This window comes from Sinohyriopsis cumingii, chromosome 19 (genome assembly GCF_028554795.1).
Source record: "Sinohyriopsis cumingii isolate HCF-2022 chromosome 19, ASM2855479v2, whole genome shotgun sequence".
Taxonomy (NCBI): domain Eukaryota; kingdom Metazoa; phylum Mollusca; class Bivalvia; order Unionida; family Unionidae; genus Sinohyriopsis; species Sinohyriopsis cumingii.
In genome coordinates, this window is record NC_142979.1 from 61,825,171 (window position 1) to 61,897,259 (window position 72,089).

The window sequence follows — 72,089 nt, forward strand, 5'->3', positions numbered from 1 at the left end:
CAAAAAATCTTCCTTATACCCATAAAATAACAGACAAAATTTTGTACAGAGAAGTGATAGACTTCATTTATAATGCTATATAAAATAGAAGATAACAGCTTTGGATTACTGAATTATATGCTCTGGAAAGCCTATAAGCGGCTAGCAAAACCTCCATCAGAAAAACAAACTAACTTTGAGAAACTAACCCCCGGAAAAGCCACTTATAATGAGCTTGCTATAAGGACACGACATACCCCTCACCCCCACCCCCAACCAACAGACACAGACCCGACTTCGGCATTTGAAACAAATGTAGCCGAAATAGACTCGTTAAATATAGGACTCACGGTACTAATTATACGGAAGAACTGTGAAGCAGTCTAGAAATGGGTGAAGAAATAATAGAGTATTTACAGGTTTGGTGGCCCATAATTGGTTAATAATGAAAATTAAAATTTTAGGAAAAATATCTTTTGAGAGCTTATCCTATATGTAATGTAAAAAAAATATTGACAAATTTCTACTGATGCAACTTTAGCATTTTTACAGGCTTGACTCAGGAGTACTCAATACTGAAAGTAGCACCTGATTCATTTGGTGCAGAATCAATAACACGTGTTTCATGCACATGTATGTAAACAAATTGCCGCGGGTCATATGGTGTTCTCCACACATAAGCTTGCACCAAGGTTAGATGTGCACGAAAAATTATAGGTGTCATTATCAGCACCCATAAATTTTAAGTTATTGAATTTTGAATATGATAGTGTTTTCCATATGTTTACCATTGGAGTGGAATTAGTACCGTGAGTCCTAAACCAGACTATTAAAAATTAATTCAGACAGATTTACCGTTCCTCTAAAACAAAGTGCGGGAGAAACTGGACCGAAATCCCGCCAGCTGATGACAGATAGAAGACAGCAGGCGGTGATTAAATTACCAAACAAGACCGAAAAGCGTGCCCACATAAACCTGCAACGTAATGAGAAACGGTTAAAACAGAAGGGACTAACATAAGGACACATACGAGTGATTCATATTAAATACCACAGGGGAGAATTAGCAGTAAATGAGCAGGAAATAGAGCCAAAAAAATACAAAATAATTATTAAACACAGGGCAAAACAAGAGCTAATGAAACTTAGCCAAATTTTTTTCCTTATCATGCCTACAAAGAAACAAACCAAAAAATCATATTGTCTCCGAAAAGCCATCTTAGGTGACTAGTATAATTACACCTCAGACTCTTTTGATCTGCATATTTTCCATCACGTCCGCGTGACGGAAAAATTTCAATCCCATCCCAGGGCAAAAGCAACCGAAGCTTGCTATCTAAATATAACCCACATGAGTTGATGTAATTAATAACAATGTCATCGTGGCCACTTTGTCTCATATATAACTACATACCGAACAAAATGTTTGAAAAATGGAAAATCAGGAGCAGGACTCCCCGAAAGTGAGAGTCTTGCAACTGTAATACAATAGAAGAAAATAATGGTAAAATATAGAAATAAAGAAATAAACAATTTGTGACATAATAGTAAACGGAAGCAGGACTCTACAGTGAACAAGCCACTCAGAAGTGGCACGCCAATGAGATTTAATGAAAGAATTCTGCAACCATCCAGTTGAGAACTAATGACAATAAATAAACAAAAATGACATCTCTTCCCCTAGACGATCTCAATATGGACATGACGACAGACTGATGACAATATCCACTTTAACAAACATTTTTTTCCATCACGTCCGCCTGATGGAAAATTTCAATCCCTTTTCGGGGAGAAAGCAATGAAAGTTTTGATCTATTCTAGAACACACATATGACGATTTATTAACGTTGATGTATTACCCTAAGGGTATCACTTACAAATCGGTGATGCTGTTTTATTTTATTTTTAAAATTTTTATAGAATCCATCGCCTTTCGTTGTTATTTTCATACATCATTAGCTAAATTTTGGGTTTATTCAATCATGATCTGTGCTTCTTCTTCGCCATAAACACTCCAAGAAGTCAACTGTCTATTGTTCACGTAGTAGTCTTTCAAAATGTATGACTAAGCCCCCACCCCCACCCCCATTTTCAATACATTTGGAAAGGAGTGTGGTGTTTCAAATGCACTAAGAGTCGCGAAACATGATTTCTAATAAAATTATATTCGATCTCCCAGAGGAAAACTAAAAGGAAAAAAAAAAAAAAAAACACAACAGTAATATGTTAATGCAAACTAGATTAAATGGAGGAAAAAGAAGACCTCATACATACAGAATTTGGATGAATAATGCCTATGTACGTATGGCCGGTAACATGATACATACAAAAAGTTGCGGACAACAAATTGTTGGTTTAGTGCGTATGCTACGTTAGGTCATTAAACATGGTAATTACTATTGATCAAATACGATGAAGATTTAATCTCCTTAGCTGATAGATCTAGCTGAGATGAAGCATTGAAAACTCGTGCAGTACAAGGCAGATTTTAAAATAAAATACACAGACATTCATTAATGTGGATAGTCAATTTATCTTGATTGGAAAACATAGTTCTTGTTTATATTAAATGAGAAGAAACACTAACCTTAGCTGTTAAATGTCGTCTGCAAAAATCTCAGCCGAATTCTGTAAATACGCCTGTCGATTGTAAGTTTGCCTAACAGCGCCCCCCGTGTTTGTTTGGATTTACGCTAGCTGATTTACACTTTGATCAGACGTTTACATTCCATTCATTTCATTTAATACCACATCATTTGGAATATGAGCTGATCATTCCATTCTGTTCTTCAGACCATTTCAACTAATGCCAGATCATTTGGAATCTGAATACATCATTTCATTTATTGGGTTAAATCATTTAATTCTAGACTACATAATTTCATTTAATACTGCGTCATTTGGAAGCAGATTTCATCAATCCGTTTTGTTCTTTAAATCATTTAATTTAATACCACATCATTTGGAATCTGAATTCATCATTTCATTTGTTGAGTTAAATCATTTCATTTCATACTTAGTAATTTCATTTAATAATATGTCATTTGGAAGCAGATTTCATCAATCCGTTTTGTTCTTTAAATCATTTTTTTTAAATACCAGATCATTTGGAATTTAAATTCATGATTTCATTTGTTGAGTTAAATCATTTCATTTTAGACTACATCATTTTATTTAATAGCACGTCATTTGGAAGCATATATCATCATTCCGTTTTGTTCTTTAAATCATTTTATTTAATGCCAGATCATTTCATTTAACGCCACATCATTTGAAATCTGAATTCATTATTTCATTTTTGGGGTTCAGTCATTTCATTTCATGCTACATCATTTCATATCACACAACATGATTTGGAATCTGAATTCATCATTCCGTTTGATGGGTTAAATCATTTCATTTCACTCTACATCATTTCATTTAATACCACGTCATTTGAAATCTAAATGCATCATTCGGTTTTGTTCGTTAAATCATTTCATGTGACACCACATCACTTGGACTCTGGGTTGCTCATTTCATTTGCTAGGTTAAATCATTAGATTACATACTAGATCATTTGATTAATGTAATTTTGGCGGCGACGGCTGCCCATAGGGACTCGTTAAATCTAGACTCCACCTGGATTCCATATATCCGATAGTCTTTGCCATTTAGTACAGACCGTTATATTTCAGCCAGTTAAAAATATTTGGAGAATAAAGAGATTGTACCTTTAAGTCACTAGCCGTTATACACTGGTGTAGTCAACAAGAGTTTGGTATACTTCTGTGGTATGAGTTAGCAAGGATTGAAAATAAGTAAGTATTATTATCCATCAACACAAATTATCGTACTGGTGCTAAATGTAGAACGAAAGAAAAACCCATATCATACTATAAATAGATCAAAGCTTTTGATTGACGTTTCAACAGCTAAATTCCGTCCTTTTCATATATTTCATGCATATTAACTAATACATTTTTTTTTTACATGTTATTACTTTCCATCGTCTTTTGGTACGTTTGTAAATTACTAATCTTATAAATTATCGAGTGACGTTGAAGTGGACTATTCCATTGTAATTATCTACAGGGTGAATCACCTTGACTTTCGAAGAAATGTCCACCTCAGTATATGGAAAAATGCGCAAACATTGTTCGTTTTTTTCTTTTACATCTATGAAACTAGCTAATGATTAAGAATTAAGAGATTATATTAGCATAATTGCTACCTTTGCCTCATAAAAAAGTTTTATTAAGAAAAAAGCCCGGATGTGAAAACTCCTATTACCTGTTACTAGAACAGGAACATTTCCTGTGTTGTCATATCTAACAGGTAAACGCCATTTTGAAAGAGCAAAATTTGGAATTTCCGTCAACAAAAAGGTATATTTTTATTAGTGTTTTACATGATTAACTTAAATCTGCATATAAAAAATACAGTGTTCGTAGTCATGGTGATAATAACGTACTTTAAATTCAGTTAATCAGCCCATTATACAACGTGACAGTTTACCTGTGATTGAAACTATGATGGAAGGGAATTACGCCATAATTAAATGCATGTATTTATTTTCTATTAGTATATGCTGAACATTTTTTTCTGCATTTTTTTTCTCCATTTTCTGTGTTTGCAGAATGTACGTTCAAGACCACAGGTGCTCGACGCGAGTTTGATGTTGAAAAAAATAGCAATAAACGGAAGGAAAAATAATCATACAGAGTGACAAAATTACCTCAGTTAAACCTCCATGACCCGTTCAGACATAGCACCCTGTCTGTCTTACTCGGTGATCACGCTGTCTTCGCCATTGTCGCAAATTGCTATTTTTTCTCTTATTGGCGACAAAATATACCATCGGGCGGTTTTTTGGGCGAGAACATTTTTGGCTATTAAAAATTCTATATACAGTCATGGGCTTAGATAGTCCTACAAGTAAGACTTCGACGCTGCTATTTATGTTTTGGGCGTTTGGGTCTTACTGCATAACTAAAAGCGCTGTGTAGCATGTTTTGATGATGTTAGTCATCATAACGAAAGTAAAAGTTTCAGGAATATCTCACAACTGGCAACTAATGACGATGCTTTTCTACAAAGTAAAGTCATAATGTTTTAGTCAGATTTTTCTTACTCTCACATCTTTTCTCAGACAAATTCAAATTCTCACAAAGTAATGGACCCATTTTCAAGTGTCGTTGGCCTACATTTCAGTTGGCTGGAAAGCGATCAAAGACAGGAATGCCGAAATAGGGTTAAGTTGAAATATTATTCTTTAACAAAACAAATAAAAATATATTATGCCAATTGGAACTGTAAGCAACCTTTCGCTTCATTCAAGAAACATATTCCCCATATGAACCTACATCAACATACTTGGGCATACCTTAACTACCATCGCATTTCAGGAAATTCAAATGTTTGTCAATGGAACATGAAAATGCATCCATTTGCTAGTGTCAGTATTTGATTCCACCAGGATAAAAATAGCACAGTAAGTATATTAATTACATATCAATTTATGGAAGAGTGTCGGTATGGACTGCCAAGTGTGTGAGATATTCCTAAAACTTTGACTACTCGTTCCGATGTCGCTGACATCAGAACATGCTATACAAGGCCGTTATTTGGGTAGTAAGACATAAATAATATGTGATTCATCTTATATTGTAAATCTAGGGTTTGGAGTGGAGAAATTCAAAGGCACCATGACAGGAAGCCGCAAACTTCAATATAAAATGCACTGGAATCTATTGTTACATAAACAAATCCTTTGTTCATATTGACAAACAAAGCTAATAGTGCATTGTTGTATCATAATTTGCTTAGTCTGATTCTGGCCTTAGTACTGTATGCTGTAATATAACCAAGATAGTCATGCTACCTGACTAGTTACAATCGACCACCTTTGAAGGCAGAAATGGGAATGAATGCAATTGACCAGACAACTGCAATATTTTCTTTTTTTAATGTGCCAGCAAAAATAGTTTTCCTGAAACTTCCAATAAAACTGTTAACCTTTGAAGCACTAATCATTCTGTATATATACTAAGCAAATGAAAAAGATTTCTGTCTCTGTGTTCTACAATTATTTTGACATTGCCGCAGCAATAACAAACGGGCATTTCTTGGGTGCTTCAAAGAGGGCCTTTAGCTGTGCCTTCAATAACAAATGCACCTTCAACAAAGCAAGCTGACGACCTTTGATCAAAGGATGTCAGCAACAAACTTAAATAAAAGCATTGTTCATTTTTCATATTTATTGGAACATATTTTTGTGCCATGAAAGTTTCCTTTTTGCATTAAAAAAGTTAATGCTTTCGATCATTACTAATGGCGGCATAAAATACAAATTAAGTTTCCAGTATTTTGAAACAATAGATACTGGGACATCTCACAAAATGTTTGTTAAACTTTTTAATTGTTCACATGTTTTCATTTCCATACGTATAACCTCATCACCTTGGTAGCCTTGGCATGTTAGTAGTTGTCTCTGGCTGACCAAAATCTAGGCCAATACAGCCACATGCTACTAGGATAATGAATAGCAGAGTGAATTGTTTCGTGAAACGTGTTTGTTGGCAATGGGGTATAGATCAAACAAGGTCTACCATATATACATGTTAGATGTGTTTTCTAACAGGATTTGACTCGTACATGTATTTTCTAACATATAATCTAATACTTGAATTCATGGGTTTTTCACATACATGTACATTATTTATTACAATATGGAGTGTACTACACAGATGTAAGTTGACAATATGTAAGTGTATTCCAGACTAGTTGTCTTCATTTAAGCAAAATTCCCATTTTTTTACTTCTTCTCTGTGTGTGTAAATCCTAGTCATGAACAACAGGTCACCTCTTAAAAATTTCACTTGTATGTGAAATTTCAATATATTTTCAGCCCCTTCCCCCATACTTATCTAAACATCTGCTTATATTGACAATGTTACCTTGGTCCCAAGGATGTAGAGATAAACAGATATTACTGTGCTTAGCTGAGATCGTGGGTACCTCTCCTACTAACTTATTTTACAGTGAAAATATTATGATGGAAGTTTATCTTAGAGCAGCCAGATGTAGATATATAAATGCAGTAATAATAAAAATACCTCCAGCATGCACAATCAGCTATTATTATTTTTGCATCCGTTGATAAGAGCAAAATTATTAAAAAATTTGGGCTATTTTTGTACTGCCATTTTGTTACATCATCATCACTTTTCTTGAACCAGTCATGTGTAATTTTAGCAAAGCTAAGAGCAAAAAATATATCAAGATGAACTTATTAAACTTAATAACATAATCAAAGGCCAGAAAAATGTGCCTTTAAAATTTTGCAAACTGTAGGACTTGGAAATATTGGTGATGCATATAACACGTCGTGTCCACAAACTGTGTACTATTTGTCATGTTTACCCCGACCCAGAGTAGCCCAGTTTGAAACATGTATAATGAAGGCAATTCTGGCGGGTCATTGTTTGATGTCGAACATTGCTGAAGGCTAGCACTAATCCGTTATGTAAGATTGTTGTGGCTAGAATCGACGGACCGGACATTGGAGTTGCGAAGTCACAGACAGCCAATTATCACCTAGGTGTCGAAATGTTTCCAAGATCAAAAGAAATTGCCTGAAGAAGTGAGAGTGTCCTAACTTCTTTCCCCTGAAAACAGACAGACAGGTTGAACTGGCTGCTAAGACGATTGGACAGGGGCACAGCGCCACCCAATCAGAATCGAGATGGGGGGGGAGACCTTGATTTGGGTAGAATGATATCCCTGCGTTTTCCGGCAAAAGTTAGTTCGCTGAGAGAAATTACCCAGAGAAGAGGTTAGCGTAACTCCGAATAGCCATTCGTTATTGGCGGGAAAATCTTAGAGCGGGAAGGTCTAAGTACAGAAAGCTTCAAAAGGTCAGTAGATATTTGTTCGGTCTTTGTGGAATGCGACTGCATTTTAATTGTAGGTCGTATGTATCCTTTATTAGTACTAGAATTGTAGTACGGAGAATTACTTTGTTTTGTTAATATGTTTGCATATTTTGAAGGAATGAGTTGTTTGTTTTGTTAATATGTTTGCATATTTTGAAGAAATGAGTTGATATTTGTAAAGAATTATATAGCTTGCCAGCCGTCGTAAGAGTTAATATTGTAATTTACTATGTGGGTATTTTATAGTAGACTAACACATATGTTCATATGATTATAGATTTTGCCATTGTTGAATATTTGTAATGTACAGACATGCGTCTGATTTTGTCAGATTGTAGTACGATGAGATTAAATATATATGTGTATATACTGACGTGACGCAATGTATTGATGTCTGTATAACAATTCGCTGATACTGTGTTATTACGACATTGTTTACCCAGCAAGAAGTGTGTGGGAATTTCGATGTGTATGCATGCGTGGCCGAAACAGTGACAGCTATCTGATGGTTAATTGTCGATATAGTGTGAGGTGAGGTTCGATTAAACATTTGTTAACGCCTTGTGGTTTTTCACAGGAAGCTTTGAGGGACAGACCAGTTAAAGTTTGGTCCCGTTGTCTCGGATAGAGAGACGGAGGAAAGGAAGGAAGGAGAAGAGGTGAAGTTGAAGTCTGGGAGCGGAATTGGAGGAGATAATAGAGAGGAAAAGGAGAAGTTGAAGTCTGGGAGCGAAGCTGGAGGAGATAGTAGAGAGGAAACAGAGACAAAGAAGGAGTTAGAGGAACGGAAAGAAGGAAGAATCAGCGGGAAGAAATAGATGAGTAGATGCAAGGACAGGGGGAAAATCGAACTCACACTGTAAATCACGGGATGAATTAGGCTGTCACTTGGTCGAGGGAAAGACGAGTGATTGGAAGTTATCGTTTTTTTTAAATTATCACATTTATTAAATTGTTATTGATTGAATTTCATCTTCGTGTTCTCTATAATTTAACCGTCGGCGTTGCTGAGCTGTAAATCTACATCATCACTAATTTAACTTTCTAACCTAACGAGCCAGGGTGGAACTTTCAATTTAATTTAATTAAATTATATTGGGAGAACCCCACCCCAATACGACAGAACGCCACACTATTTATTGTCCTTTATAATTCCAACAAAGACACCATGAGGAAAATAATAGCCCACAGATAATAAAACTTGCTAAAATCTTTTTATTACCTAAATGAAGCCCATAATAAAGGTTTATATTTTGAAACTAAGAGTCATAATTTCAACGTTCTCATTTTCATTTCCACAACGTTATATGTGGAATCCATCAGTTCACATGAGGACCTTTTATTGTGGTGCTCAAATAGTTCTCTAAGTATCTTTTTTGGAACACAGGAAACAACCTTACATCATTAAAACGTGCAGATATTGCCATTTGACTACAAGCACTTACACATTGTTCTTGTCCACGAGTTCCAATGGCTATATATGGTACCAGATGTGAGTTACAATCAGAGGAGTGTCAATTTTGCAGAATTTTTGTCTGAATCAAAGGTAACACAGTTAAATTACACCATTGGTTGTAGTAATTTTAATGTTAGAATTAGTGTTTTTGAAGAAATGTTCTTTCACTGTAGATTTATGTAGGCTTGGTTGAATCTGTAAAAATGGCAGATACTTGGCCTCAGCATTTCTTGACCAACATACCATATTACTGTTTTTGCATTATAAGAGCCGCATTTTAACTTAGCATTTAGTAATGCATAGGTGCCAAGTGTCTTGTTTTTCCTGTATTTCTCCCATATTTTTGACCTGAATGCAGGTAAACATTTTCTTGTTAAAAATCCATTACTTTATAAAACAATTAAACATTTCCTTGCAATTTTCTGTTTAGAATGGGCACTCAGTTCCATTCACCACATGTATATAGGAATAAAGTTCTAAAATATGATTGGTTCATTCGAAATCAAGGCTACCATGCCTTTCAGTTTGGATTGTGCAAACGGTTGCCGCTATCACTGTTTCTCATTTTCATAATATTCAACTTTAAATGATGCCAGAAAGGAAAGCATAAGATTCAGAATTTTCTCCAGGAAAGAAAAGAAAAGAGAACTGGAAGTACAATTATGCTGTCATGTTTAGATTTGTGAAACCACGTGATAAAGGAGAAAACTTCACATTTTGCAAATTGTGTAATGTGATTTCACTACTGGGCATGGAGGTGACCATGACATAAAACAGCATGAAAAAGCTAATAAACATCAGCTTGCTGCTTCATCAACAACTCAGCCTGAACATGCACTGTATGTAAATACCAGAGAGAACTTTGGTGTAATTCAATCGAAGTTCAGTTTACTAAATTTCTTTTTGAAATGAACCTAATCCTGTTTCAGTTACTAGTGATGCTGGCAATTTATTTCGCACTTGTTTTCCAGACAGTAAAATCGCAAAGGATTAATCATGTGCTAGAACGTAAACAGTTCAGTAAGAAAGTCACACAGAATTCAGATCATCAGTGAAAGATGGTACATTGGAATCGATAATGATTTCTAAAAAAAAGCCAAGGTGTGGAAAAGGCTCCTATAAACATCCCGTGTCTGATTGTGTGTTGCACTCTTGTAATTTTACACCATTCAATATGCTATTCTTGTGTTTTCTGCAATATTATGACATCAGTAAAATGGAACAAAATATGATCTCATTTGAAACAATTATGCTTGCATGTTGCTTCATTGAACAGAATTCTAAAAGAGTGAACAAGCTGTACTGTCATGAGTTACAGGTCGTAAGTTCTAATGATTAATGTTTAAGAAATTAGTTGCGTTCTAAAGAATAGCCCCAAAATAATCACTTTTATCTTTTTCTGTTCTGATTTTAAGATATTGTTAGAATAATAAGATTTTCTATTTTTCCAGTTACCAGATTATGTTTATACAGGGTTTTCAATAATGTGTACACTTGGGTTTTGACATGTGGAATTTAAATATGACTCGTATTTGAAATGCGGAAATTCTGATGTGCATTTTTTTGACACGTTGATTTGGGCTGGAAAATCAGTTTTAATTATACTTGGTTCATCTCCGGCCTAGTTCCTTACTAAGAATGCACTCCATAACAAATTTACTGTAGGAGGCACTGATTGACATCTGCTTGTCAACAGTTTATACTTTGATGGCCAATAATATCGTACCAATGGAAGATATATATAAGAACTGGGCAGAGCAAACACTTCACTGATATCACGCTGCAGTGCAACTGAATTAAGTTGGATTGTTTTCATCTTACTTTTGAAGTTTATGGTAGAGGAAGAGGAAACAACTATGAAATGAATGTACTGTCTTTGGATCAGATATCAGTATTAGTATGTTTGGACATCAAATTATAATGAACTGATTAGAACTGGAGCATATGGCAGCTAACGAAGCTGGTTGTCAAGACAAATGGACTAACTTGAATTGTTTACTTGGCAGTTAATTTGCTTCATTTGGTGCAATGTTTAAAAATTCCTAATCATTTATGACTTCGCTGGATTCATATCTGATAAAATATCAGCATTTGTTTGACTGCTCTTTAAATTATAATCAGTTAGACAAAATGGGATTATATGGCTTCTTGCAAAGCCAGTTTTCAGCATGGGATTGTGTTTTGTTGGTGAATAATTTGCTTCAATCAACAAAACATTTGAAAGCGATTTAGTTAATGGATCATTTAGAAAAATTTGAACGACATAACACAAAGTTAATACAGCTGAACTTTAAAATCACAATGACGGAAAGAAGTATATTTTCTTTGTCTCAGTCTTGGAAATGACCTGCTGGTGATGAATTTTCTGACCCTCGGACTCCAAAGAAAGAAAAAGATAGTCTCAGCTCTGAGATGAAGGAGCAGGAGAGTTAATCTCTGAAATGTTGGAAAATTAAGGACATTCCTGGCTGTACATATTCCGAGGTTTCCTAAGAAACCTTGGACAAATGTTCCTAGGAAAAACCTTGGAGTATTGGTTGCTGATTTTCCGAGGTAATTGTCCAAGGACAAATTTTTTTTAAACCATTGTCGAAGGTTTTTATTGTCATTTACAAATGCTTTTGAAGAAAAGAAATAAATTGGAGAAGAAGCTATTGAAGTTCAGCGATACCTCCTCCACAGATAAACTTGCCATGTATTTGCAGTTGTCAAACTATTTATGTCCAAAGGAAGTATAGAGGGAAGAGTTCGTCTTACGGTGTAAGAATTTAGGTGTATAAATTAAAATCTTTAAGTTTATCAACTACAAGTACACTAACACAAGCTTGTGTTTTTTACCTGATAATTTACCACTCACAATTTAGCTACAATTTAACTATTGACATACATTTTTAGTTGATTACTGAAAGGATAGATGTGGCTTTACAAAGCTTAAATGAGGATTATAAATGTTACCTTTTTACTTGGAAAATGTATTTTACAGTACCATGTTTGTTTACATTTCATGAATACTTGAATTGTATATGAACTAATTGCAAATAAAAAAAAGATTTAAACCATTTTAAACTCAAAGTGAAAACATTGTTCAAATTTATGTCATCAATAACTTTGGAGGTCATTTTTCATGTTATTTAAGCATCAAAAGCCAACTTTCTTTGTAAAGTTTAATATTTTTCAAATCCCCAAATGGAGTATGTGTTTCAGAGATGGAATCAGTGTTGTACAAGAAGAGTACAACCCCTTTTTGTTGTCAGAAAACAGAATCAAGTGTTTGGTGTATTCTTCCCAAATCACTTTGAAAGGGATTAAACTTCCATGTAACAGTGGTATTATCAGCTGTCATATTAAAAATGATAATTAAAAATAGTGCCATGCCAATCATCCATGCAATTTTGTCAGACTCAGTTGTATATTTATAATTATTATTCTAATTATAATTATTCTAATTCTAATTATAATTATTTATAATTATTATTCTCGTAACTAACGTGACACATAAACAGTGCCATACAATATTTCAGAAAACATTTTTACACTAATAACGTAATAGTTTATTATCCTTCTAAACTGGTACTTTAAGTTATTATTCATGTAACTAATACACAAACACAAATTTTAAGAAAGATGTCATGTGACCCTTTAAGCACTGATGACTTTACTTTAGAATCAGTTGTTGGAAAATATGTTTACACTTGTCCTGTGTGGTTACAGGGCATTAGAATTGGGACCACTGTGTTACACTAAGATGATTGCATGAAGTCATTAAAAGTGTATGAATGCTAAGAATTTTTCTAACTGGGGGATTCTGGCATGTATATAGGTTTTGGTTCTTTATCTCATATTTTTAACTCCATGTAGATAAGATGTGAAACCAAAATCTGTGATCCTGTTTGGCACCATGATGCCTGAACTGAGATGGCACACTGTAAAACCCATATCAATCAATCAACATTAATTAAGTCAATTTTTTAATTAAAATTCTAGACTTGTTAGTTGTTTTGGTAATGAAAAACGTCGTTCATTTTAAAAGAAAACTGTAAAAATACGTTCTGAATAAATATAGAGAAATCTCTTAAGTGCACAGTTAAAACAGACAAAGTCCATTTCCTAGCTAAAAAATTTCTAAGTCTACATTTCCGAGCCATGTCCAAGCTAAAAATGACTAAGTTCTTATTTCCGAGGTTTTTCCAAGCTAAAAATGAGTTCTCATGTCCAAGACTTTGTCCAAGGTATTTTCTAGGTTCTTTTTAATGTATGAGATAATGCCCGAGGTTTGCTTATAAAACCTTGGACAAAATATCAGCATTGTCCAAGGTTTCCCAGGTTTTCCCAAGAAAACCATGGAAAAACCTCAGACATCCAAGGTTTTAGGTCAAAATTCCAATTATAACCTCAAAAAATGTACAGCTGTTAAATGGAAAAGTGAACTGCCAATTCTGTGATGTACATCCTTGATATTTGAACAATATATAACCTTCATAGTTGTATGGGTATATTTTTTGCATATGAAATGATTTGAACACTTGATAGTAGAATATGTTGAGAAGTTGAAAATATAATAAAGTATAAAATTATCCCTGTCTGTCTTGTATACAGAATATATACACATTTAACACATAGTTAGAAAGAGAAACACTTTCACAAAAATAAGATTGATGTTCCTTGCAAAATACTGTACAAGTATTTTTCATTATTCAGCACAAGACAAGAAATCTTAAACATCATTTGTTTCCACCACTAACAAGGAATCACAGCTTTGGGCTCATGACTGTCCAAAAGACTTGAATCTCAAGATTTCAGTATTTACTATGGAAATTTTCATTTAGACTGTTGAGATTTTGGGATGACGAGTCAGCTGACTCAGTCTTCAGTTTGGAATTCTATGGAGACCTTGTAATATAGTGAAACTTATGTAACCTGTCTTTCCCTGCAGACAGTCAGCTATTTTGGTCCCAAGCTCCTCTGTAACCTGGCTTCCTCTTCAGACTGGTCACATTGGTTCTGCTCTACATTTTTGCACTTTGCATAGGGTTTGATTTTCACAAGGAAAGATTTTCTGAGGTTTTCCAGAGTGGTTATCATGATAATTCAAAAGAAAGACCTTGTATATCTTAAGCATTGTTAAAAGAACTTTTAATTCCAGTTATATTGGTGTATGAATGATGGGTGTAATTGGTTTATAGAGTATACAGCTTGGCCTTACTCCAGATGTGCATCTCTCAAAAGACCGCTCGCTCTCCTTGGTCACTTTCACTTCATGGACTTCAGTTAAACATTGTAATAAATACTATATGCAAGTAATATAATTCAGTTACCATTGCTAACCTATTCATTCTCAAATTTGAATAGGTTAGCAATGCAACCAAGCAAAATGAGTAACTTGTGAGTAAAAAGCTTTGTTTCACGGATATGGTTCATTATAGAGAACCGAGTTCCGGAGTTTGTAATGAACTTAAAATTCCTGAATTGGCACTTGGGGATTTCCTTAAGGATGAGAAGTTTCACTATTACTTGAAATCAAAACATCTATATTTTACTAATAGAACAATAAAGAAAACATTGTTTTGATGTTGATGGTTTTGTCATGAAATAATGTCCCTAGATATTTTAAAAAGAGAATCTTTTGTTGTGAATCAACAACAAATAAAAGCACATTAAGACACATTGTTTACGCATGTACTTGATGGTTGTTGAAACCTCTTGGAAAAATGTTACAATCTTTCAGAGGTAGGGTCTCTTGAAAATAAAGGTAATTTACACAGAAAAGTAAACAATTTCTTTAGCAAAAGTTCTTTACTGACAATTATTTCAAATATGATTATGAGTAGTTAGCCAATACAATACATGCCAGCCATTGTTTTTGGCATAATCATTACCTTTTTTCCACTTGATTACATCATATGCTCGCCTCTATATGGATTACACTTCTCTGATACATTAAAAAAAATAAAATAAATAACAAAGCAATAAAGAGTTTTGTTTGTCATTTTTATTGTCATTTCTTTGAGAATTTTGAAAAGAAAGACTGTGAATAGTGTAAGAGGTCATTTATAGAGTAACTTGACCTGCTGCAGATTATAAGCAAAAATGTACATTTTTCATATGATGTACTGCACTAAGTTATGATGTGTAATAGATTACACTTTTTATGCTCTGGTTATGTTTTTTTTTTGCCACTAATGTATTAGCAAAAGTTATGCTTATATCTCTCAGGATTGGCATGTGTGCATTAAACAACTTTGTTAACCCCTGTCCTTAGTTTTCTCAATGTCCAGTGGGGGTGGCATCCCCTTAATTTGTTTGAGGTCCCTCTGTAACTTGTACCATTGCTTATAGTGCAGTCTTTGTTTGGTTCCCTTCGTGTATGAGTTATTGAAGTTGAGGCATAATTAGGTTTCCAATTCCTGCTCTTGGCCACAGAATGCTTGTCTCAAATGATATATATTAACCATGTAGGTACATATACTGGTATTTAAACATGGCATGACACAATCGTAAATATGGAATTTTACGTGTGAAAAGTAAGATATTTTTAAGATTTTAGAAACAGAAATGAAAACAATATTAAGAATATTTTGCCAATTATTATTTGTTTTTCACTCAAATATGTAATTAAATTATCAACAGCATTACACTTTACAGGTTGCTTAAGACTACCCAATAGAGCTACCCAATAGAGGCTGGGGGTGTTGATAGCCACAGTATGGCCAATCACACACTCCAGGATAGACAAGGACGCTTGGAAGAAGGGGATGCCTTAGGAGAAAGAGGTACAAAAAATGGATCAGAGAAGAACAACAATCACAAAGATAACTACAGTAATATATACAGGGAGACTTAAAAATACCAAAATGAATATATACACTCACTTAAAAGTCAAGTCCAACTGCAGACAACATAGACCCAGATCTGCCATCAGTAGAATACAATGGTAGATCAGGATATGTATTCTACTAATTTGTCCTGAAAAACTGTGTGGACTCAGATTTAATGGTGCATTATGTGGCATCATCAGATCTGCATCAGAGCTTTTTGCAGTAGGCGTATTTACAATATATATACATATCTCAGTGTGTGTGTGTGTGTGCATGTGTGTCCTTTAAATAGAGGTCAGTACATGTAAGTTTAATTAGGAAAAGAGGTTCACATATAGGGTCCTTTATGGTTGGACCCCAAAAACATTTGACAAAGAAACTCTAGCTCAGGTTGAAAGTCCCATGACTTTAAAAGTCAAAAGCTTTTATTCAAATAAAAGTAAATCACAGAACTTGAACATTTTGTATTGGGTTACGCAGATGGACTCAAATTGTGATGACTTTTGTGCATCTTAAGTATCATATCTGATTTTGTGAACTTTCAAGCTTGTGCTTGAGTTTCATGCTCAGAAAGTTCATGCTCAGGATCCAGTGTTCTTGATACTTAGGAAGTGCTGGCTAGAACAGATTTTACAGTACAGTGAGAAACCTGTTTATCCAGACACTTGTTCCCACTGTCACTTTTGTTGAATTAACAATTAGAATAATCAGTTAAAACAGTTAATTAAATCAGTGCAGACAATTACTAACCACTCTGGTGGCCTAAGTGGTTAGAGCATCTGCCTCAGATATAAGAGGTCATGGGTTGGAACCCCATCCGAGTCATACCAAAGACTTACAAAAATGGTACTAACAGCTGCCTCGCTAGACTGGTTGGCCTGGTGTCATAATAATGTGACTGGGTGGGACATCATGCTACATGTCTGCGGCATGATGCCCCAGTGCTAGACATCGCTATAAACTGCCACACTGCAGACATCATAGTGATATGACTGAAAAATTGTTAAAGCTACATTAAAAATCTAAATCTCACACACACACACAGACACACACAATCACTATGTAATTAAGTCCTTAATTGTTAATTATGATTTGGATGCTGATACATTTTGATAAACTGTTCAAACCGACGAGCCTTCATTATATTGTAACCACAAAAATACCAAATCTTCATATTTTTCACTTCTTAATTTTTTTGTATTTCAACTCTCTTCGAACCCCAGCCGAGTCATATGAAAGACTTATTAGACTAATAATAACAGCTGCCGCGATAGGCAGTCAGTATTAAGAGGTTTGTGTTAGGACTGGTCGGCATTGTGTCAGGATAATGTAACAAAGTGGGACATGATGCTGCATGTCTGCGGCATGATGCGCCATTGCTAGACGTCACTATAAACTGTCACACTGCAGACGTTGTAGCGATATGACTGACAATTGTTAAGTTAAAATTCCAAATCACACACACACACGTAACACTCCTCACATTTTTTTATTTTTCATTTCGTTTGTAGTAGAGGGCCTCAGGGGAGATTACTTGTATCTAATAAACTGAGTTACCCTCTTTAAAGAAAGAAATTATTATTAGAATTATTAAGCCTCTCCTATTTCTCCACTTCCTGTATAATTATTGCTATTCCATCTACAATACTCAATCACAATAATAGTGTTCATGGTAGCTTTGAAAGTGGACTGCCTTAGAGATGAGATGAACTTATAATATTGAGGTATTTTATGCATAATATTTACTATCAAATAATGAATTTGGATCCATAAATCAATGAGGTTCATTAGTTAGCATGCTGGATTCACAACCAAAAGGGTGGAGGTTAAAACTGAGCCAATTGATCAGCTCTGGTCAGCTACTATAGTGTGTCCTTGTGCAAGGCATGTTACTCTAATTGCCTCAGTACTAAATAACCAACTTGTGTTGCTGTGCATTAAAACTCCAAACCAAATCATGACCATACCTGCCTTAAGAAAGGTAGTGTCTGATTCTTAGGTGCAGTGTAGTGAGGGATTACTGTACCTCTGTTCATTCCATTGCTGTCATATTCAGCCCAATTGAGATTCCACCCCAATAAGTACATCCCAGCTTTTTTAAAATAAAATTTTGTAAATCTCATTTTTGGAGCAGATCCTTACATCCACAGTTGTATACTATGGTGGGGGCTAAAGTTAGGCCAGGCATGTGGCACGCGCCAGATAAGCGATTTTTAAAACTATACTATATGATGTAAATAATTGGATAAAACCAGGTCATGCATGATAGGTTGCACATGCCTGATTTAGACCTCAATATTTATTTTCAAGGAATTTGCAACGGGATTGATTCTGTGCATGAAATTAAATATATTAAAAATTAAAGTATGTTTAGTGGCAGATGTGTGAACATTTAATTGCAACGAAAAATGTGAAGTTATTGGCTGTTTAAAAGTTGGTTTACAGTTGATAAAATGTTCTTAATTACATGAGGATCACATAAAGTGTGGAAATAAAATAGTCCATAAAAATTGATACTTGTAAATCATGACCCAATGTCAAATTATATAATGTATATGATCATGTAATAGCTATAGATGTTATAGCATATTTCTGCCATCATGTTTCTAGCATCCTATTCAACTAGCCTACCTAATAATGCTACCTATGAAAAGCAAACCTCATTGGTCAAATTCACATTATTTCGTTTGTAACAAATATGGGTTTAGATAAAGTTTGTATAATTATACAGAATTAATAATTTCTTTACCACTACTGGTCATAGACCAGAAGAACTTATGGAATGGTGTTTTGTCTATCTATCCATCCATCCCTTAGCTCACGTATTTCATCACTTCCTCCTAAACCTAAACGAAAATGGTACCACTCCTGAGGCCCATCTTGGAAATCATCCTGTCACTACTCCTTATGAATGGGAAGTCGTACTGACATGAGATTTATTTCGATATCCTGATAGTCCTAAAGGAGAACAAAGGAGAACAGTGCCAGTCTGATGTCTAATCTGGCTGCTTCAGTGCCCACCTTGAAAATCTTATCACAACTTTAATGAATGCTCCTGTCAGTGTGGTGTTTTCTCTTAGGCTTCTTATAAGGTTTTGTTGATCTTAAACTCAAATTTTGCTGATCTGATGTCCAGGATGTGACCATCTTAAAAATGTTTGTTTTCACTACTTTTAATTGAAAAAGAAGAGTTCTTATAGTGTCAGGTTATTCCTAAATAAAAGTAACTAACCATCAGTATGATGACTCTTCCCAATTAGTTGACTGTATCACCATGGGTTTTCACCAACAGACTTCCTAAGATACCAAGTTGGTTCTAAGTGAAAGTGGTGCTTGTCATACATCCAATATAGCTGCCACAATGAAAATCTTAATGTCATGATACCCCATGAAACAATGATTATTATGACATGGAATTTTCACCAGAAGACTTCTAATTATGTTTGCTTTGCCTTAAGTGATAATGGTACCAGTCTGACATCAGGTATGTTCACCACAGCAACTAATTTGAAAATCATGTCATTAAAATTTTTTAGAGATGATTTTAACACTTAACAATCAAAACAAAGAAATGGTCTTATCTTTAATTCGTGGAAAATGTTTTGCCCAGTAGAGCACTAGACTCTTCAGGGGATTTTTGTTATTATAAAAGATTATGCAATCAAAACTCCCTTTTTCAAAAAGAAAGTCTACTGTAGGAACAAAATATCAGTATTTTCTTGGGGATTTGTTATAAATGAATTACTTCTGAATATAACACTGGAATTCCAAAGTCTTAAAGAACTTTTTAAGTGTAACAGGCTTTAGTATTATAGTAATGATAAAGCACATGTATGTTAATTCACCATAGGAGCTGTGCTGAACTTTAATATGTGGTGTAAATTTCTTTTATCTGATCCAATTTTACTCTCCGATTCCATTCTATTGCTAATGTATAACCTTTTTATAAACATTTTGTTCTAGCCTTTTATTAAAGAGCAGGGGACATCTGCATTTCCATTTGGCTATCCATATTTCCTTTAAACCATCCAGCTATCCATTTCTTTGTCACGTTTTCGTTTCTGATCTATAACTTGAAAGACATTTGAGAGTAATTGGTAAAACTTGGCATACATGTTTGTCATTAGAAAGTCTATTTGATATTCAGTTTTGGGTCCAGTATTTAACGTCATGACTTTTTGTTATATTTTTGTCAACTTTTCTTTCTTCTTGAAATTAAGAGATGAATACTTGCAACCCATCATTAAAGGGCGACCTTAAAGTTCATTGTTACGCACCAGCATTTTAAGATTTCTACTTTGAATACGTTCCCCAGTCACATTACATTGGGAATGTTACCTTGCTAATCCAGCCCTAATAAAAGACAAAAATTTGTTTTTCCCAATCTATATTGATACACAAAGGGGCAATAATTCTCGCCCATTACCTCCAGCACTCAAAGAAAATTTATTTTAGATACAGGCCCAGGGCTGGTGACTTAAATAAACTCATAAGCCCTGACTGAAATTACACATGCCCAAAATTTTCCCTATTTTAATATTGTCACACAACGTTGCGATAGCTGCACTTCAAAATAAGTTCAGTAGGATTCAAAGGGGTTTGAAGGTAATGCATATATCAATAGTGTTCATCACTACACTCCTAGGTAGTGGATGGTCCTGATGTTCAAACTTCTCTGCTGGATTCTCTGAGATTAAAATCATGGTCAGAATTGAGATGATGAATGTCTTGTTTACAGTATGCGTAAAGAATTAATCACCCACCCCCTATCTCTTTTATTGTTGGCATGCTTCACAAAGTAAAACTCTGTCAACCATGAGTTCTGAAATTTATTTTTGTTGGGTGTTGCTGATAGCTAATTGCTTCCTAAATCAGCCTAAAAAATGAATTACGCTTGAACGCTATTTAGACAACTGAAATGATCATGTTTTGCATTCTATATAAGCAGTAAAATCTGATTTCAAAGAACCATTGGCTGCTGTTGACAGAACTTGTCAAAAATATTATATATATGGCTTAAAGATTCTCTTTCAGGGCATTGGTTAAGTAATTTTTGTTCTTGTACACGCATCTAGCATCTTTTTGATTTGCCTATAATGGGTTGTTCCACTTCCTGATCCTACCTATGCAAATTTGCACAATGGTCTCACCCACTGCAGCCTTCAAACACATCTCACAAGCTATTGTGAGCCAGTTAAGTAATATGTGAAATGGTGGTTTATACCTAACCTCATTGCCTTTAATAGTTGCTAATTAAACTCCCCAAGGGATAGTTTTACATCAGCTCCAATCATGACTTTTTACCATTTATACATTCTACATGTCAGCATATACTGAAAGTGGTGGGGGTTTCTTCTCTTTTTTTTCTTCTATTTTTGAAGATTACTGAAAATTGTGTTTTCTCAAAACATGACCATGCAAGGGAGTTTAGAAGTATTAATTCATATTTTTAGCATGTCACATCATGCATCAATTTGATTAAAATCAGATCTCAATTTCATGTAGGACAGTGGTGATCTCATTTGCACATTTCATCAGTGCAGTCAAAGTTTCCTCAGGCAAATTATAATATTTTTCGACAGGCCCAATGGGCACCTAACTTAGAATATAGGATGGGCTTGATCTAAATTTAGAGGGGCCCTTGGTGTCAGTCTGTGAGGTTTTTTTTTGTACAGACCTCCCTAATGATGCCACAAGGTGTTGCCAGTTTGTAACAAAGTCTTCTGCTTTCTTCTCTCTGACATGTCCCCAAAAATAAGTATTCAAATGGCGCTATGATTTGCTCTTGTTTAGAGAAACTATCAGAAGCAATTCCCAGATCAGATTTACTGCTCCTAACTCAATCAAACAGCGAAGTTGCAAAATGGCTGAGTAAAGGTCAAGAAATGGCAAGATACAATAAAGAGTGGTCGATCTCCTGAGTACATTTGAGTTGCTTTGTATCAGCCTCAAGCTATAAAGTTCATTCACTCGCCTGGCCATTGAAAACCCCTCACATGAATGCTAATGCTTCACAAATGGGCATTTCAAAGGGGTCTTTCTGCTTTTCTGTCTTAAATCCTTCAAGAGTCTTAAAGTCAAAGGCCAGATCATTAGTGACTATAGCTTCACATGCTGACCTGTTTTGAGCTGATCCCTTCAGAATCATTATCACCTGTTGATTTGGAACAACTGTTAGAGACTGAGGGCAAAGACTTTGTGACAAGCATTGTCTATGGTGATGACATTGTTGGCTGAACTACTTCATTTCCATTTAGATGTACCATTGTACTCTTCACTTGTTTGCTTGAACGTAGCAAATATCTTCTGATGGCTGCGCCCCTGGATTCAGAGACCTTATCAGGCAGTCACAAAAGGCTGCATAGAACACATTAGAGGGCATTGCATCATGATCTCCAACAACACATCAGTGGTTGCATACATCAGATGACAAAGAATTACCCATGATCCTTCTCTTTGTGGAAGTCTGAAACCTTCTTTGTTGTCACAATCAGAATGGATTACAATCAGTGTTTGTTTTATTCCAAGGAAGAGAAACTGTGGCAGATGGTCTGTCCAGAACAGGCAAGGTAGTCCTAACGGAATGGTCTCCTCATCGTGCAGTTACAGAGTTTCTTTTCAATAATGGGACCTATGTCTAGTGGTCTTTTTCATGAAAAACTCTACAACAGACTTCTGTTTTATGTTTCCTGAGTCCCAGATCAGACAGCATGGGCAGCGGATGACTTGCTTACAACCTCCTTTTCATTTTACTTCTGTCATTAACAAAACAAAATCCAAGATATTTTCTTGCTGGGTTTGAAAGTCGCTGCATAATCAGCAACCCAGGCAGCTGTCACATATAACTTCACACTCTTGTATTAGCATGTGAGTGATTTGTCCATATTTTATTTTTCTCACCCTCCTTACTAACAAATTCAGCTTAATAACAATAGTGACAGGTAAGCTATTACTGTCATTAAAATGTATGGGGGGGGGAATAAAACTAATTTTAATTATGTAATACCTGTCCCTGTTGGATGTTTTCCTCCCACCCTGCTCTTATGTCCTTCATTAGCCACCATCCTGAAAGAATCAGGAAGCTCTATGGAGCATATACTTATGATTTAGATTAGACTGGGTTGATGTATATGTTCTAAGAACTTTCTAGAACAAGGAGTTGCTGCATCTAGTGCAAACTAGGTCTTTTTATGTGGAAATGTTAAGCTTTATAATTATAGTGACAGATAAGTATTATATAATTTAGTTTATCCCCCCCCCCCGCTAAATTTTCAGCCAGCATAAAAGATTTGTCACATGTCATGAATTTCCATATCAAGCTCATGTTTTAAGTCTTTCCTGCCTTATAACATGAAACCTGTTTGAAGTACAAGAGTACAATATGGTACACCTTGTTTCTCAGTTTGTTACTTTCCATGTCTGCATAGTAGCTTTACAACTCTGCCACTCTACGAGTGCAGTCAGATTTTATCACTGTGCACTTCTTGTTTACCTTGGGATGGTATTTCAATGATTTGATTGTACATCTAGATTTATATCTAGTTTGAATTATCAGTCTATCTCTTCTTGTCATTTGAATTATCAATTTATCTTTTCTTTTCATCAGCTGTTACTATCCATTTATTTTATCTATCTTTGTCTTTATATATAAATGAACAAAAAATATCTGTATCTGTTTTTTGTCAGTAAGATATTTGAAAATGATATGTTGGTTAGAAAGATAAAAGAAAAGAAGAGAACAGCAACACATTAACAGGTCTTGTTAATTTTCTTTTTAGATAATGAGACGCCAGAAGAAGAGCTCCAGAGATTACGCCGTCAGTTTGCATGCAAAACATGCTTCAAAGAAAAAGCCTGCATGGTCCTGTTACCCTGTACTCACCTTTCTGCTTGTGCAGCATGTGTAGAAAAACTAAACAATTGTAATGTTTGCCAGAATCCTATTCAAGCCACAGTCAAGGCATATTGCGCTTGAAAAAGGATTATCTTCTGACCCTGTGTTTATTCTTACATATTGTTTGACCTATATGTAAGTTAAATTCCTCAATCATAATATGCAAAACATTACTTTTATATGACCTGTTTGTAATTTACAGTGAATTTTGCCTGGAAATTTGCAAGTGAAATCATTGCTTTCTGTACAGTACTAGTTTTACTATTATTGCATACTTCTGTTCATCAACGTTTGTACATACTGTCTCATGAGATTTATTCCAATAATTTTGATGGGAGTAGGCAACAAATACAAATCCTGAAATATTCAAGTACCACCAAGAATGTATTTAAAATGTGTTTCAAATTCATTTGAAGTGTATTTGTTTTGAAATAGAATTTGAATTAAATCTTTTGTTTAAAACAGTCTGCATATTTTGCTGGTTAATGTTTTCACTAATTTTTAATGACAGATAAACAGATCAATTTTTAAAAAAATTATCTGTCTTTTTGTAGTTCAGGTTAATAAATATTGTACTCCAGAAACCATCAAAATGTTTTGCAGTTAATGTTTGGTTTATAAGGTAAAATGTTTTAATGTGTCCGGCAGATAAATTGATACATCATTGCATCACTTAAATTAATGGGGGAAAGAAATGACTTATAAATGAGTATCCAGGGACAGATTAAAATCCAGGGAACGCCATCCAACTGTGCTGATGGTGTAGATCCAAGATTTTTTTACCCAGAACCACTCATTTCATTCTACTTATGTTTTCTTCATTGTCTCTAGAACTACAGTATGTAAACATTTAGTCTTTGGTGCCACATTGCCTGGGGAACCTACATAAATCCTGTTTTCATGTGGTATACAGCTGTGGGACAATCATGCAAAGCATGTGGTTAATCAAAGAGTATTCTGAAGTGATATGGTTAGTTTTCTTTCCAGTGCTCAAAAGAGAATCAACTTTCTGAATTTCTGAATTAAAGGGATTTTGTTTGACAGATTTTACCAAACTGGCATGTTTCTCCATTAAAACACTTATTTTCAAATGAACACTTGTACGATGTCCGTAATTGACAGTGAATTATATTTTGGCATATATTTGCCCTTACAGCCTCAGACTGACAATTTGTTCTCATTGCACTGTGTACAGTTAGAACATGTTATTGAATAACATTAGAAACATTATCAGATTTTTTTATATTGCAATTTTATGAGCATCTGAATTTTAATCTTCACAATTTTCAGTTGGCTCCTTGGTTATGAATATTCCCCATTTTGTTTGGTATTTGTAAATGAATAAATATGATGTAAATAGTATGTAAAGAGTGAATGTGATTAGTAATGTATGTACATATTTAGTTCTTTCTGTGACAGTTAAAGATAGTGTGCCAAATGTTAAAGTCGATTCAAGTTATCAAAAGTTTTTATTATGACTCCTGTGTTTCCATGTATTATTCCTTCGCCACATACTAGGTAAATAAATAGAAAAGTTGTCACAGAACAGACAAATGGATGGTTAGAATGCTACTTATGGAGAATATAGAGACAACACGCAAACAAAATTAAGATGTTTTAATTAGATGAATATGATGAATAAATAAAAAATTATATTGCACAGTACTAAAAGATACCTCAAATAACTTTCAGTTAAACCATTCTTAAATATTGTCTATTCTTAAAGTTCTTAGGAGCACTTTATTTTCACTGGTACTTCCATATTGAATTATTTATTCACTGATGATATACTCCTTACAGTGGCTTCTTCACAGCATAGGTACACCCTCCAACAACTTCTTCATTATGTAGGTGTGCCTTCCTATGGCTTTTCCACTGTGTAGTGAATTATAGGGTAATTCTTGTGACTGGGGCTCCCTTTTCCTGATGTTCTTTGGACATCCTGGGTTTGTCCACCTTTGTGGCAGGATTCCCTGACTAGCATAACTCCCTTCAGCAATCTCTCAAACCAGTCCTAACTAAGCGGTTCATGTGACTGGGTCTCCTGGGTCCCAACGTTAATATGATGTCTCAGGTTTATCCACCCTTGTGGCAGGACTCCTGGCTAGTACAATCTCCTATTAGTAGTCTCAACCTGACCCTATCTTCCCAGCATTTAGAAGCAGCTACAAAACGAATGTCGTTTTGAGTGATAATTATAAGGACAATGTGTGCATTACATTGAGTGACCTGTATCCAGTGCCTTCATGCTGTTTTATTCCATGCAGTGCTCTCACGTCTACAATTCCTTTTATCTTTCTGCGCTAAATGAAAGCAAACCTAACATTTTATGAATGCAAAACTATGAAAATAATTCAATGTACTAGTGTTGTATACTTGAATATGAATTACAATCAATATATTTGATAAGCATAATAGTCTGTAGGTTATAAACAATGACTAGTAATAATAAATACGTAAGTAATGAAAACTACTAGAATGGGTTATAATGAATAAAATAGAATCCTCAAAACACTACTCCTGTTCTATATAAACAAAAAAAAGAAGAAAACAACTTAACCTCCCAATAGTTTAATTCCCAGTTGCAACACAGTTCCTGATATTATTCAAAATAATAAAAGAAATGAGAAATTTCATACCTTAATCTGGCCACTCTAAATGTCCATGTTTTAACTCCCATCCATAGTAATTGTAGGTGTGACTGCCAGAGTTTTACATTGCATATGGTTGCTTTATACAGACCTGTTGCAAGTATTGTGAAGTGCACAAGCTTCTTGCCTGGTGAGAACTATTACACCACTGTCACGGTCAGATTGCTTACATGAGTTTGTATTCTACAGTGAACTTCGAATTATGCATTTTATCACAGTCGACTTAAGATAATATATTTTCAGGTATTTATTATTCTGAGAATCTAAACTTATTTATTGCATAAAAAAAGAAAGGAATAATTTAAGTCAGTTTGTGACATAAGTATTACAGTCAAATGTTGCAAATGGATCTGACACTTGGAATAATTTTGATGTGTTATTCAGCTATTATTTGTGTAGATCTGGACTTAGTATATGACCCTCAATAACATTTCGTCTACATTAAGTGAAAATAACATTCTTAAGTACAAGAACTTGAAAATTCATTCCTATGTATGAGAATAATCATTCCTCTTGTATCCAATCGGACTTCAAATGTGTAGACTGTAGCCATCTGGTTCAGTTTGATTAAATTGTATTGCCACAATCAGAGCAGAGCTCTAATATGTTTTATAATATGTTTTACTTCTTATTTACAGTAAGAACGAGCAATGTTAAGGATTTATAATTAATCTGGTATATTTATATGTAGTATAGTTGTGTTAACGGAGAGAAAGAGAGCCTGATGTTATTGATGTATAGTTAACCTGATATACTTACATACAGTATTGTTAAGGCAAAGAGAGAGAGAGAGTGCAGTTCTAGATGTATAATTGATCTAGTATACTTGTATCTGGTAAAGTTACATTAAGAGAGAGAAAGAGAGATGTTCTGGATGTGACCTGGTATACTTGTATGTGGTATAGTTAAATTAAGATAGAGAAAGTGATTTGTTTTAAACATTATGCTATCTAAGTTGAAGTATATCTTTGTTTATTTGAGATGCATCAACATTTATATTCAGAGTATCTTCAAGAGAAATAAATACATTTGACTTTACTTGCTTCACTGTTATTTGTTCTGGAGGGGGTCTAAGAGTTATCATGTACAAATAGTCCGCAACAATGAGCTATTATGTATGTACTGGGAATTCATAATCGTTGGGTTTTTTGAACAGGCAGGTTTTGGTAGATTTCATGAAAACATAAATTTCAAGATCCAATGAAGTGTCCTTCTGGACACATGGTACTAATGGTATGGAAAAATTGGAACCAGCCTGGAAATTGGTGGACATAAAAAAGAGTATATATGGGTCAGGCTGACCAGGATTGGTTAATAATGTAAGTTATTTTGTAGGAAAAGAATCTTTTGAGAACGTATCCTAGTTGTAAGTGGGAAAAAAATAGAGACATTGTTTTATTGATGGGATTTCAGTCCTTTAACAGTCTTGAGTTTGGAACACTCATTACTGAAATTTGCACCTGACTCTGGTGCGGAATTGAAAGCACATGTTTCAAAAACATGCAGGTCCAGAAAATGTCACGGCTCATATCCTTTCCTCTACACAGAAGCTGACATCCAGGTTTCATCTATACTGAAAAATATAGGTTTGATCATGAGCACTCAAAAATTTTAAGTTATTAATTTTTGATATCATGGTGTTTGCATAGGTTTACTATGGGAACTTAATTAGTACAAGTCCTATAGACAGCCACAGCAATACAGTGACTCCACATATGCAATTGCAATTTACTATAAATGCAATCACATGGTTCTATTTGTGGATGACAAGCAAAATTAATACCTTTTGTAAACCACAGAGTGACTTTCAGTTGGATATTAAATGCATATTCGGATATATCAACTGTTGCTAAGAAGGGGGGAGGGGGAACAGTGTGTAGATTTGACTGTTAGGTGGAGTGTTTAGCACTTTGGTGTATATCTAAGCAATACATATGTCAAATTGATACAATTTACCATTTATAGAGTAATTGCAGTAAGTAATATGATATTTCCTATTTGTGTTTTGAAACATAATACTTCAGATTTTATCACTTAGGTCTCTTCCACCATGCTTAATGGTGATGACCTCTCATGACTTTGCATCCCACTAATTTCTTTCAGTGAATGTTTTGAGAGTTCATATTTTGCATTTTAAATGATTTGCGTCTACTTTAGTTTTATAATTTATGTTCTGGGGGGTAATTTTAGGTAAATTTTGTCATTTAAATCTCTTTTTCTGTAATAATACTTGTACATATAGATGGTCACCTTGACCTTTTACTCATTAATTATATAGGATGACAAGGCTGGTAATATATTTCAGCATTAAATTGAAGAGCGATAATTGGTGATATTAAAAAAGATGATTCTTTTTAGACAGCCTTATTTTAATATTTTTCTTATTTTCTTAAATAAAGCTCAAATATTTAAATGTTGCCTGAAATGCACAATTGGTCTTTAGGTGAAGATGAACTTGCAATATAATGAAATATTCAAAAATGTAATCTTTGACAAACAGAACTATGCACATTGCTTACTTATGTATTGACCTACTATTCCTAGGGTTAGAGCCTCTGCCTCAGATGCAGGAGGTCGTGGGTTCGATCCCCAGCTGAGTCATACGAAAGACTTACAAAAATGGTACTACAGTAAAACCTGTTATGAGAGACCGCCCCTTCTGCCAACCAAAAGTGGTCTCTCAAGACAGGTGGTCTCTCATAAGAGGTGTGTGAAAATGGACTGGTTTTCAGGGTCAATAGTTAGCATTGTTGAAAAATAAATAATACCCATACTCACTGTACATGCATCATATCCTTTATTCATGAATCTTGTTAAATATTGCATGCATTCCTCTCAAAATATCTTTATATAATAAAGATATACATCTATCAAACAACGAGAATAAAATTTATATTTCAACATCACATTAATATGTACAAAAAATGAACAGTTAGATATGATGTATATATCTTATTTTATACACTTATTCACTTGTTTTTTTTAAAGAAATCCATTATACTTTTTTGTTGACATGTTTTACTCAGCTATTTGGTCTGAACATGTATCTCAATTATTGCCTTTTCCGGAATCAACTTTCCACTTACTGGTATGTTTTTACTCCTTGGCAACACAAAACCACTCCCATACTCGCTCGTTCAGATCTCCGTAAACTGTCCGTCGTGCCGTGGCATATTTCCTCTGTGCTTGTGCACCTTTCTGCCATTCATTTCTAATGGAGGGGCCCCGAGTGGCCGAGTGGTCTAAAGCGCTCTTCGTTACGGATCACTGCCATCTCACCTCTGTCTGCGGCGGTTCGAGTCTAAGATTCAGCCAATGTGGGCATGTGAGAAAGCTTGCCAGTAGCTTCTCGTGGGTCGGTGGTTCTTTCCGGGGTTTTCCGAGTTCTTCCTCCACCATTAATACTGGCCGCCATGTATAGCCTATCGTGCTGAAAAATGGCGTTAAACCCCACAACAACAACAACAACATTTCTAATGGACTTCTTGTCTTTGATTACATTCTGAACTTGCGTTTTACCGACGCTTAAGCTGACTGCTATTTTGCGAGTGGTCTCGCCTTTTTCATTTCGTTCAATGACATTAATCCTTTCTTCCAGCGTTAAAATGTTTCTTTTTTTCAGCGGAGATTCTGCCGTTGTTATTAGTGTTGACGTTACAAAGACTATCGGTTTTGATCAGGTTTTGGGGAATTGTGGAATAAATATATATTATGTACCAATGAATGAAACCAAAAGACATTATTAACTCATCAAGAAACAATACATTTATTCTGAGACGAAGTTTAAATCAACAGCGTTATAGCTCGATAAACAAATGTTCCGACCATCTGCACCCACGTAAACAGATTGTGGCTTGGTGAAACACTAACAAAAGAAATAAAAAATAATTTTAAAAAAATCTGGAAATGATTCTCACTTACTAGTATTAAAGACAATGAGCTCATTCACCCTCCAGGCATTATGGATTAACTGGAAAGCAAACGACGTACTCAAACCAACACTGAAGCCCTTTCAAACGATTTCTCACTTGGACATAAGGACTACAGGCGTTTTGTGAGTTTTCATAAAGATAAAGAAAAATACAAACCTCTAAATTGACTGCGTATATCCATCATTACTCCCTTTGATGTTACTCTTACTGGCTATTCACATGACTGCGGCACTACAATGGCGGTTAGTGACATGTACTTTAGTCTGGTTTACTGCAGTTTACAAATGACACCGTACGCTGGAGTTGTAAATTTCACAAAACTGGTACTGTAGCAAGACAAATTATTTTTAAATACTTTATTAGAGCAATCTTTGCTATTTATGCAGTCTTTGTTACAAAGGATTAAATGATGGTTAGAGGTGTTTATCCCGATATATGGTTGTTCAACTACAGTGTTATTTAATGTGCACTTTGTTTGCTTACTACATTTATCCCGAGCTCTAGTGTTTACAAAGGATTAAGTTAAAGTCAGTGGTGTCAATCTGTTTTGATTTTTTGGCGATGCGGTCGTTCATAGCAGTGTCAAAATGCATATTTTGCCAAGAAATCGCGGTCGCTGGTCGCGTTCAGCAGGTGGTCGTTCATAACAGAGCGTTTATATAGTAAAATCGATCCGTGCATTACGATTGTGGTCGGAAATGACAGGTGGTCGCTCATAGCAGAGGTCGCTCATGACAGGTTTTACTGTAACAGCTGCCTCGCTAGGCGCTCAGCATTGAGAGGTTAGTGTTAGGACTAGTCGGCCTGGTGTCAGGATAATGTGACTTGGTGGGACATGAAGCTACATGTCTGCGGCATGATGCCACAGTGCTAGACCACTATAAACTGCCACACTGCAGACATCGTAGTGATATGACTAAAATATTGTTTAATCTATGTTAAAAATCCAAATCACACACACACACACTATTCCTAGGGCTGTCAAGAAAATCAAGGGTGAATATAGGACACACGGTGCAGATGGTATGGAAAAATGGGAACCAGCCTGGAAATGGGTGAACATAAAATAGAGTATATATTGGTTAGGCTGACCAGGATTGGTTAATTATGTTTGTCATGTTATAGAAAAAAGAATCTTTTGAGAGCTTATCCTAGTTGTAAGTGAAACAAAGTAGAGACATTGTTTTATTGATGGAATTTCAGTCCTTTAACAGTCTTTAGATTGGAATACTCATTACTAAAATAAGCACCTGACTCTTTGGTGCGGAATTGAAAGCACATGTTTCAAACACATGCAGGTCCAGAAAATGCAGTGGCTCATATACTTTCCTCTACACAGAAGCTGACATCCAGGTTTCTTCAATACTGATAAATATAGGCTTGATCATGAGCACTTAAAAGTTTTAAGTTATTGAATTTTTAATATCATGGTGTTTGCATGGGTTTACTATGGGAACTGAATTAGTACCGAGAGTCATTCTGGGGGCAACAATATAATCCTTTTTAGAGTTATTGCCCTTTTTTCCTGATGCTGAGTACAGTGCTGGACAGAATCATTTGAACTCGACTTTAAGTTTTTCTGTATCATTGTGATCTTCTAAAGACGCACATGTTCTAAAGATGTACACGTTTAAAATCTTGCATCACTGGTTTTGGTCAAACTTGTTGCTTTATTTTACTTAACAATGGGTGCAATGTGTAACATAATTTTGTGAATGTACCTGCTGCACTTTATATTGTATTGCTGTGAAACATGCAACATCTTATGGTTTCGTCATGAGATATGCATGTTGGTTAATTGTTGTACTTTATTTTTCAAAGAGTTTTTGAACCCTTATTAATGGGAACTGAGACATTGCATTGACTTTTCCAACCAGCAATGCCTTTTGTGCCAGTGGCATCAATAGTTTCTTGAGGTTTTGGTTTAATATTTTCATTTACATGTATTTCATGAAGGTTTTGGTTAGGTTATTCACTTGCCAATATTCCGTTTTGAATTTGCTTGATACTTGGCATAAATAATTATAAAACTAAAGCAAATTATGGAATGACACGTGCATGATCATCCCTCTGAGCATGGCATCATGGACATTGACAATTTGTGTCAATGTTTTCTTTCAAGTGTTTTTATTTTGCTTGAATTCCTAAACTTTCTAATGGATTTTCTTAATACTTAAATTTCATCAATTAGAACACAAGACAGTTCATTTAGGCACATGCTTGCTAGATCCTTTGACCTATTTGGTCATTGTGACAGAGAAAATTTGCTTTCAGGTTTCGATTTTTCTTTTGCTTTTATTTCCTAACCCCCTGATGAATTTTCTTATATATTGCACAACTCGTCATAAGACAAAGATAATTCATCTTTGATATGCTAGCTCAGCAGCAGAGGGGGCCAATCCGACATTTTGTCCAATCGTTATTTTGCTTAATTATTACTTTCTGCACTCAACGATCTAGTGTCGTCAGCGCCTGGTAAAAAAAAAACGACGACGTCGTTGGGGGGTCGACGCGTCGTCATTTGGTTTAATTAACATCTTCTGCGCGCCGATCCCCAGCGTCGTCAGCGTCCGGTAAGCACATCGACGACCGCGTCGATGTCATCGCCCCCTCTGCTGCTAAGTGGTTATTTACAATGAAAATTATTTACAACTAACCGAATATTTGGTCAAGTCCGATACGATATCGTGTCCGAGGATCATGTAAATTTATCGTTACGAATCCATGTGGGGTCGACTGAGCATGACTAAAAAAGTTTCGAAAAACATTAAAGTCCATGTCACCGCCGCACCATGTCTGCCAAATATTTCGTAGCGTGTGTGTATCAACGCCGTTGAACACAGCAAGAATATTACAGTTGTCTCTAATTACTTTTGGAATCTGAGTGTATCGTTGAGTGACATATATCACGTCAGTGTTTTTATGCCTGCCTCTGGAAAATATCCTAGCTGGGTTTTTTTGATTGTCTAACATAACATCATCGTACACGACTAGATTGTTAACGTCGCCATCAATATCATCAATACCCGGTGCATCATTGATATCCGTAATAAACTCAATAACATTTTTTTTAGCGATCGCTGATGCATTCTCGTTGAAATCTTTCAACACCTCGTAGCATCGTTGATCATCTACGCTAGGGGCGATTAAATACAACTTATCCCACTTCATCCATCTCATTATTAAATTGAGTAACAATTGCGTCTTGCCGGATCCAGATGGTCCGATGATAATCATCCGGATCGAGTTTGGTAACGCTGCAACATGCTTAACTGGTTCTCTTGTTTTAGTCGCCGAAAAATCAATTATATTCATATCTCTATACATAAATTATGGATCTATATTGTGTGAAGTGTAGAGTGCGTACTGGCACAAATGATATGACAACCGCTACAACAAGAAATAACAGATCGGCGCTTACTGGTAAGTGTGTACAATGCGGTACAAAGAAATTTAGATTTATTTCTATTAGACCCGGAGATGTTTTAAAAAAAAGCGAGGAGGTGACATCGCAGCCAAATTGGCAAAACTCCCCGGAACACCGTGGGCAAAGTATCCAGGAGAAAAGCACCTCCCAGGATATAACTACTGTGGCCCCGGAACACGATTAGATATTAGACTCGATGATCAAAATCAGCCCAAACCCGGTGAGTATCCAATAAACGCTATCGATAAGGCGTGTCATGCTCATGATGTTGCTTACTACAAAAGTAGCGATCTGCAACAGCGTCATATCGCGGATGTAAAATTAATTCACGCGCTAAATGCTATTCCTGATAAATCCTTCAAAGAAAAATTGGCCTCATGGTTGGTAAAATCGGCTATGAAAGGTAAATTAATGATTGGAAGCGGAGCTTCTCGCGCTGGTAATTGAAAACGATAGCGTTTATAATAACAACATGGATTCCATCTATTATTCTCCGAGAGGATACTGGAAGGGGAAGGCCGCAATTGGTAAGCTTGCAAGCGCTGCAAAGGTAACAAAGACCACTGCGGCTAATTGGTTATCCAAACAGGCTATATGGCAAATCTATCTACCACCGCCTAAACAAATCAACTTCTCGCGCTTTGATGTCAGCGTACCTAATGAAGTTCATCAGGCTGATATACTATTTCTGCCGCATGACAACGGTTACAAATACGCGCTAACCGTAGTTGATGTTGCGAGTCGATACAAACAAGCGGAGCCGTTAAAAACAAAGTCGGCAACTGAAGTAGCCGCTGCGTTTGAAAGAATTTATCGAAGAGGCCCTCTGCGCTGGCCAAATCTATTACAAGTTGATCCCGGTAGTGAATTTCGCGGCGCTGTTTTATCAACGCTGAAACATCATAGCGTCGCGATACGACGAGGTCATACTGCGCTACATCGTGATCAGGCAATTGTTGAACGATTCAATCGGACTCTTGCTGAACGGTTATTTGGATATCAATACGCGATGGAATTCATCCAAGAAAAACGATCTCGTCAATGGGTTAAAAGGTTGCCAGGTGTAATTGCCGCGTTAAATAATGAGATTACCCGAGCAATCAACATGAAGCCCAGCGACGCGATTAAAGAAAAGTATATACCCGGAAGATCAAAAATAGATAGCGTTTCCAAGCCGATTCTCGGCGATGTCACTGTTAGATATCTGTATGAACCAGGAGAGCTTGAAGGCGGTAAAAAAAGAGCTACTGATCCTATCTGGAGTGTTACCACACATAACATATCAACGATAACACGATCAACTGGTAGACCACCGATCTATAGACTGGATTCAACTGCTCCTCAGCGTGGATTTACACGCGAGCAACTACAAGTGATACCTGACGATACTCAATTACCCCCGCGTGGTCTTAACTAGCGCCGTTGCGTCTATTGCACTCAAGACAGGTCAACCTCACATTGTTTTTGACATGACCGAGACTGTTATCGATCCTATCCACGGTAAATTGGCGAGTGTCTTTATCCGAATAACGCCAACTCATTATACAATTGCAACTCGCGCAGTGATTATTCTGTTGTTGTCGTAGCGAGATTATTAATTCGGCATCAATATCAAAACGCCGCTGTTTTTTTTTATCCTGTTGGCGGTAACCCGAGAGTTTTCTATCAATGACGCTTGCATCGATGGTGACTTTGTCGCCGGCTTCGTCAGTGACTCCGTCAATAACAATTCTTCGAAGCTGATTTATCCTTCGTACTCTGGACACTGCAAGATAGACTAGATTCGACCATTCGATGCGATTATCAACCATCCAAACAATTGTGTCCGTGATGGTTAGTCCCTGCGAGGAATGTATTGTTGTTGCGTATCCTAGCGTCCACGGGGATTTATCAGCACGTAGCGCGTCCTCGACGACACCGATATCAACGAGCACGATATCATTCAGCACGAGAATTTGTTTTTCTGTCCGGCCTGGAATTTCAACTTCAATGTTCTGCCGCCGTGTGTCCGCGGGTCTATAACATAATGGCACTGGACGCGTTGGAAACTTTTCCTTATGCAACGTAAACAACTTCCGCTGAAGTGTGTCTCTGACTATCTTTCTACTCGCTACAATCAAATCGTTTGGTCTCCATGTTTCCCAGAATTCATTCAACGGCGTTTCCGGAATTACCTCGCGGATTATTTCACACTGAACTCTATCCGGCTGTAATCTGATTAATTTTTTAACCCCGCGCAGTTGTTCATCAAGTGCTCGGTAATCAGTATCGGTTTCTTCATAATAGTCCACAAAACCCCTTAACCAATCATGTGGACCCTCGCCGACAAATGGTGGTGGTTGGCCATGATCTCCACACATGATTACCGCTGTATTCGCGCGCAGCAACCACTCAAGAAACATTTGTAAAGTATCTAACGAAACAGTACATATCTCATCCCAGATGATAATGTCGGGAATAAATTTTTCACCCATTCGATCAGGAGTCCACTCACCGCCGCTGTATCGAAAAAAGCTGTGATAAGTAACGGCGTCAACATTTCGTTGTTTTATCTCTCGCGCTAGTCTATGGGTCGGTGTAAGCACGATTATACTTGCCCGCGTTCGAAATAATTCAATTGCCCGAGTCGTCTTTCCTGACCCGCCACAGCCGCTTAAATAAACTGTTTTGTGTCTACAAATTGGATCAGAACACGGTGGTGCATTAGACCATTCTGATAATTTATCACAGCGTAAGTAATTGTTTTCAACGGTGACATCTGCTGACGGGGAATAATCGCGTCGTATTTCATTTTTAATTCTCCATGTACCCCAACTCTCGTCCGGACTAGTAAACTCGGCTACGTTTTCCTTATACTTCGCGTCTATATAAAATGAATCAACGGCTACTCTAACCGCGGTGTCGGGAAATCTATTTATCATCGAGAATAAATTGATAGCGGCGTAACCCAGCATAGACGCCCTCAAATGCGGATATGCCGGGCTGTCTCCATCGCTGTAGGAAACAACTGTACCCAACCTCGTTCCATTGGACAAGAAAGCTGTTTTGCAGTTCACGTATCTATTTTTTGCCACTGCGTCCTTGATTACGAAATCATATTCTGCGTCATCTATAATCAGCCGTGAGCAATATCGTTTGTAGTCGCAGTTTTTTCCACCTTGTGTGAACTTACCAATTATTCTTCTACCGAGATCTTTTGCCTCGCGGTTTCGTTGGTTAAATATCCTCCTGGACCATTCGATGATATATTCCTCGTCGGCATCAATGTTTTTTCTGGACTCGTCAATTATGCTATCTAGACGCTCCGGTTCTGGTAACCAGACTTCAGTCTGCGCCCGGTATGATATAATCGCGTCACTGACAATCAACGAAACTAGCATGCTACAATCAATCATATACCGTAGCAGCGCTATTGGCAACCACTTCTTTTCAGCCATGTGTCTACCGATCCAAATATAGCAACAGCGATGGAGTCCTGCCGCGAATTCAAATGATACTATGCGAGCGAATCCGGTTAAATCAAAATCAGGCAGTGGTCCATTAATAGCAACACGAGTCATTTCATGACTGGGGTGTCCAAATCGTTTGAAATATTCAGCGGCGGATCCATACCCGAGAAAACTCGCTGGATAACAGGCAACCATATCAACCGAGATCATAGCGTCGCGGTTGTATTCAGTGTTCCATAGTCCACCGTGATAGTATTCCAAACAACTGGATTGTACATCCGGTAGAAATTCCTTGCGCGTTGGTCTCCACGCATTTTTCCTTGCTGCAACATGAGCTACAACCGATGGAATCGTAAAACAATTTGTTAGCAGTTGTTCATCATGCTCTTCAAATTCCATGGCGGTTTTTTTCATCCTGTTGTGAAATGCTTCAGTGCGATATAATTCGCCGTTTGGTCTTACAAACTGATCAAAGGTATCCATGTCGTTTTCAGCGCTGCGAAGTAACCACACTGATACAGGGTCATTTTTACACAAGTAGGCAATAGCATCAAATAGTTTCCTCTCCGCGAGAAAACCGTCTTCTCCTAAAAATCCCCCCGGGATATACTTTACTGTTCTATCCCGTGGAAATATTGTGATCGCGGGCGTCCATGCGTGTTCGTTATGATCAATAATTTTGATTGGGGCTCCATTTGATTTGTACTTTGATTCGTATAATACTTCACCGGTTATCGTTGTAACGGTTATTGGAAATCTCAACGACGTTTCTAATCTCGCTATGTCGCTGATGGTCGCTCCACGCTCTTTTACGGTTAGTTCCCACTGGTTGATTTTGCTACGTCGTAAATCAGTCAATTTGTTTCCTCGACACGCATTTGTAAAATGCTCTATTATTCGTTCTGCTACACAATTTATCCCCGTTGACTGTTTCATCGGTTTCAGTTTTCCGATATCAGGTTTCTTATTTAACGGGTATATTCCATAAACAACTGCTGTTTCAGGATACGCTCGTTCATAGTATGGTCTGTCAATTCCGGTTAACAACCCCGGCTTGGAGTCGCGGCTGACAGTGACTGTTTTCTTGTCGCTGAGAACTGGTTCAAATTTATCACGTATGATCCAATCGCCTGATTTCACCCGGACAATGAATTTTACTCTGAAGAAATACCTTTTACCGTCAAGTTGTGACATTATCATTGCTGCGCGGTTGTCGTTCATGGTAGCATCAACAACGCCATCAATTCGAAATGTTGACCAACTATGAGATGCACCATCACGTTTGAATTCATCGATACAATCGCGTATTTTATTTAACAGGGTTCTATCGTTTATTAACGCTTTTGGTGTGTCCTTGAGGACTCTATCGAGATTGAACTTAATATTTTTCCAGGGCTTAATTACTGCTAATCTCTCAAACTCATCCATATAATTAAAACAAGTATTTAAATGAAAGAATATAGTATAATGAATAAATGCAAATGGTTGATGATTGGGTCGACAACCCCGTGCAATAAATCATGTAGAGGTGAATTCTGCGGATATCATTTACAAAGCGTTCGTAATGGCTCTCTTGGCCCTCTCCCGTGCTTGGTTTGCCACGTCGGTGTAAGAGGAAAATCGCAGTTGTGTATCAATTGTGGCGGAAAGCGATACAGGGAACTAAAACGCTATTATGACAAGCGAATTAAAAACGCCGTCATTGACCCCACCGCAGACTTCGTCATCAAAACTCCTCAGGACTATATTGCAAGGTTTATAATTAAACCAAATAATAAATTAGACAAGTAGTATTATTATACAAATGAACCAAGAGTTCAGACCTCACCCTGTGTTTGTTAATTACGAGGCATCTCGCGACGGTATTGTTAGAAACCGCAGACTGAAGAAGCCGGTTGGTACCGTAAATAATCACGGATACTTGCGATTTAATGCTGGGAAAAAAATCTGTCTTATTCACAGGATGGTGTATGAAGCGTTTAACGGACTGATCAACGACGGTCTCGTTATTGATCACATTGATGGATGTCCTCAAAATAACAGACTGTGTAATCTAAGAGCTGTTACACCGAGTCAAAATTCCAAATTTGGAAAAACAGGAGGGATGAGAAAGGCAAAACCCGTAAAGTCATTTGATACAATAACGCACGAAGAAAAAATATTTCGCTCTATGAATGCGGCTGGTAAATACTTCGATATTTGTAGTAAATCAGTTCTAGATGTTGCGGAGAATATAACTAAAACAGCGATCTCAAAAAAGACGGGTCACAGAATTCGATTTTCATATATAACATCAAAGGGAGATAACTCGTTTTGTGATAGCGTCGCATGACAAGAGTTATGTCCCTTGAAGTCCAATTAATGTTGCGATTAATTAATCATTTTACGATGAAAACTAATGAAATACACGCTATTATCTAACAGCTGTATTCTTTTTTTTAATGTTTTATTTGAGTATTTGGTTTCATTTAAATGCCGTGAAACACCATTAATAAGTATTTAAGGGTTTAACGATTCAAGGGAATTCAAATTAACACACACCTTGTGACTGACGCCGCTGTATTAGTCACTTTATATACAAGATGACTCGTTATAAGCCTGGGGCTTTCGAAAGCCAATTCAACTAATCAAAACTAACCCACGCTCTTAACCCGGGCGTGTGGTTGTCTTTTGTTCACAATCATGCAACCGGGTTAATTTAATTGGGTTGCTTTTGATTGGTTGAATTGGCCGTAGAGTTCCGCCCCGCCGTTTTATGTTTGTGCTGTCTTGTGCCGTCCCATCATCCATCAATCATTTCATCCTTAATTAAGTACATGTAGTGATGTCCCCCAAGCATATCTTCTGGGCGGTCTACGATGACGTTTGTCACCCTAGGCCTCCCTCCCGGAGATGTATGCTTTGGGGTTCCAAGATGTGAATGTCCTTAATTAAGTATATGTATATGCCTGTAATCTGCCACAACACTCGAGTGGAGATTTACGGCATTGTACTGTCCATGTATGCCTGTAATCTGCCACAACACTCGAGTGGAGATTTACGGCATTGTACTGTCCATGTATGCCTGTAATCTGCCACAACACTCGAGTGGAGATTTACGGCATTGTACTGTCCATGTATGCCTGTAATCTGCCACAACACTCGAGTGGAGATTTACGGCATTGTACTGTCCATACAAAAAACGGGGTCAAAAATGACCCCAATAATTTTATTAAATTTTAACTTAAATTTTATTAAAATTTTTGATATTAGAAATAAGATGTTTTATAAGAATAATGAATATCGAAGACATCAATAATATATTAACTGAGATTTCAAAATTAAAAAATCAAGGAATTGAATTATCTGATGGTCTCGACAGTGAAAAAATATTATCCGATTATGAGATTAATAACGAACAGTCGAAACGGGGGCGTTTTACCCTGGCCCGCGAGTACTTTTTTATAAAACGATTACAACATACGATTAATGAGAACCTGTACCACAATGACGCAAATGCATTCATTGGACTATTCACTGCCGTTGAAATAATACGAAAAAAACTCGGACGTGTTTATGAACGACGCCGGGAGATTTCTAGTAAGATCAAAAACATTAGAAGGATTATAGACGAAAACTCCGTGGAGCCCCCGATGGTACACTCGGCGGAAAATTAGAAAATTGCGGATCAATTTACAATAATGGTAGGTGAATCACTTACTACTCGGCTAGCCAGAGAGCGGCTAGCAGCGCTTAAAAAGTTTATACCGTTACGAGACAGGGTGAGAGAGAAACTTCAAACGCGACAACAAATGCAAACCGATTTTACTGTTGGAAGCGAACAACTCTTTGCCCCGGTAACTAAAGCGACTAAGGATGTTACAGCGGCAACTGTACCCGTTCTTGGTGCGCTTGAAAAGATAGCGGCAGAGACAAAACAAACAAAAAGGTCTTTAGAAACACTCCCTGCAAAAATAGCGGCTGCTACAACACGGAGGCCACCACCACTCGCTATAACCGAACCACAAGAACCTTATGTTACAATGGCCGACGAGGAAGAATTAGGTGCTACTGCGAAAGAACCAGAAGAAGAAATACCCGAAGAAACACCCGAAGAAACATCGAAAGAAAAAAGAAAGAGGGAAATATACCCCGTAATGTTCTTAAAAAGTCCGCAATAGATCAAATTAGAGACATCGACGACGATGAAGAATTAGTTAATTTTGTTGCTACAACATCAACTAAGAGCATTCGAGATGAGTATATCAATGAAGGTTACAAGAAAAAAATAACCTCGACGGAGAACTGGGCAAGAATAGTGTATTTAGCGAGTAAACATAGAGAAGCATTACCACATCGTGGTGATCCCGATTACGATAAATTCCTCGAGAAAGTTAAGAGTAGAACACCAAAAAAAGGAAAAGGATACCCTGTTGGTAAAGAATCCTACGGCGTTACCTGCCCTAATAGTGTTCTCAGTGATATATCACGGCTGGAAGTACTAATTGGAGGAAAACGAGCCGGAAATAACTCTCCGGAAATAATCAATGAGGCCGCTGATATTTGCAAGCGGTTATTTGCAGGCGGTATTATGGACATTAATGCATATCGAACGCTCATAGACGAACTCGTGGATGATTAATTGGAAAACTGGTGTTTTTAATAAGGATGATCATACACTACAACCATGATAAACCAGTACTCGTCTACGTGGTAAACTCGCCATTGCCTATTTACCGCGCGTACTATGGAGATGGTCTCGGTAGCACCATTGCGGGGTTATTTACAAGAATGGCTCCAAAAGTAGCGCCGTTAGCCAAACAATTAGGAATGAAGGCTATTGATGTTATTCGTGATAAGGGTATTAGTGCCATTGGAGATGTTGCCGGAAGGGCGTTTTCAGCCGCGCGGGACAAACTAATGTCATTGGTGAAATTCAGGAGAAAAAAACAGAAACCACCGGTAATGCCATCAACGACAGTGATGCCTGCAAATGTCAGTAAAGTAATAAATAACGCCGTGGAAGAAAAATTAGAGTCGTTGGCGACGACTTCGCCATCCGCCGATGCGGCAACCAACGCGCTCATGAACGCGATAGCGGGGAGTGGTTTAAATTCAAAGAATTTACGACGAAAAAATCGCAATTGAAAACATCAACATGATAAATAATAGAATGTTTGCGCGTACCGCTGATCCCGCGTTTGATATGGACGCCCCAGTACGCAGGGATGATTCTGTCCGTGATTATCAATATTATTCTTATTATGCAGCGCAACCTGACCTACGATCGCGAATTGAACTTCAAGTCCAAGATACCAGTAAATATTTTTTGCCGTGTGAAGCGTTTATCGAAATCGAGGGAGAACTCGTGACAAATGCCGCCGATAATGCACCATACGCAGATGACCATCGTGTTCGAGTTGGCTTCGTCAACAACGGTATCATGGCGTTATTTGAGAGCGCCAGATATCTTATTGACGGGCGAGAAATTGAATCAATAGAACGCGAGGTTGATGTTGCAACGACGATAATTGGGTTGGCGAGATACTCGGATGATTATACAAGATCGGCGGGCCCATCTATGATGTTCGCAAAGGACTCCACCGATAACGCTGATCATATTCAGTACATCAACGTGCTGACACCACGAAATACCGCAACTGACCAGGATGAAGCAGCTAACCCAGACCGCAGAGCAAAACCAGGTGACAATTTCACTGTTATAAAAAGCACCAACAATGATTTCAATCTAGGATTCGCAACACGAGTAGGAATGTTGCAAGGACCACGCCGAAAGTTTTCATGCGCGATTCCACTCCATCACATATTCGGATTCTGCAGAAATGTCAGAAAAGTTGTCTATGGGGCTAAGCATACAATCGCGCTGACGCGAAGGGGCGATGATAACAATGCAATATGGCATGCTGCTGGCGTCGCTGCCGGTAAAGTCATTTTAACTAAAATGGCATTGTGGATGCCGGTGCTGACTCCATCAGTTACCACGGAAGCACGACTGTTAGCATTTATGGAACAGGGAGGGAAATCGTTGTTGAGTTGGCTAGCGGTAACAACTGATGCTAAAGAGGATAACGTCGCCGATACGTTTACATGGCACCTAGCATCAAAACAGGGTGTTTCAGCCCCGCGTCATATATTCATAGCGCTACAGAATAGGGAACGATTGGGTAATCAAGAACGCAGCCATATGATATTTGATCGATTAGGAGTCATGGAGGTTTCGCTGAGAATAAACGGACAACAGGAACCATCCGAGGATATACAGCTTAATTACGGTGACAACCATGTCGCACGTGTGTATCATCGATTGCTGTCATATATGGGTCGTGATCAAAACGTCGACACCGGTTTGCAAATATCACAACTTGATTTTAAAAACCTGTATCCGATTTATTATTTTTCGCTGGAACATCTTGATTTAACGAGACAATCCGTCGTTGATATACACTTCCGAGCTCGTATAGCCCCGGCTGGTGTTAATTATAGAGCGGTTGCTGTCATTCTCAGCGATAAATCAATGCTGTTGGAAGGCGTTGGTGGACGAATGAGAATCGTTGATGCGCCAGTGGAAAACATGTAATTGAAAACACAAACGCGTTTACAATAAATGTCGTATAGTGTCGTCAGTGTAGAGTTGACTGATGGTCAAGTCAAGAAATTACGATCAAAGTCGGCTAAACAATGCGGGACCACAATAACGCTGAAGCCGTCGCAGATGGCGGGTGGTAATCATAAGATATCGTTGACGGCGCGTCAAATAAAACATTTCAATGATGCGATGAAGAATAAAAAGGGTGTTCAAATAGATTTTTCAGCCGCAGCAATTAAAAACATGGAAAAGACCGGTGGGATATTTCCGCTGTTAGCCGCGATTCCAGCGTTGATTGCCGCGGCCGCACCAGCAGTGGCTAAGGCGGCGGCGTTAGGAGCCGTTGGTACCGCGGCGGGAATGGCATTGAAGAAGGCAACCGGGAAAGGCTACAAAAAAAAACGACCCGTGGCCGGAAAGGGTCTAAGACTACCGGGAACCCCGTATTCATGGTACTCGGGAAAGGGTCTAAGACTACCGGGAACCGTTTATTGACTCGGGAGTCAATGACTCCTGAGTCTATGACTCCAATGTCTAATTTTGATTTAATAGATGCCGCAAACGCGCTAGCGATAAAAAACTTCAGAGGTGTTTTTATGAGGGATCAATTACCGGCGGCACCAAGAAATATTGAAACCGGCATAATTAACCTCGATGGGTCCTCCGGAGCGGGAACTCATTGGGTTGCATACGCAATTGATCCGCGTGCGATCGTCTATTTTGATTCATACGGGTTAGCCCCGCCGAAAGAGTTCATGCGGTATGTCCGGGCGTGTTCAGCCCGGGCGTGTTCAGCCCGGGTTTTTTATTCCACGCTGCCAACACAGCGATTAAGCGACCCACCGATATGTGGCCGCGAGGTATTGAACGTACTTGCGGCGATTTCATCATCGCGAAAACCACCTCATGTGGTTGTAAACGAATACACTAGTGGGGTCGTAGAAGCTCAACGGATTTTAGAGAATAACATTTACAATAATAATGATTGATATCTGGGGACGACCGGTTTCGGCGCTGAAAAAGCCCACGGAAACGCCCGCCACCGATGACATAAAAAAACTAATTGAGGATGAAATCGCTGATACGTTGAATTTAACAAGTGTTGACCCGGGCGAAATAGTTGTGTTTCAAGACCGCCAGGGTAAATTGAAATCCAGTAATGTGTCGCTGAATGACGTTTTAATACGACAGCGTGATGCCGCCGAGAACGCTATCGCGCTGTATACCAGCGACGGACGACTCAAACCGGGTGAAGATATATCGATGATAGATGGAAGAATAAGTATACTTGGCAACAGTTATATAACCATGTCGAATTCGTTAAAGGGTTTACGTGGTGAATTTAACTTTCATGGAGAACAGTTCAGGTCGATGCTAACGCGTTTCACCAATGTGCAACACATTGTCGATAGTTTTTTTCGGGGACCCCCGACGGCAACCGAACCAAATCTTGCAACAATAACAAATGCTATTTCGGAACTTATGGCGCTGTCGGCCAATTTACCACCGTTGCGAAAAAATGTTAACAGGATCGATGACAACTTTGATAAATTCTTTGGTAAAAAAAATACCAAGCCGGATGAGATTACAATAACTATAAATGATATCACTGCGTATGGACAGGAAATAAAAACAATCAAAACTGATATTGAAGCGAACAAAAAAAGTGTAGACGTGCATGAACGGGAAATAGAAATAATCGGCGCTAATGTTGCAACGATCATAAATAATGTAGACTCGCATGGACGGAAAATAGAAACAATCAAAACTGATGTTGCAACGATCATAAATAATATAAACGCGCATACACAGGAAATAGGAATAATCAAAACTGATATTGAAGCGAACAAAAAAAATGTAGACGCGCATACACAGGAAATAGGAACAATCAAAACTGATGTCGAAGCGAACAAAAAAAATGTAGACGCGCATACACAGGAAATAGGAACAATCAAAACTGATGTCGAAGCGAACAAAAAAAATGTAGACGCGTATTGGCGGGGAATAGGATTAATTAAAACTGATGTTGCAGCGAATAAAAAAGGTATAGACGTGCATACATATGAAATAGAAACAATCAAACTTGATGTTGCAGCGAACAAAAAAAGCATGACCGAGAATACACGGGAAATAGAAACAATCAAAACTAATGTTGTAACGATCATAAATAATGTAGACGCGCATGGACAGAGAATAGAAACAATTAACACTAATGCTATAGCGAGCAAAAAAAGTATAGACGTGCATGAAGGGGAAATAGAAGTACTCAAAATTAATGTTATAGCGAACAAAAAAAGTATAGACACGCATATACAGGAAATAAATACACTCATTACTAGGGTTGCAGCGAACAAAAAAGATGTGGACACGCATATACAGGAAATAGGAACGATTAAAACTGATGTTGAAGCGATTAAAGACGGACTACCGAGAGTAGCAGAGCAATTCGAAAAAATAAAAATCCCTCATGAGAACATCATCAACACAGTATACACAATTCGGCATGGATCATTCGATTGGACTCCTACACAGAATACAGTAAATATCACCGCAACTGTTAAGGGCATTTATCGATTGACACTGATTTCAATGATGCAGTTTAATATATTATCGTCGAGTTCATCCGGGTTTAACAATACAATATCAACAATTATAGACAAGAACGCAACTGAAAAGTTTACAATTTATGCCGTTGATAGAAATCTAGCCGGGGCGAACATTACATGGTATGTGGAATTTGTAGCGAATCTAAGTAATTAAAAACACTAGTTCTTTTAAAATAAAAATGACCACCAAGGAAATTGAATCAGAGGTATCACCGACGTCACATCAATATCGATTCGATACCGCAAAAGAATTATCCGCGAATTTGAAAACGCTTTCCGAACAATACCGTATAAAAATAAAAAAATACCGCAGAAAAATAACCGCCATCGACGCGGTCGTGTACTCGGTATCGGGTATAGTAGCTGGCGCCGGTGTTATTTTATCCACAATGACCACGATAACCCCGATCGCTGTTCCAATCGCTGTCTCCGCGATGACAACAGTTGCTGGAGTCGCCAACGCAATCACTAGGAAGATATCATCGTGTTTTCAAAAAAAACTCAACGAGTATACAGTAAAACATCAAATAGTATCCGACGCGTACTCAAAATTATCCGAGTTGATCTCGTTGTCAATTGATAATTTGTTAGTATCCGATGTTGAATTCTCCACAATGGTCCAGTTGTATAGCTCCGCGATGTCAAAAATCGAGGATTTTCAACTGGAAGCCGGAACCACCTGGTTGCTGAAATTAGACACTAAAGACAACGAATAATAATAATGTCGCTGAACCCCGAAGGGTTTCAATTACTTCAGCGGATCGCGGAGAACACCACTCCGGTACAAACAAATATGATATCAATAACGTCAACGAAACCCGAATTCAGTGTGAACTTCCCGTCGCCGGTTCCAGTGAAGGAAATAGCGCTGGCAAAATTGCGAGTATATCACAGTTGGCCTAATATTCGAGCGGACGCATTTAACGGACAACAACCTAATAACTCGCTGGTTTTTGCACGGAAAAATAAACCCGATGGGACCCCAGACTGGGAGGAGGTTACAATACCAACTGGGTCATACCAAATAGAGCAAATCAATAAAGAATTTCAACGCAGAATAAAATCGATCACAGGAAAGGAATCAAAAATCGCTATTACGGTTCATGAACCGACGTTATCATCGACGATTGAAATAAGCACACCGGGGTATATGGTTGATATTTATAACAGTTCAATAAGAACCATACTAGGATGGCCTAAGAATCCACCCGCGGATTTGCACACAAATATGCAATCGTATCATGAGATTAATCCCAGTTATCTGAATGATTTGTCTATTATAAGAAACACGTTATTACCCAGCGAGTTTATATTTCAAGACAGGAATACCATGCAATGGTTTTTTCCGTATAAGAAAACTCCTGAATTGTCAGCCAAGGTCACAGTTCGTTTAGATGATATCACTGGTGCGTTTGCCGAGATTAATCATTATTACCAATTACAACTAGAACAACTACGAGAGACAAAAGCACAAAAACACGTTGAGGTGTTAAATCAACTTATATCAGACATGGAATATATCAATGAACGAATCGTTAAAGTAATATCCGATAGCAGCGATGATAATAAACAAAAATTCCTAACCGGGTATAATATCACAGAAGCCGATTTACCCGATTTCAAGTTTCCAGGATACAACGCGCCAGAACTAAGAAAGTCTCTTAATGATTTTCTCGATCCATCAACTTATATCCTCAGACACGATAACGGAGATGGTGGTAGGCATATTGCTCCATACAACGTAAATATCGCATCGGTGATAGCAATCAATCTAGTGTGTGATGTTATCGAAGGGAGTTACCAGGTAGATACCAATCAATCAAATCAAGCTCAACAGGGGTATATCCTTTATTCATTTTCACCAACAGCCCCTCCGGGATTTTTAATCGTTGAGAATCCGATTAATCCGGTCTATATGCGATGCCATGATCGGTTTTTAACGAGAATTAATTTTAAACTCACCGATCAGTCAAATAACCTAATTGATCTACAGGAGGAGGAGTTAGTGATCACTCTGTTTGTAAGATCATTGTAAATAACCACTTAGCAGCAGAGGGGGCGATGACATCGACGCGGTCGTCGATGTGCTTACCGGACGCTGACGACGCTGGGGATCGGCGCGCAGAAGATGTTAATTAAACCAAATGACGACGCGTCGACCCCCCAACGACGTCGTCGTTTTTTTTTTACCAGGCGCTGACGACACTAGATCGTTGAGTGCAGAAAGTAATAATTAAGCAAAATAACGATTGGACAAAATGTCGGATTCGCCCCCTCTGCTGCTAGCTCAACCTTTTGACCTTGGGATTAAAAGCAGTCTATATCAATACTTTGATCTTATGTTCAATAAGCATGCCTTAGCGTTCTTTGATGATTTTAGATTCATCTCCATCATGGGGTAGGAGTGGGATGCTGGAAAGATGCTTTATTTACATGAGCAAATTGCTCGTCTAGTTAGTAGTTTATTCCCAGTTGAGAAGCTACCCCTTTTCTAAGGTCAAATTTAATTGCAGAAGGGGTGTTATCAATGTGAGGGACAAATGGACAATTAAACATCAATTATATGGGTGCCATTTGTCTGGATTTTTTGATAATACTGATGGAGTGCCCTCTTGATGCACAGTTACTTTCTTATTAATTTTCGGTTATCTACAGAACCGTAATACATGGACAAAATTCATGTTTCCCAATGAGACGTTCTGACTGAATAAATGGGAAAATAAGTGGTGTAAAAGGGTTGGATAAATGCACTAGAATTTTCATAACCTTTTAATTCTGATCGTAGAAATATCATTCATAGGTTGATCAACAGGTCATAAACCAGAAGAGCTTATGGGATGGTCGGTTTTATCATCTGTCGTCCATCTGTCCTTTACAACAAGAGAAAGGTAAACGTTTGGATAACTTGTAAAAGGATAAGATATGAGAACATGGCTCCAAATTAACACTTTTCAGCTAGCCCAAGGTTTGTAAATTAACTACAGAGTAATAAACTTCATTATTCTCGTAGTCCTCCTTTCTTGTACACAATTTCGTAGTCTCCATGTCAAATACTGTTTTGAATCTCCACTTTCATCTACTTTTTATGTGGAACAATTGATTTCACAGCATAGTAAGAGGCCTTGGTTGGCCGAGTGATCTTATGCGCTCGTCTTTACAGATCACTCACAACTCACCTATATTCGCGTGAGTTCAAGTCTCGGCTCTACCAGCGTGAGTATGTAAGAAACCTTGCCAGTGGCTTCCTGTGGTTCATTCCTGGATTCTCATGTGTGTGTTACTCATCACCAGTTACACTGGCTGCCATGTATAGTCTATTATGTGCTGAAAAATGGCGTTAAAGCATACAAAACCAAAAACTAGTCTTTTTATGTGCCGGGAGCTCAAATGGGTATGAAAAATAAAGTATACAAATTAATCGTTATGTCCCAATACTCTGATGACGTATCACTTTTGATGATTTAAAGAAATCGTTCAACTATGCAATACATCTTCCCTTATAATATTCTAGATATTACATACATCTTCCCTTCTAATATTCCAGATACTGTAAACATCTTCTCTACCAATGTTCAGTATATTCTACTATAAGTATTACAACTGGAGAAAAAAAGGCTAAGGTTTGTAATTACGGTAGAACAGAAAGTGAAGTTAAATCTGCCTGAATACTATTTAAATTTGGATGTTAATGATTTTATCTTTTTGGGTATACATTTTTTTAATCTTACTTGAAAGTATACTCTGAACAACCAACCCAAAATAAGCAAAATGAAACGAAGCTACTAATGTACTGTTAATAACAATTACAAATTTTAATAATATACAAGATGTAAAAAGTAAAGAAATTAATAAGCATAATCATCTTTTCTATAACAAAAGATTTCAAATATTATGACTTAAAAGCGATCAATATTATTAATTTTACCAGACGCTAAAGCTAATATGACAAGGCAGATTAAAAATAAGAAACATTTACTACACACTTCAATAATAAATATTTTTTTATGTTTTCGCTTGGGACAAGTAACAAATTAAATCCTTTCAGGGTAATCACTTTTCGAAGAAGGATGTAAAAATTAAAATTTAAATAATGTGGTAGATTTTGCAGACACCAATATGGTACAATCCAAATACTGATACAAATGGTAAAAAAAATTGTATACACAAAATGGATTAATAAAGAAACAAGAAATGTGAATCACTGAACTTTGCATTCGGATTCAAATTAAGATCAGTATATCAGAAAGATTTGACAGGTATTGATAAAAGGTATTGATAAAAGTTAATGTTCTGGTGATCTTCGAAATGTCCATGCCACTAAGATATAGTAGGCTATCAAATAAATCATATCTGTACTGCTTTATAAAATATAATAAAAGGTTTTGTGGAATATTATTGAAACTTGACTTCCAGCAAGAAAAGAGCCTTATTGTATTTGTAGTAAATATATTAGAAATGTTTAACTTATTAATAGGCTCTCTTATACCGAGAGGATGGTAAAAATAGTTTATGCATTTATGCTTCTAATTCTGTCTCTTCTCTATCGTCTTGTCTCCCTCCTTAATGATGTCATTTTCTATGTGAAAGGCAAATGTACCAATAAAATGTATTTGCGTCCAAAGGATTATATGTACAGTTATATTAAGATTTGATGTACGGAACTGTCAGATATTTGTGCCCAGCTTTTTTTCTTCTCCAAATTGATGTAACTTTGGGACCTTACCTGATAAATGATAAAATTACCATTGCAACCATGAATTGTTAGGGTTTAGTTGAAAAATCCAAAAGGAGAGATGTGTCACATTTTTTGAAAGAAAAACAGTTTTCAATTTATTTTCTACAAGATGCATATTTCCTACAACAAGAAGAGTATTATATAATTATTATATACCCAGTCAGTGGGGATATGAACGCTTTCTAAAAGCAACATTCAAGTCAATCTAGAGGAGCAGCCGTTTTTTTAACAATACTTTCCAATTTAAAATAAAGCAAATACTAAAAGACAAAGAAGGAAATAAGTTTATTATAAATATGCAAATAGAAAATAAGAACATAACGTTATTAAATAATTATGGTCCAAATATATGCTCTCTTATTTTTTATCAACAGTTGAAAACTGACTTAAATGACAATCGTGATAACTTGATAATCATAGGAGGAGATTTTAATTTAGTTATGAATCAACAACATAATAAATATAATTATGTCAGATTGAACAACCCAAGATCAAGAGAGAAACTGATAGAGATCAAAAATGAATTTAGGCTTATTGATATCTGGAAAGAAATGCATGGTTAAAAGAAAAATATACACTTGGAGGGATAGAAACAAGATAGCAAGGCTTGATTTGTTTTCCTGGTTTTGGAGAACATGATTATAGATATTGAAGCAGCGGATGTTGTACCAGGGTATAGAACGTACCATTCGGTCTTAACATTAGTGTATAAAATTAGGAACTTCAAGAAGCGAAAATCAATTTGGAGATTCAATAACTAACTACTTAGTGACAAGACATATATTGAAAATATAAAAGAAAAAATTAAAAACATTGAATTTACAATATTTGTCAAATATTTATGTCCACAATAATGTCAGTGATATTCCAAATGAAGAAATACAATTTAAGATAAATGACCAATTATTTATTGAAGTTCTTCTAAAGGAGATTAGAGCAAGAAACAGTATCTTATTCTTCTTTCAAGAAAAGGCAAAGAGAGACTAGAGAGAAAGATCTAATTAAATTGATTAGTAATCATATGATAATGAAATAATTAACACTGATTTATGTTGTGAGAAACAAAATGAATTACAATAATTGCCTCAGGAAGTACTTATGATTAGGTCTAGAGTTAGATGGACTGGAGAGTGTGAGAAAATTAAATTACAAAATAATTTTGCTATCTCAGCAAATTCATCCAAAGTAACATAAAAAGTGACAACACTATCATTACCAAACAAAATTAAATACTAGAGACACAATCCTATTATGAAAATCTGTATGCCTCTCAACTTAATACTTAATAACTCTGATATTCCAAAACTAAACACAATACAGAGCCAAGAATTTGAGGACAAGATTTCTTTTCTGAGGCTTTAGCTGCCCTAAAAATATAAAAAATTGCAAGAGTCCAGGCTCAGGTGGGTTTCTTTTGTGTGCTTAATAACTTAAGATCTTTTGGAATGATTTAGGATATTTTCTAGTTAGGTCAATTAACTTTGGTTATGAAATTAATAGTCTCTCAGGAACTCAGAAGGAAGACGTTGTTTCTTGTATTTCTAAAGGTAATACAGATAAAAATTATTTAAGAATTAGAGACTAACGTCTCTTCTTAATACTAACTATAAATTGGCCCCAGCATATATTACAAATAGCATTGAAAACATATTACCGTACTTAATGATGATCAAACTGCTTTTATGGCTGGTAAGTCAATTTGTGAAAATATAAGGGCAGTATACGATGTAATGTTTTAGACTGAAAAGCATAACATACCATGTATGCTACTACAGATTGACTTCGAAAAAGTTTTTGATTCTTTGAAATGAGAAATTTTATTTAAAGTACTAGATTTTCTCAGCTTCAGTAATTCAATTGTAAAATGAGTTCAAACATCTTATAACAATACAAAATAATGTGTAACTGTTTATTGACGATATATATATATATATATATATATATATATATATATATATATATAGAGAGAGAGAGAGAGAGAGAGAGAGAGAGAGAGAGAGCATGCAAACAAGTGATCATCTTTCACTTTATTTATTTTTACTCTATGCATAGATATTGTCATTAACAATTAAAAAGATTAAAGATATAAATGATATTAATTTGGATGGAATGAATTTATAATATCTCTGTATGCAGATGATACATTGTTTTTGGATGGATCTGAAAAAGCTTAAACATACATACATACAAAGACCTCCAGCTTTAATGTAAGCATGAAGATAACAAGAAAAATATGGATAGGAAGCATGACAAACAGCAACAGCCATTTGTGTATAGAGGATAATTTATACTGGATAAATGATAGTTTCACAATATTTATGCATTATCTTCTCGACAGTTTTAAATCACATGATAGATCTTAATTATGATATTAAATTAAATGACACCAAACCACTACAGAGGCAGCGGTCGAAGAGAATTCTTATCCGATATGGAAAATTATCGTGATAAAATCAATTGCTTTATCAAAATTAAATCACATATCAATAACTTTATCAGATTCTCCAGAATGGTTCATTAAAAAGTTAAATATTTTTTTTATTAAAAAATTGAATAGTTTCCACAAGTACTTGTGGAAAGGATCAGTTGACAAGATTAAAATAAAAGTAATGAATGAAAGTTTTGAAGAAGGGGGACTTGCAGTGATTGGCTTAAACAATTTCGTTTATTCTCTCAAAATATCGTGGGTCAGAAGAATAATTACCAATAGTACAAAATGGAGTAAACTAATGTTTACTGTTTTAATTTTTTGAAGAATATTAACAAGTGTGGGATAAATTATACATAAAGAAACATATAAGATGTCAATAATATACTTTGAGAGGATATTTTATTTCTTATAACATATATTTTAAAATGTTTATTCCAAATACTTTTTCAATCTTTTTTTAATGAAGCCCAGTGTATAATGAAAATATTAAGGTCAGATGGTCTTAATCATTTAGCAAATGATTGTTTGAAAAAGGTATAATATTTATAAACGATATTGTACAGATTGATGGACAATTCCTTTCATGGCAAAACTTGAATGAAATATATAATGTTGGCACTAACTTTCTCCAATACACAGGGGTCCTTAATTTCGTGAAATCATATATGAATAGATTACCTATCGAATCCCAACCAGACATTTTGGGGAAAAAACTTGGATTATAAAAAAGACTTTACTTCTCCTTGAAAGTAAGAAAGGCTGCAGAAATATTTATAATATCTTTGTAAAAGACATACAAATATTAGAATCTAAATCACTAATTAAATGGAAATGCATCTTAATCATCCAGACCAATTAGATTTGACAAGACATTTTGCCTTAACATACAAAATTACAAAAGATTCTAGTCGAATTTGGTCTTAGTATAAGTTACTTCACAGAGTTCTTGCAACAAACACTTTTCCAGAAACAATGGACAGAGCAAATAATAATAAATGTTATCTTAATGTGGATTCACCTGAAACATTAGTTCACTTTTTTGGGAATGTGCAGCTGTAAAACAGTTTTGGAATGATTTAAGTCCGTGGATTAGAAACAACACTACTTTCATGCATACCTTTTCACGTACAGGAGTAAATGTCGGTTCGTTAGAAGCGGACAATGTAATTAATAGGATATTGCTGATCTCTAAAAGATACATATTATGCGCCATGGAAGAAAACCTCAATCCCTACCTTTGTTTAAAATTGTTTAAAACGACACTACACTTGTGAAATGGAATTAGCCAGTAGAAACAAGAAACTGGAATGTTTTGTAACTGAACTGCACACATTAATTTAGTTGTATCATAGACATTTCTGTCTATTGTTTGAAATGTTGTAGATATATTTGTAAAAAATTCAGTTGATGCATCTACATTTTTGAATAATCTCTTGCTTATCTTTTTGTACATATCATCTGAGACTAGTTTTATAAGATTTATATGTACGCCTATTATCTACTTATATCATACAATACTCCTGTTTCTTAATCTCTTCTGCTCCACATTTCTTTCTCTTTTTTTTCTTACATTTTGTAGTGTTTACTTCCTTCAGGTTATCCTCTTTTCATCTTGTACCTATTCCCTGTTTTAATGGCTCAAAATCTAGCTGTTTTAAGTCTTTACACAGAAAACAAGACGTATATAGATAAAGGAATTGTGAGATAGTCCGTGGGATGGCTTCCAGACCCTTGGCCACGTATTTACAGGGAATATTGAAAAAGTACTATATGAAAAGTATTAAATGCCATCTACAAGAAGAAAATGGAATAAGGAATTTTATAATTCACAATAGCCTTGACTCCTTTCTTTCTGCTTCCTTTCAGAATTACCAAATGCCCCGGATTGCTGCAAATGCTTTTCTTTATAAAAAAAGAAGAATCATTTTAAGTGATTTTGTTCTTTTTTAAATGCTGAACGTAATAGGTCATATCTTTTTCTAAAACCTTTCTCACTGAAATTTTGCACTGGTTCAAGATTAAATGTATCTGTAATCTTTTCCCATTTTTAATGAACATTTTTGAGGATTGCTAATAACTTATAAAATAATTACACATACTATTTATGTTGAAAAATATATTGCCTGTTAAGCGAGTTTGATTGAATGATATAAGATGAATTAGATAAAGGTTTATTAAATGATATAATTGGTGAGATGTAGTATACATACTAGATAGATAGATAGATAGATAGATAGATAGATAGATAGATCCAAAATTATTGCATCGTTATCAGTCAGATCTATATTTTGTCGGAGTTCTTGACTTTCATCAGTTAGGGTTCAGCAAATCATGAATTTGCTAATCTATCTCACAAGACCTTTTTAAGACATCTTATCTTAACAAAGTGAAGCATATATAGTATGTACAGACCTTTATGATTTGTCTCTTCTATTGGGCAGAGTGAGTGGGTGATACTGAAATCACGTTTTTCTTTCTTATTTTTGCATACTATTTTCACAGTTACATGTCGTTAAAATGTTTTTAGTATGCAAACTAATTCACATTCAGGTTCTACCCTTGGATTTGCGATAATGCATTTGTTTTGTGTGGATTCAACTGAAATTCAAGGGACCACTTAATCCTGATCGGCAAAGTCTTGCGATAATTGGTATCTGACTGTTATAAGAAGCTGGATTAGGTTGAAAAAAGTTAAAATTGTCAGACACTGAAAAAGTACTAATAGTCGAAGAACTCTCATTAGTACGTCTTCCGCAAGAATGTTGCATCGAATTCCGGGGTGGGGGTGGGGGCGGGGTTACAGGCAAGGAAAATTGCTAAATGCTGTTTGAAGAATCAGTTTTCACAGGAAGATATATTACTTTGATATTGGGACATTCATGTCGTGTGTGTGTGTGTGTGTGTGTTTCTTGGATTTAAATTTTTCGCAGTTCCACGAAAATTCACAGAACTAGTGTAACAACAACCAATACAAAAGCTTCATTTGTCAACGAAAAGGTCGTTTGTCTTTTTTCAAAATTTATACCAATCTACCCCTATGTGAAGAAGATTCGTCGCACTTTTTCTACATGTTGCAGTTTCCAAGCATTTTGCGTTGCGAGTGAATTGCTCCAGCAGAATTTATTCTAGAATGATTTAAGCGATGAAAAAGCGTGGGATTTGAGGTTTATAGACTCGACAAGAGGTCGTGAATATTTATGCGGTTAACCATATCAACCGCCACAAAAATAACCCAGATGGATTGTGCAGTGGCACCCTCACCAACCCACCCCCACCGCCTACCTCCCCAAAAACTTTTGAAACCTTTGTTACATGGTATTCGTGTGTTTTCCATTTTAGGAAAAATGACATTGGTTCTGTGTTGTACACAATGTTTGGTTTTTTGTTTGTGCGATCTGTTTATTTCGGAATTCCAAAACTTTAATGTCATGTCTCATTCTCTTGTTCTCAAAGTGATCGAGGAAAACAGATTTCCTCAAAGCAAGGTGTCTTGTATCTTCATTACTTTAACGTGCGCATTGCAGGACGTAGTGGTTCGGGCACGACCACATTTTACAACATTTTATGGAACACAAATCATATTCTATTGTCTATCTTCATCCGTTTTTCTTATGCTGTGCTTGCTGCTGCTGTAAAATAAGTAGCACAGCCAAAGGAAAAACTTCAAGAGTGAAGAAAGTAATTATAAAAGAGCAGACCACACCTACTCAGACATTATCGTCTATTTCTATTACTGGTCGCGCAAAAGAGCATCACAACTAATATTACGATAAGAAAGAAGAACATCAGAGCTGGCTGACTTATTGAGCAAATTCAACTACTTCTTGCTAGTATTTAGTATAGCTTTGAACATGCTCCTGGTTATGGAAGAATTAAAAATTGTAATCTTCTGCCTTAGCTAAACTCCGAAGTGTAGTCCTCCATGACGCACGACGGTGTCACAAGGGCAAATTTTATACAACCCAGATCTACGCAGATTTCCAAGAAAAGTCAAACGGTAGCAAATAAAATTAATCGATCATCAATGGCAAGTCGATTTGGTTGATGTGTCCCACTTAGCTCGTATCGTCGAGGTTACAAGTATTTCTTTTGTGTCCTTAATATGTTTTCGGAATCTGCTTGAGATGTACATCTTACCTTAAAGTCATATGTTCAGTTAGCGCCAGCTTTTAAGATCGTGTTGAAACAAAGCGGCTAAGACCTTTCCAAAGGGAAATGAACAATGGCACGGAATTTCACAATCAGAAAGAAATGACATATTCATTTTTCCATAACTGTAAGTCCTGAACCAAAGTCAGTGGCCTTTAACGTTGTCGAAGAACATTTAAGGAACATACGTGGAAATATTTTGCAGATCAACCCACACTAAAAGACATGGACGTGCTATCTTGTCTTTTGAAAGTCTACACTGAATAATACCATCACAGTACCGGATGTGCACCAGAGCAAGCGACTACCAAAATAACACAGCAGAGTTTGGCCGACTGTTTGCATCCCTTGAGAAGAAAGAGCAGAAACAAAGCGGGAATAGCTACAGCGACTGTCATTTCCCAGCCTTAGTTTTAAACACAGAAGATTGGGTTCATATCACCAAAGCGAAATGCCCTTTTGACAAATGATTCTATGCAACTGGACAACATAATTTTATCGTGTGATAATTACTCACCCGTCTATAAATTGAAAGCTGTGAATAAGAGGCTTTAAAAGGAATATTTTTCATGACCGAATTTTAACGAATGACCAAGAGAGACAACGACAACATCTACAATGTTGAAACCATGTTCAACCAAAACACACATTGAAAAAGTCGCATCAGAGCGATGAAATAATGTTGGAAAGGTTATCTAGCTTGGATTCTTGGACTGCAGTGTCACAAGTTGTTGATTATAACAGGAAGGATCTGTGTAAATGCTGTTAAACCACCCTTTATGTCATCTCTAAATGAGTTACAAACACAAGAAGCAACAGTAACAATATCAACAATAGTGGGTTTGGATACACGAACGTGTTCTGAAAGGTCAAATCATTTTTTGCGGCACCAGGTCTCGTAATTCTAGGTAGGATAGCATGCATATGGCCCACAAGAAACTAATGTGAGTAATGTATGAAAATGAGGTATGGCAATACTTTTGTGATCTTCCTGGTGAACCTCTGAGATACTTAAGGTATCATCATGAAGTAAAGAGCTGGGGTAGATCACTTTCTCAGGTGTTAGCGGATAATCGTTATTGTACGCGAGAAGTTTTGTAGAATACTCAAAGTTCAAATCGAGAATGTACCCTGTATCATCATCATAATCAAGCAGCCGTTGGTTAAACCGTTCTGGATTCATCCACACAAATTATCAGACCCACAATTTCTGCGACATCGCCCAACCATATAGGTATTTGTTGTCTACATTTTGACTCCTTACTGTACTTATAATCATGCATGTATTTGTCATTCGCGTAGGAATGCTTATACGTGACCACTGAGATACCACCGCGGATTCCCTTTTCAATAAAATGAAACCTGTTTATATCGGTCACTAACTGCAGTGTGAGCTTGCTGATTTTTAACACAGCATACATGACAGTCCATGAGAAGATTAATGCCGTGCCGGGTCGAGTTTACAATAACGCTCGCGGATGTGTCCATGAAACATTCGTGGTCAAGTACAAGTCATGATACTAACCAAGATTTTAACCCGAAATGATTTCAAACCTGACGAGCATACGCATGATCACTATCCGTGATTGTCTCATCTGACAATGTACTGTTAAAAGGCTCCTTATAAGCCAGTGATATTTCTCTGAACTTATCCTAGTCAGTCATGCATTCATAAGGATAAATTCCCTTGGGTGATACCAAATCGAGATCATCCTGAAACCGTTCTCTATTATACCTAATGTTTTAGTGTTCTTAACTAATTCTTCTAAGCTCTCGTTCCTGAAATGCAAACTATCGGTGAAACTCAGTCGGCCTAACGAAAACAACATATACTTTTCCATGTTATTTGGAGTGCAAGTGATCTTTTGATTAAACTTTCTGAAGCGTTTGGTTATCAGATGTGTAACACCACAGGAACGAAATCAGGTCGTGTGAGATGCAGATTAAAGTAATCCTGTGGGTCTCCTCTGTACCTTCTAATAATAATCCGCATACATGGCAATCAAACTCGTAGGCAAAATCCATTCTATCCTAATCAATTATTCCCAGGGGATGATTAACCGCGCTAAGTGTGCTCACTTTAATCAATAGCGCATCGATAAATTTGGTAAAGCAATCAGGACCGCGATACAACATCTACGGTTTAGAAACTTCCTGGTTGACGTGGACGACCTTGTATGCAAAACCACAAGGAAAGTACTCGAGGTATTTTCTCGTTGATGATTTGTCAGGATTATTTTCATCACCCGTCACCCGCTATCGGTAGCAGCAATTACTCAAAATCAGCGTGAATCACTACTGGAACACGGTTGATTCTTTCGAAATATGTAAACGATAACCAATACTCATTTTTGACCCGCTCAGGCATCATCGGAAAAATATTCTGCGCGCAGTCCAGTTTATGATAATTTAACCGTGTGTGTGCTGGTAATGCTTGTAATTACTTACCCGGTTGGGGTTTGGGGTGTTAGCAGGATACAACGCTTATATCACTGACCACATGAAACATTTGTTATTCTTGTTTCCGACGCTGTTGCAGCTTTGGGTGCTCTTGATCCGGGCTGGTAACTCCATGTACGATTTATCGCATGACGGATTTTATCTGGACACGTTAAGATCCACGCTGGTCAAACCAGTTAATACCCATCCATCTTTGTGTATTCAACAGTGACGGTAAATGCATACTTAATACCACAATGCACTGCTAAATTAACGCTGATGATGCGTCTGACACTGTTTTCGGATAGTCTTGCATGCTGATGAAGCTTAATCAAATCATCCACATCAGCGTGATAACTCTGATCATGACCCTTAAAAGTCTCCCTGCTGCGTACATAACGTATTGTTGCCATTATATATATATATATATATATATATATATATATATATATATATATATATATATATATATATATATATATATATATATATATATATATATATATATATATATATCATTTGCGTAATTGGAAGTGTTTTTGCAGTTTGTGTTACGGTGCTAATAATTGCTGAGGATCCTTTTCATGTACGGAGACTCGTATGAACGTTGGCTCATTAAAACTTCCTTGTGATAATCGTGAAATGGACCACCCACCGTTTCTTGGTATCGTCGTTGTTGCTTGGTCAGTAATATTTTCATGTTTCCAACATCGTTGATTCTCACTCGGGCGATGATGTTGCTGGGCGTCAACAAATTCATCTTCGGTCACGTCCATATTGACAACAGCTCAGAAACATATATAAACCACCTCGTCGTTCGTTCTCTCCTATTAAAAGGATTTGCCAAAACTTAATGTATAAAATGATGTATATTGATGATAGTCTGCTCAGTGATCAGAATGAGGATTACCGACATTAGGTGGAAAGTTAGCATTTGTATTACAGACCAACGTAGAGATACACGCGTAAGTAACGCATAAGAAATAAACAAGTTAACTTGGCGTATCAGGAGCCAGTGACATTGGAGGAGACGTGCAGAATTTTCTCGGAAGATCTATTCCTGGGAAAGAAAACTTTATCAAATTTTATTTTATTTTCAAAAAGAAAATATTTGACCCGATGCGATTACAGGATTGAATTGCTAGAGCATTAGCAGACTTCGAACGGATCTACAATGAGAATATTGCTGAATATCAACGGTCGGAATCCACCAATTAAATTCGTCAGGTTATCGACTCCATTTGACCAGTGATTGTTTACCACTTTACACTAAGACCTTTTCTGTTCTGTTCACGTCCTGGGCGGTCTTTGACAACTCCTGCTTTTATAACGGCCCTGGCAGGTTTTTTTGCGCTGGTATGTGATCGCATTGGGCTCCGGAATAGTATTTAACACTTTCATGACCGTTAAAACCTCTTCGGTCCAACTCGGGATAAATCATTTCTCGAACGCACGTTTTCCTTGAGAAATCCAAACATGATCCCCTACTGGAAGTTTGCTTCGGCGATAAAGTGCGTTTGCCACAACATCCTTATGTTTTTGTTCCCGCGCTTGAGTTGAAGTCATTTATAACTGAGGCGCTGGACGCTATTGTACTCGGATACAAGGTCAGGTAACACGTCTATGTGCCCCGACGTGCCACTTGCTGTAAAATGTTTCCACAGTTTAGCTTTTAAAGTTCTGTTGAATCTCTCGACGACCTCGCATTTACCCTGATTATGTATTTTCATCTCGTGGACAACCAGTTCTCTAATGTTTTAGTATAAATTCTTCGCCGTTATCGACCCATGGTATATTCATTTTAATCCCTAATGAATCAAATGGATCTCTGATGGCCACTCCGGTTAAATCTTGAGAGGAATACTCCATGCGAATTTGCTGTACACATCTTTGATGCTTAGCAAATATTTATTTTCGTCATGGTCCTTTAAAAACGTACTGATGTCCACATATCAGCCGCGTAAATAATATTCACACATTTGGTGATGATTCTGCGACGTGTGACGCAGAAAGCTTTTTCTTGCTGGTGCGTGTAATTCATCGGCTAATTTTTGGTTGTCGATTGTGATCTTTTTTTTTTTAACCCCGATTCGGCAACGCCAAGTTTATGTTTAGAGCCAATGAACTAGTTACTATTTATAACTGATCGATGGCATAGTCTGATCTAGTTTAATGACAATTAAGCCCCATTAGTATAAACAATTAATCACTATCTTGAATTAAATGTCGGACATTTGCACACATACAGCTGACAATAAATAGCCGTGTAGCCCACATTGCTGCTCCAGTGTTAATACACCCATTCATAAGTAAAAATAATTCACATCTTAGTTAAATAAATATCAAACAAAGTTAACTTCTTAGCCTAACTACAATATTGCTAAGTAATAATTCACAGGCAGGAAACATCCTACAAATCTAATAATGATCAATTCTTAGCTTACATGATTCATATGTCATTTAAGACAAATCAATTCAGACACTTATGTCTAGAAACATTATGTATGAAATTAAGATGTTGTTTCCCTTTTAGTAGAACCGTATCATTTCATCCTTGGTTACGTGGCTCTCATAAACTCTCGACTACACGTTCCTTAGACAAACTTTACAAGGGTTTCGCCCTTTCCCAGGAGCTAATGCCTTTCGCCTCGAGCAAAACAAGGCTGCCTGATTTTGCGATGTAAGGCGTTTATAAAACACAAGACTTCGCCTGGGAAAAACACTCCAAACTGCTAACTTATCCGGTCAGAATTCAGGTTTACCTATCAACGAGGGATTGGTAAGAAGATAAGCAAAGACTTTGCTGAGTATAATAGTTCAGAACTGCTTTCCAACTTGTTGCAAACTGAGGTATTTCTGAAAGCTGTTCCAATCACAAAAACACCATGAAGATCTGACGGAAACAGACGATCTCATTTTGGGATATGTTCTCCACAATACACCCACGGTAGTTTGTATTGTTGTTTGTGCAGTTTATATACTCTTGAAGTGTGGATGAAAGTAAACAGCGGTTAAAGACAAATAGTCAATGGGTTGCTTTATATATTATGCATCTCTCTTTTCATGATTATATATTGAAAGGGTAATTTAGTAAATAATATATTAAATTAAAAAAATTTGTTGTTGTGGATTTGTACTTTAAGATGAGGTCATGATTTATGTAATCGTATTATAGTTTCAGGATAGAAGTAAACATGTTGATATGTCCAGTTCAGGTAATGAGTTTTCTTAGAAACCTGGCTGACATTTGTATTGACTGGCACGCTTCTAAAGTACTTTACCTTGTTCACAGAGTGATTTCAAAATTATTAGTTGAATCTCGTTCTGGTTCTAAAACCGCATCTTAGTATTTCATGTAAGGGATGATTTACTGAAAATATGTTAGGCTTAATATAACCAACAGTCTCAGTGGAGTCAAATAGTTGTGTGGATTTAATTTATTTATTTCAATTATTCATTGGAATTACAAAGTGCTCAGACCTTATGATTTAGAATCTGTTTGGGATTTACTGTGAATCCATTTAAAGACATTGTGGATTAAATCATTGTGATACATCAAGACTATTTTTGCATCGGCACATTAAATTAATATTCATTCTGATTTTCTCTTGAACTCCTTCGGAACACCCTATACGTTTGGACTTGCGATGAACTTTTAGGACGTTGTAGGCTTTCATTCATCACACTTTGAGTTATTTTTTAATGCTTCAGTTTCTGGTTGAGGGATAAAAGAAATCAATTAAATTTTTGTATCGGTTTTCACTCTTTTCTGTTACTTAGTTTAAGACTACATAGTCGTAACAATATAAATCTCAGATATGTACATGTAGCCACATGTCAACTTATGCACAAGTTTCTTTATTAACTTTTGAACATCTTTGTTAATAATATCAATGGTAGCCTTATTACTGCAGTGGAAGAGTATCTTTTGGAATTACCACTCTTTACCCTAGAGGATATGTACTATTAATGCAGGGTAAATTTCCAAGAAAGCCATAGAAGTCTTCTTGCTTCTTTGCAAAGATTTGTGGTGAAAGTACCGTGAAACCATTTATTCTTGTAGTAACCATCAAAAGCTTTGTCCATATGAATAAATGCTGCAGTGGTATCAATATCATTAAGAAGAAACAAGATAATTCCATTATGACAAGACCTTGAACCACATTTCTGTGTCAAGTCTACATTCCGAAGTTATTTTAATGTGATGATGGAGATGATAGGGAAAACAAATATGAAACAAATGAACTGTCTGGCTAACACATGAAACAAAATTAAAATGACCCAAAAGACTGGGAAGCTCTCATTTTATGCAGAATTTCTTGTTTATAAACTGTAATATTTCACGTATGCGGTCCACTTTCACCAGTGGCAGTTTTACTTCTATCACGACAGAATCCAAGATGATACCCAGTAATTCCAGGCATGGGGTGGGACCAGGTGTTTTATGAGAAGCTTTTGGAATCTGTTGAGTTGCCGGATTTTGACTCTGATCCATGGAATTATCAGGGTCAGAATATGGCGAGTCCACAGTAAAAAAAAATCATCTAACAAGCATAGAACATTTCCAATGTGTAATTTCTACTTTGCTGTCCATTAAATAGGTGTAGACAAATAATCACATTTCTTTGGATTCTATCGGCTCCTAAACACAAGTATATTGTAAAAGTCATTTGACGGTTATCATTCGTGCTTGGTTCTCTTTGTGTAAGCACATGTTTGCAGAAATGTTTCATACTGTGCATTCCCACTTGATATTTCATTGTTGAATTTATATAGACTATACATATTAATGATTTTTATTTAAATTTTCGTCATCTCTACCATTATTACCCACAAGACACACGTGATCTGCACAAACCCATATAATAGGCCTGTCATAGTATCCAACTTACCTGATAATTGGACTGTGAGGAAGATAAAGTCAATGTTGCTGAAACAGATTTTCTCTATCCGTTAAATTTTTGGATGACAACTTAAGCTTTAGATAATTGAATCCACTGATATTTAATACATTATCCCTCTTCAACCCTGATAGCACCATACTGATCTGGGGGCCTGTAACACCAAGGACGAGGTCACTGTTGCAAAATACATAAAGTTTTGTCTGTGCAGTTCAGTTTTAGATGATAACTTGAGTTTCAGAAAACATAATTTAACCCAATTTAGTACATTTGTTTCCTTTAGCTAAATAAAGAATCCTCTGTAAGTTAATGTTAGTAGGTCTAGGTCTATGGTCAAAGTCACTTACTAAAAATAGAATAGGCAATTGCATTTCATTTCTAGGCAATTACATCAGCACTACAAAACACATTTGCACAAAACTCTGAATATGTGTTCCCTTTTACAAAAGAGAAACCTTGATTGATCTGAATATGACTTATAAACATCCAGGTTGTTGTTAGTAATATTAGATTTGGCCTTAACATTTCATTATTGAGTAGCCTTTAACTATTCTTAAAAACATTCAGCAAATCCTTGTATGTTTTATAATCCTTTTAAATAAGAAAGCACCTCATTTGTTTGAGATATTAGCATGAAACTGAGGACCACTGTTTCTAAAAATATATTTTGGCTTTGCATTTAATTTCTTTACAGTAACTGAAATTTTCTCTAACCAGTTTCAAGGACGAATGGGACAGCAAACCTCTTAGTGTTTTAACAGTTCTGAAGAACAAAATGGAATATTCAGATTCTTGGTGAAAAAGCACGAACGGCAACAATTACGTTTAGTGGATATTATGTGTTGATTTGAGTAGGTTATATGGTAGGAAAGATGATTGCCGTCTCCATAGCTTAAGTGAAATTTAAATATTTTATACGGATTATGTCAAGTTGAGAGATATCAAGCAGCCATTGAGATCCACAGGGGTTGGATCTGCAGTTTGTGCGGTTGTACTGGGGGTAATAAAGGTTCGAGTAAACTTTACAAGCTTTGGAGTTAAGCACGATGTTTACCGTCACAGCATTAGTCTTGAATCACATTTCTGGACTGACTTTTAAATGCATGTTTTCCAGCTTGACAATAGCAGTACATGATATTTTGTTACACCTTACTGAAAACTGGTACAACTTTCGGAACAAAAGTTGACTGACGTACTAAGAAAGTCTTGTCAGGGTTGACAGGTCTTAAATCAAACTAACCATACTCGAGCGTTCTAAATACAGTTGTTTCTCTTCAGACGATACAGGTATCACTTGATGGCTATAGCAAAGTTCACAGGATCCACAATATGTTCTACAGACTTCTTTTAAAATGTTGAAAGATTGTTGCCCGTATTTCATTTTAATCTTTAAGTTACTGATTGGCTTAGAGTCTCTTCAAAGGAAACATATGTTCGTATCCTTTTAAATTTAAATGTACACATACCAAGCTCCTGAAGGACTGTAAGGTCAGGTGAGCTTATGATATAGTCCTGCATCTGATGGATGTTGCGCTATACATTGTTTGTCAGTGTTTGAATTAAACGTTTTCAAAAGCCACAAAGTCAATCAAATTTTAGCAGCATCCAACTTCTCAACAACCGCAAAACAGATTTAGTCCATTTTTTTATCAGAAAGCAACCAGACATTAGGACCAGATTTCATTTTGTACAAACAATGCACATATGCCATAAAATATGATTACTGTTACTAAAAAAAGAAAACAAGTTCAACCAAATAAATATCTGGTGAATAAATGAGCAGATTTGACAGGAAAGAAAAGCTCTGCATAACGGCATGGATTGTATAAACTTTAAAAATCCTCGAATTTGTGGGTTTGCCTTGGAATTCTTTTTAAATTTAAACAAGTCGATTTATTTCTCAAAAGGCCTTGAATTTGTTGATCAATTCCTTGAATTTATTCCCACATTTCTTTAATATGTTTTCGTGAATGTATAAAGTTCATATTTTAATTCAGAATTGTTTTATATTACTTGTTTTCTAAAAATGATGAAAAAATGGGATACAGTTCAGTGGATCAAGTGACACATGGCATGGAATAGCATCTATTGCTTGTAGTGGCATGGTAATTAATTACGTGTTTTAGGTCTACTGGTAATTTACTGACCAGGAAAGCTTACAGGATGGCATGCTGTTTGTCATCCATTGTCTGTTAGCACAAGTATGTTATAGCTACTCCGCGTAAACTACTTGGAGAATTTCGAAAAGCTTCAAACATACATTCATCCTATGGTATAGTTGGGCCTAAATGAGAATGGTGCAGATTGGACGTCCAATATTGACACCATATTGGCTATTTTGAACACCTTGTAGCTACTTAACTCCTGAATGGATGGTTCATTTTAACACGAGGGTTTCTTTCACTAAAGAAGACTTATGATGTCTAGTTGGTCTTAAACAAAAATGGTGCTGATCTGGCATCCATTAAGACCATCACAGCAGCCACCTTTAATTTGTCTTAATTGCTACTACTCCAGAACAGAAAGTCATATAGACATGTAGTTTTCACAAGACTTCTTATGGTATCGAGTAGGTTCCCCAAAAATTGGTGCAACTAAAACATACAGCATTGCTGCCACGTCAGCCATCTTGAAAATCTTGTTATCACAAGTACTCTTAAATGGATGGTTATATCATCACTGAGGTTTCACTGAAAGACTTGTTATAATGTCTAGTTGGTCTTACCTAAAAATGGTTCTGATATGGCTCCCAATATGGCTGTTGCAGCGGTCTTCATGAAAACCTTATCTCAACCTCATTTAGATGGCTAGTAATATCGGATTTGTGCTTTCACATAAACAAACAAAACAAGAAAAAACAACCCCCAAATTTTATTGTATGATGCCTTGTTGGTCCTAATTGAAAACGTTGCCAATCTGACATCAAATGTGGCTTACATGGTGACCATCTTGAAATTCTTGTTATTGCTACTTGTCTTAAATGGAAAGTGATATTGACATGGGGTTTCCACCATAAGACTTATTATGGAGTCTACTAGGTGCTAATTGAAAATGACGCAAAACGACCCTTTATATGGCCACCATGAGATTCTTGTTTTTACTGCTCCATATTAGCATGGGATTTTAACCGAATGTTTTTTTGTGATACCTAATTGGTCTTAAACCAAAATGGGTCCAGGTGGCACAATGGTATTTGATAGGTTGTGCGCTTCTAAAACGAACTTAGACAAATCATATTATTTATAGAGTTCAATAACGGCGTCCAATGTGACATCAAAATTTACCTTGATGAAGAAAAGTTAGATACTTTTGAAAACGTTCCTCGTGCAGCTGACGGGTATTCCTTGACTCACAAAGTTTCATTTGTCAATAAGTCTTCCTCTCAGCAAATTGTTAGTAGGAAACCAAATCAGTCTCAATCGAGTACTTACAAACTTCAATCGAGTACAACTAATGAGAATCCAACGTCTGATAAGACTGATCAGAAATCCTTATATCTTCCTACGAGCACTTATTGCAACACAATGGGGCACGTTGTTTCTGATTGTTTAAGTTAGAAAATAAGCAACAAAATAAAGAAAGCGTAGTTTCAAATGCTCGTTTTTCTCATAAGTCAAAGTCATGGTCATATATTGGAAGCAATAATTTTGTGGAGTCAAACGAACCGCAGTCTCAGTCTGATTCTCTTATAGAAAATCATGAACCATTCATGCCAAACGGTTCTGTATCACTTATGGGTGATTCGACCACTCCTTTCCCTATTCAACTATTAAGGGACACAGGAGCTTCTCATAGTTTTTTGATCAGGTAGTTTGCCTTTGTCTGAGAAGTTTTTTTCTTCTGAACGTGTTCTTGTTCAGGGAGTAGAAATGTTTTATTCAAATTCCTCTCCATAATGCTAGTTTAGCACCAGACTTAATTTCAGGGCCAGCAACTATTTGCGATGTGTTTCCTTACCCATTGATGGTGTTCATTTATTGCTAGGCAATGATTGAGCTTGAGATAAGGCTGTGGTTAAACCACTTGTAACTAACAAGCCTTATTTGGATCAAAAGGTTGATGCTATTGAAAATGAAATACCCAATTTATACTCCACTTGTGCAGTTACTAGAGCTATGGAAACAAAAGCTCCAGAGAATGAAGTTGATAAGGAAAGGATTCATTTGGCTGACACATGTATTTGTGTTGCTTTTGATGAGGTCACTTTTACATCTGTTAATTATCAATCAAACGGTATTAATCATTGTGATCCTCTTTTAAAAGCTCACTCTCTTATGTCTAATCAATGTGACAAGCGACACTCACTTGTAGTCGAATAGGAAAAAAGATCCTGATATCTTCTGATTTTTTAATAAAAAATTAGGATCCTTATGAGAAAATGGAGACTACCCAAGGTACTTACTGATGACGAGTGGTCAGTTAGCTATCAAATGTTGGTACCTAAGTCATATAGACAAGACATTCTAGGTTTAACCAATTAAACATCATGGCTGGTCATTTGGGAGATAATAAAACCTATCACAAGACCTTACATCATTTTTACTGACCTACAATTAAGACTGATGTTTCTAACTACTGTAGATCTTGTCATACTCGTCACCTGGTAGGAAAAACTAACCAAAAGATACCTAAAGCTAATTTACAACCAATTCCTGCATTTGACAAACCATTTAGTAGAATAATGGTAGATTGAATAGGTCATTTATCCAAGACCAAGTAAGGCGACCAATACGTCTTAACCATATTGTGTTTCCATAGACAATCCTGTACGAAATATTAAGACTAAAACTATAGTCAAAGCCTTAATTAAGTTCATTACAGTTTTTGACCTTCAGATGTCCGTCCAGTCTGATCAAGGTTCTAATTTTATATCAGGGATCCTCCAACAAGATATGTATGAATTAGGTGTTCAACAGTTCAAGTTCTCCGCATATCTCCCTGAAAGCCAGGGGGCGTTGGAACGATTTAATTAGATTTTAAATAATTTGATAAGATCATATTACTTTGGTACCAGAAAAGATTGGGACGAAGGCGTTCACTTATTCTTGTGTGTTGTTATGGACTCGGTTCAAGAATCTCTTGGATTTAGTCGTTTTGAACTTGTTTTTGGACACACTGTTCGTGGACCATTTAAACTGGTGAAATAAAAACTTTTAATTGAAGAATCAGAAATCAATTTACTTGACTATGTCTCTGGTTACATATAAACTATCGAAAGCTTGTGAAATTACAAGAAATAAACTTCACTTTTACCAACCACAAGTGAAATTGAGGTATGACAAAACTACAAAAAAAGAACCTTTCATCCTCGTGATAACGTTCTAGCCCTCTTGCTCATATCTAAGAATCCTCTTCAGGTTAGGTATTATGGTTCCTATAGAGTTAACAAGAAAGTAAGTGATTTAAATTATATCGACAATGGGAACAACTCTGCCATATCAATATAGTAAAAGATCGAGATAGCTCTGTAAATCATTCAATAAATTTAGTTGTTCCAGTCTTACACAATGGCTATATATATGATGACGTACATCCGGAATATAACGACTTTGGTTGAGCCAGTTTTCAAAATTCTGAAATATTAAAAAACCTGGACAATGAAAAACCTTTTAGATTTACAGCCATAAGAGAAGAATGAGCTAAAGCAGTAATATGTGAATATGAGCGCTTGTTCCCAGATGTTCCAACTCGAACAAACAAAATCTACCACGATGTTGAAATTGTAGATTCTAAACCTGAAAAACAACACCCTTACAGGATGAATCTTCTTAAGCCGGAATGTTTGAAGAAGGAAGTTGAATATTTGTTGGAGAATGACTACTAGTATATTGAGCCAAGCAAAAGTAACTCGAGTTCGCCGTGTATTCTTGTGCCGAAACCAGAAAATTCTTTACGAATGTGTACAGACTACATAAAAGTGAACAGTGTCACCTAAACAGACTCTTTTCCAATACCGAGAAATGATTACTATATTGACAGGATCGGAAACGCAAAATATGTCACTAAGTTAGCGTTGTTGAAAGGATCCTGGTAGATATCACTTACGGACAGAATAAAAGTAATTTCGGATTTTTCAACGCCATTTGATATTAAGAATTCTCCCTACACATTCCAGCATGTAATGAACACGGCAACATCTGTATAGATGGCTTTAATGCACATATTGAAGACGTCATTATTTTTAACGATTCATGGAAAGATCGCCTGGAAACTATCCGGAAGTCAAAGTGAATTTTGCCGAGCTTGTGTCATAATTTTAGGGCATAATGAAGGAAATTTTCACGTTAAGTCTGTAGATGCTAAGCTTAAATCTACCTTTTAATTCTCTATGACTATTAGTAAGAAGCAACTGATGCGATTTTGGGCATGGCTTGATATTATTTTAAATTTTGCTCAATTTTTTCTATAATTGTTGAGCCCTTGACCAATTTATTAAGAAGATCGTGTTTTATTGGTCTGACAAATGTCAGGAGGCGTTAGACAAATTAAAGTTCATACTTAAGAGTGCACCAGTTCTTTCAGCTCCAGATTTCAATCAACCATTTAGAGTATCTGTAGATATGAGTGTTGTAGGTGTTATTGGCGTATTAATTCAGGAAGATAAAAGTGGAGTGGATCAACCAGTGTGCTATTTCTCAAAATCGTTAAATAAGCACCAAAAATTACTCCGCTGTCGAGAAGGAGTGTTTCGCTCTAATTTTATCTATACCACACTTTGAAGTG

The 72,089-nt window shown here is 36.4% G+C and overlaps 1 protein-coding gene across 4 annotated transcripts; it reads left to right on the forward strand.

Moving 5' to 3' along the window:
* The first annotated feature begins 4,265 nt into the window (after window positions 1-4,265).
* Window positions 4,266-27,749, forward strand: LOC149775814 (baculoviral IAP repeat-containing protein 7-B-like). 4 transcript variants are annotated; one of them, XM_089943024.1, is made up of 4 exons: window positions 4,291-4,346; window positions 11,686-11,904; window positions 15,994-16,169; window positions 23,945-27,749. In XM_089943024.1, the coding sequence occupies exons 3-4, from the start codon at window positions 16,055-16,057 to the stop codon at window positions 24,139-24,141; spliced, it is 312 nt and encodes a 103-aa protein (XP_089799150.1). In that variant the 5' UTR covers window positions 4,291-4,346; window positions 11,686-11,904; window positions 15,994-16,054; the 3' UTR covers window positions 24,142-27,749. The 4 variants fall into 4 exon arrangements, with proteins under 4 accessions (XP_089799147.1, XP_089799151.1, XP_089799149.1 ...); XM_089943021.1 differs by lacking the exon at window positions 11,686-11,904 and having other exon boundaries at window positions 4,266-4,346; XM_089943025.1 differs by lacking the exon at window positions 11,686-11,904 and having other exon boundaries at window positions 4,266-4,346; window positions 15,994-16,121.
* Window positions 27,750-72,089: the final 44,340 nt, after the last annotated feature.

Excerpts from the sequence above, each read along its gene's own strand:
- LOC149775814 (XM_089943021.1), top strand. The coding sequence starts at position 16,055 with ATGGCCAATCACACACTCCAGGATAGACAAGGACGCTTGGAAGAAGGG. Across the intron at positions 16,170-23,944 it reads CAATCACAAAGATAACTACA|ATAATGAGACGCCAGAAGAA; the intron begins GTAATATATACA and ends TTTTCTTTTTAG.